The sequence below is a fragment of the Artibeus jamaicensis genome, unplaced genomic scaffold, assembly GCF_021234435.1.
Source record: "Artibeus jamaicensis isolate MK-2021 breed Jamaican fruit bat unplaced genomic scaffold, CSHL_Jam_final contig_851, whole genome shotgun sequence".
Taxonomy (NCBI): Eukaryota; Metazoa; Chordata; class Mammalia; order Chiroptera; family Phyllostomidae; genus Artibeus; species Artibeus jamaicensis.
The window spans coordinates 6,601,637-6,673,519 of NW_026521986.1; the positions used below are offsets into that span (position 1 = coordinate 6,601,637).

General features: G+C 45.1%; 1 protein-coding gene across 3 annotated transcripts; it reads right to left on the reverse strand.

The window, feature by feature from the left end:
• Positions 1-235: 235 nt before the first annotated feature.
• Positions 236-24,178, reverse strand: MAX (MYC associated factor X). 3 transcript variants are annotated; one of them, XR_008393005.1, is made up of 6 exons: positions 23,936-24,178; positions 23,193-23,219; positions 15,704-15,811; positions 2,983-3,106; positions 2,429-2,513; positions 1,650-1,733 (listed from the first exon to the last, which is right to left on the reverse strand). XR_008393005.1 is itself a non-coding variant. In XM_037125922.2 (5 exons), exons 1-5 carry the CDS (start codon positions 23,969-23,971, stop codon positions 1,546-1,548), a joined length of 483 nt encoding a protein of 160 aa, XP_036981817.1. In that variant the 5' UTR covers positions 23,972-24,175; the 3' UTR covers positions 236-1,545. The 3 variants fall into 3 exon arrangements, 2 of the variants coding, with proteins under 2 accessions (XP_036981817.1, XP_036981819.1); XM_037125922.2 differs by lacking the exon at positions 2,429-2,513 and having other exon boundaries at positions 236-1,733; positions 23,936-24,175; XM_037125924.2 differs by lacking the exons at positions 2,429-2,513; positions 23,193-23,219 and having other exon boundaries at positions 236-1,733; positions 23,936-24,173.
• Positions 24,179-71,883: the final 47,705 nt, after the last annotated feature.

The following is a 71,883-nucleotide window of genomic DNA, read 5'->3' on the forward strand; positions in this document are numbered from 1 at the left end:
CCCCAAGGGTCATTCATTTAGCAGGCACTGGATCTAGAAATGTTGCCCCGGATAACCTGCTGGAACTTTAAAAGCTTCTATCCAATGAGCAAAGTCACCACCACCAATTTATCCACCTCCCGCCCCGCCCAGGCTGAGCGGAGCCTTTAGAACCAAAAGGGAACTGCTCCCCTCCACAGGGCTCTTCTCTTACCTATCTTGGCCTGTGCGAGGGCAAGAAGACACCACCACCAAGAAGGATAAAATAAGTTTTTATTTATAGTCTTATAGTAAAGGGGGAAGCCTTAACTTGCAAGACAATTCTTCAGCAGTATGTACAACATACTTTTTATTTCCATGGAATGGAATCAAACACGGACTGAGACTACAGAGTATACACTAGAAATCAGCAAATGCCAGGAACAGCGTAGGAAAAGACAAAGAAATGAGGCCTCAACACACAAAACCCTTCACTGGGATCTGCTGACCGCAGCCAGAACCAGGGCTGGATCACACACTAGGGACAGGTTCCAGAACAGCAGGAAACGGCGTGGGGCGAGGGCTGGAAGGGGCCGCACTGGGGTGCGGGTTTAGTACCAGGTAAATTGCTCTTGGTATTTACATACAAAATCAGTTGGCTCTATTTCTTAGAAATACACACGGAAAGAAAGAAAGATTTGATCATTACTTTATGAATCTGTCGCTTTGCTATACCGACATCATCAGAAATAGGGACAATTCACTCAGATTCAAATTTCAGTAGCAGGAAATAAATATCAAAACATCATCACTGGCCCTCCATATAAAACCTCTACCCCGCCCGGTCCCCGCTCCTTGCCCCACCCCCTAGCAACCGCTGGCGGCTACCACCTCACTGAGGACGAGCCCCACACGCACCACGCGAGCGTCCCACAGCCTCCCGAAGGCGGGCGGAGACGCAGGAGGGGAACAGGCCAAAGACTCTGTGCTGCGGATCTGTCCCCACTTCCTCTCACACCACAAACTTCTTCAAGGATTTGGTCTTTCATCAGGAGCGATAAATAGCTTTTTAGAAAAAAAAATCCTTAAAAAGAAGAGGGGGTAACTCTGATTACTTCTTAAACCAGTCATCTTCTTAAAGCAGAGCAGTCCACAGATTCACAAAGTCTGTCGAAGAGGTGAGGGTGGCCCGGGAGGAGAGGCCTGGGAGGGGCAGGGGTCCTCTGGGCCTGTGCCCAGCAGGGCTGGAGGAGCTGGTAGGTGGTCAGGACACCGTGTGCTCAGAGGTCCGGCCGGCCGTCTGTCCTCCACAGAAAAAGCTGCCAAGTTGGGGTGTTTTGGTTTAAAAATTCCTGGTGGGGACAGGGAATCCCTGAAGGGAAACATTAAAAAAAAATAGTGGAAATGGGGAAGGAGAACGAGAGCTGTTGTCCAAGAGCTTCTATGTAAAAATAAAATTAAAAAAAGAGAAAAGAAAAAAAAATAAGAGTCTCTTAGATGGTTCTGAGGGTTCTAAGGATGAACTGAAAGGAGGATGAGACGACGGAGGAGACAGACAGTTTTTATTGCTGGCCTGCCCTGCGGAGCTTAGCTGGCCTCCATCCGGAGTTTCTTCCTGCTTTGGGGCTCTTCGGGCTCCGACTCTGAGCTGGAGTCCGAGCCCCCATCGAAGGCAGAGATGGTGCTGCCCTTGGCGTTGGTGTAGAGGCTGTTGTCTGAGGAGGGGTAGTTGGTCTGCAGCTGGGCACTCGACCTTGCCTTCTCCAGTGCACGGACTGAAAGGCAACCAAGCGAGCGGGTTACAGCCTTCTGGAGACTGGGGGGTAACTGAGTCTGAGGTCAGGGTCCAGCCTGTTCTTCCGAAGGGGTTGCTGGCTGCTGAGGCTCAGGGTGGCTCAGAAATAACTCCCTTCTGGCGGCTGTTTGGCCAGCACACTTCATTTCCTTCCTCCCTTCCAGGCCAGACCCGGAGCCCACTAGACAGACATGGCCAGCCACTGTGCTATGCCACCCAACCCTAAAGAGAAAGCTTGTGATGTCACCATCCTGCCTTGGAAGCCCAATGTAGAGATAGGAGCACGAGCTCCCTGGGGGACCCAACAGTGCAGTGACAGAGGAGAAGCTGGCCTGGCAATGCCAGGATCCATAAGGGTGTGAAGGCCACACAACAGCAGGAAAGGATAACATGAGATGTATCATCCAAAGAAAAGTTTTGGCTTAGCTCTCATGTACAAGATCCACTTGGAAAGACAAGCTGGACACTTGCAAGCAAGTCACCAATACACACAGAATACCTGAGCCTTTCGGCATACAGCCCCTACATGCAGGCTGCTCCGCCTGGTCACCAACCCGCTGCCACCTCCCTCTGCCCATCCCTCAGTTCAGCTCATCTCGAGCCTGCAAGGTCAACCCTTTTATTTTATTTTAATTTAATTTTATTTCAGGTGTTCTAACCCAAGTGGTTACTTGCATTTCTTTTTACTTGCATCTTCCATGAGGGAGGAAGAGAAGTGAATTCCCCAGGAACAAAGAACTTGATCAGCTCTCGCTTTCCCCTGTGGTTGTAGGAAAAGGCGGATGTGAGCATTGGAGAACAGCATGGGCCTGGCCCATAGGCTGCCCTGAGTGGACTACCATTGGCACTGGGGAGAGCTCACTGTCCCTGAACACCTGGAGTTCCTGGTGCTTACAAAGCACACTCCAATCCAAGGACCTTAGCTCTTTTGAGACACCTGCTGCCAGGTGTGACTGCTACTACAGGCAGGGCACCTGAGCCCCAAGAGGAGAGAGAGATCAGGTCAGAAGAGAGTCTCCAGAGGTCCAACCCCTAGACTCACTGTCCCCTCACTGGCGGCTGAGACCCTTCCTCAGGATGACTCTAACGCTCAACTACTCAGAAGCAGGGCCATGGCTGCTTACAGGCACACACTCGATAACTGCTTCTGGTTCTGCAGGCCCAGGTGCAAAGCCCTGGCCTGGCCAGAGCACCGCAGGGCCAGCTGCCCCACCAGCTCAGGTGCTTACCTTGCTGCTCCAGAAGAGCATTCTGCCGCTTGAGGTCATCAATATCTTGCTGGTGTGTGTGGTTTTTCCTTCGCATATACTGGATATACTCTGTGGCTTTGTCTAGGATTTGGGCCCGAGATGCCTGTTGCAATATGAGAGAAATCAAAGGGGACATAATAAAGACCTAGTCCAAGCAATGAGGAAACTGTCTTTCTGCAACAGCAGAATGGAGGAAGGGAAGCAGGAGGGTGAGGGTCGGGGGGGGGGGGCGACAAGGCTGAGGAAACAAAGTTATCGCAGCTGAGAGCCTTCTTTGTGCCTGTCAAGGTGCCAAGTGCTTTAAACAGCTTACCTCACCAGCACTCAGAGGTAGCTCCATGGGAACCCGAGGCTCAGAGAAGTTTACTGGTTTATTCAAAATCACCAGCTAGACAGTGGTAGAGCCTGGATTTAAACTCAGGTCCGTCTGACTCCTGAACTTGTACTTCACTCCTCCCATCCCCTTTGGTTCTTTACGTTGCTTTCAAGTCTTCAGCCTGGCTATGTCTGAAAACATGAAAATACTACTTAACTGAGAGCTTGTGCCACTCACTCTCTGCTAGGGCCTGACTACAGGCAGCTGCTCCAGGCAGGTAAGAGCAAGCTCTCAGTGAGAGCAGGCTCAGAATGGGGGTGGGTACAAAGTTTCTCATCAAGGTCCTGGATTTCAGCCTAACCCCCAGCCTACTGTGAACTATTTCCAACTAAGCCATGCTGCTGTGTCACTTTTTCAGGCTTCCTGGTAGAAAGTACTATCATGTCAGAGTTTGATGTCAACACAGGAAGGGCATGAGATTGGGCCACTTCAGGAAGCAGCCACACACCTACACTACTATGGCCATGGTTAGCCTAAGCACTGCCCTGTCAGAAGAGTAAGTTAATAAGCCAATGAAACAGATGTCTGGTCACTCTGCCCCTGATGGAGGTGCGCACTTGCCTGGATGATTCCCTCTAGGCGCGAGTATGGCCAGTTACTCACGGCCAGGCAGCCAACCAGCTGAACTGGTTGAATGGTACAAAGCCAAGAGAAATGAAGCTCACGGCAAAGTAGTCTAGTAGTTCAAGTGTAGCATCCATGCTACCCAGGGTCCCGAGAAGTAGCAAAACTTCTTACTCAGGGTAGGGCAGTCAGAACTGAGCAATTCTGGAACCCAATGGGTTCCAAATAACCAGCACACAGCAGAGGGAAAGGGGCAAAGAAAACATCTGTACTCATGCTAGCAAAACTTAAATATTGACAATCTCAATTTATAGACCTCAGGCTGGGCTGGGTTTGCAAGGCCTGGGTTATTCACCAGTTCTTACAGGCACAAGAATTTTTAGGCTTTCCTCTTACAGGACCCTTAAGGCAACTTCCTCAAAAGGATACTGTTCATATTTAACCATTTTTATATGGTGCAAATTATGTGCAAGGTACTGAGCAGACACTGTGGGGAAACAAAGTGTTATTAGTCATGGTTTCTTTCGCCCAGATGTTAACGTATTATCTAGTTGAGGAGATAAATATATCTACGCACAGACGAAATCACAGGGCAGTACCAACAAGTGTAACTTGGGTAGTACAGACTGGGTATTAAGCAGATTAGGAGAGCCACAGGAAAGACGGTTTCTGACTAGGGAGGTAATTACCTACTGTGGGTCAGGCACTGGCCTTGGCTCTGCATGCATACGGACACACAGACGCACACAGAGCCCCCTGAAAATAACGAACCCTGGGTTAGACTGGGGTGGAATTTGGGGAAAGGGTCACTCTGGGCTAGGAGAACAGCACAAGCGAGGGCATGAAGGTAGAGACAAAGCCAGGCATATTTTTTTCAGTTAAGTCATATTTAACCATTGTAGAAATGGTTTTTCTACATAAGTCAGCTTATGTAGAAAAAAGGAGAGGACATAGCGATGGGGGGCTTGCAACTGTGGTCGCAAGGCCACTTCAGATGCTGTTTCTCATTTCTGCCAAAGGGGGACTTATATTAGGTGATTAAATATGGGATTAAAAATAAAAATCGTAGGATAGGCAGCAATGTCAAGGAAGAATCTAGGAATCCAGGAGACAGCGCACCCTAGGCTCTGTCATTAACAGGCTCTACCTACCAATGTAATTAGTTCTCTCCACGGCGAATCCTTATGACTAGAACTTCCCTCAGACCTCACCCAGCTCTCCAAATCATCTGTACTCCATCACTGATCTAAGTGCTATGCACACTTACATAGCAGACTCTTTAAATTTACCTATTTCTTTCCATTAACAGTGTCCAGAAAGCAACATTAGCTCTCATTTAACTACTCATTTGTTAAAAAGCAAAATCTCTGAATAAGAGCACTTCCTTGCAAACGCTTGGGGTAATAACTTTAATGAGTGACACAGAGTGACACCGAGTGCCATGGAACCACAGGCCTTCGAAGAAGGCTGGACTGGAATAAACCCAGCACCAGGCCTTCAGCAGGCTAAGCACAGCCCTTCCTCCACTCCCTGTCAAAAGGACAACGCCAACCACTCGCAGTGCTCCTGACTCCTTCGCAGGCCCAAAAGAATGGTTTAATTAACTGAAGTTTGGTCTTCCCAGGGAATACAACAAGTAAAATCTCATAAGAAAAATTTAAAGCACAAAATATAAAACTCCTGAAAATTTACAAGTACACACAATCCAGGGAAAAGGCGTAAGGCTGAAGCCAGAGGGTGCTCAACTGACCCAGAATTCCCTCTTCCCAGCATTCTAAACCATGTAAGTTCATGTGAGCAGCCACAGGATTAAGGTGTGGGCAAGCCCTTCCCTGATTTTATGAGTTTATATTATACTATGTGACCAGTGCACTATGAGACCAGTAAGAGCCCTGGGCCCTCAGTTTCTGTGTTCTGCAACAGGGTCGTTTAGCTGAGTGTGACTGAGCAGAGAGAGAACAGGCTGCCACCATGTGCATGGGTTGACTCTTGTCTTTGGGTAACCAGTAAGGGCCTGAATAATTTTTTCCCTGCTAGTTTTTAAAATAAGGCACTAACTCTTATCCTGACTTTCTGAGCAGAAACAGATCTCTTCAATGGGTTGGACACAACCCTGAGGTAGGAATAATGGTGGCTGAAGGGACTCAAGAGGTCTTGGACCCTCTATGTAGCAGTGTAAATTAATGCAAACTGGCTCCCCAAGCCTCTCTCTCACCTCTGGGAGCCATGCAAAAGGACACTGGACAGCCTTGCCAGGTCTTGTCCCGAAGCCATGGCTGCACATGTAATACAAATGATCATGATAATGACAACAGATAAGACTTCCTGAGTATTTACTAAATGCCAGGCATCCTCACACAACCTCACTGAACCTATTATTTCCTCTCTTTTGTTATAAATGAGCAAGCAAACTGAGGCACAGAGCTGTAACTCACCTCGTGTTACATAACTACTAGACAGTAGTCAAAATCTGACCCAGGCCTCCAAGACACCCACATTTTGGGAACACAGAGGAGGCAGTGAAACTAATAAAAAACACCAATAGATTTAGAGAGACAGAACTGTTATCAAGAGAGTCTGAGCAGGAGGAAAAGGACTGTAAAAGAATCACCTGATTTATCCACAAGGATGTCCATGAAGTCCCTGGGGAGGGTGGTGCTCTTAGAGGAGTGGGAGTTTAGGCAAATCATCTGCACAGATTATGGGTGCAGAGTGAGTCAAAGCTGAAGCAAATATGAAGACAAGTCTTAAGCTGTTTTCCTTTTAAAGAGATATGAAAACCAAACAGGCTTCTAGCAAAGAAGTAGCAAACACAGAAGAGCCTGAAGATGCAAGACGGCTTTACAAAAGTGCCTGAACCTGGCTCCAGGGGAAGGGAGATGACAGTCCCCATCTTGCTGTGGCTTCATTACCTAAGAAGGGTAAAATGGAGAACTCAGTCTGGCCATGGGGCCCAACTGATTCCTGTCCCTTTTGCTGATGCTGCAGCTGCCTGCACATGTGCCCTCCTGCCCACAGCTACAAGGAGACAGAAAAGGGTCAATCCAACCCCCAGAGGCACCCATTCCGACAGAAGTGCACCCGCCTCAGGTGCTGCAGCAAGAATGAACTACATATTTGACTGAAGGCCCCAGACCCAAGAGTTTTGTTCTAATTAGCAGTTTTTTAAGGCCCCAAATGATTCTTATTTTCCTCAGCTTATTTTATTTTATAAATTTTTCTTTTATTTTACTCAAATGATTCTTAAAGTAGTTAATACTGATGCTTAGGAGGGCATCCAAGGTTACCAAATGCCATTTAAGGCAGTGCTCCTCAAAACTCTTCATATAAGGTAAAAGTTCCCCAATTTCTGGAGTTGTAAATCCTCTTACAGTAAACTGGACTTGTGCAGAACTCCCAGGCTGTTTCAGAAAGCAGACTGGGAGAGGCAAGAAGAGGACAGTGGCACTACACTGCTAACCCGAGGAACGCCACTGCCGTGCCGAGGGTCCCGAGGCTGGCTCCAGAAACAGTGATCTTAGTTCTATTTACCACTTGCTCTTCCTGTCAAAACAGATCCTACTGGACTGATGTTACAACTGCTTCGTTACCCCAAGACCCAAAGTGCCACATCCCAGGGAATGAGAGAACTACTTATGACTCACCAACTGACACCTGCTTTATTTATGCACTAGTTATTTTACAGAAAACAAAGTCATTATTTTCTGAAACCTGCACAAGCTGTTACACACATCAAGCTAAAGGGAAGATGAGAGCAGAGCCCAGGTACATTTTTATTTGAGTAAACCATGTTTTGAAAAAAATTTAAAATTTTGCAGAATAAATTTTGCACCTGGATTAAATTCATTCCTATATGGAAGCCCCATCAATGCCGACAAGGGAGGCTGCAAGGCCACGGGGTCAGAGCAGCACAGCCCGCGACCCCGCGAGGCTTCCTGCTGCCACCCGGAAGGACCGTGTTGTTGTGCTGACCTCCAGGGGAAGGCAGAACCACAGTGACCCTTAAGGGGCCAGTTAAAGCCAGGAGTCAGGCATTCGTTTAAGGGTCAACACAAATCATGTTTCAAACCTTATTCTTATGCCCTTGGTAGTTTGAAATGAAGGTGTGGCTCTTCCCCAATAAACTTTAACTGTGAAGCACAGGAGCACACGGTTACCCAAAGAGGAAATGCCATTAGCAAACAAACATGTGGAAAAGAATTTAGTCTCCTCACAGACAATAGCAAAATACAAAACTACTACCTTTGCCTACTAAATTAGTTGCAGTATTGAAAAAACTGCAGTATTGGTAAAATTGGTACTCTCAAAAGACACTACATTAAAAGGATAATCTGCTTGAAAAATAAAAGAAAGAAGACATAAAAACAATCCTCCTGAAAAGCAGGTTGCCAACACACAGCAAGAAACCAGACATTCTTACCCCAGTCCTAGGAATCCAGCTTCTGGAAATCTATGGGAACAGCCCCACACACCAAGGTGATAATCATGACATTATTTGTAAAAACAAAACAAAACAAAACAAAAAAACAAAAAAAGGAAACAAATTACATGGTCAACAGAAAAATGTCTAATGACTAAATATAGACATTCCATCACTTGGGGGGGAATCATGCCATGTGAAAAACAGTACGCTGTAACATTTTGTCCATGTAAAGCATGAATAAGAGAAACCAGAAGGAAATACATACATACTATCATTTCCTTGCTTTTCAGATTCCATCAATAAACCCATGAATTTAATAATAGTAGCTTTTGTGGGAAAGAAAGAAAGGAGGCAAGTTTCTTTTTCTTCTTTTTTAAAAGATTTTATTTATTTCTTAGAGAGGAAGGGGGAGAGAAAGAGACGGAGAGAAACATCAGTGTGTGGCTGCCTCTCATATGCCTCCTTATTGGGGACCTGGCCCACAACCCAGGCATGTGCCCTGACTGGGAGTCCAACTAAAGACCCTTTGGCCTGCAGGCCGGCACTCGATGCACTGAGCCACACCAGCCAGGGCAGGAGGCAAATTTCTTGACATCCACTTTAAGATGACACCCAATTTCAGTCACATTATAATGGGCGTGGGGTGGAGAACATATCTGCATCTTTGAACTGCAGTGTCTCATACAATAGCCACTAGCTATACGTGGCTAATAAGCACCTGAAATGTTACTGGTCTAAACTGAAATGTGCTGTAAGTATAAAATGCACGATGGATTTTTAAGACAGTGCAAAAAAAAACCAGTGTAGAATATCTCATTAGTAATGTTTAATATATTACATATTGAGGTCATCCTTATTTTGCATATTAGGTTAAATAAAATATATTATTAAAGTGAACTTCACCTGTTATTTTACTTTTTTATTGTGCCAACTAAAAATTTTAATTTATATTTAAGTTATATTTAAAATGTATTTTTGGCTCAGTTTTTGTAATTTTACTAGAAGAAGGGGAAAGCCTTATAACCAATCCCTATCCTTCCAAACCTCAAGATGGAGAGGCATTAGGCAGAGTTTTCTGTGTCAGGCATTAGGCTCTCTAGTCCTCTCCACAGGAGCCAGCCCTCCCCAATCTGCACTACAGGGACTTCCAGAAGGACAGACACGGCTCCTGCCCTCAGGGAGTGTGCCCACTAGTTAGATGTAAGATTAGCCTGAAAGAAGAAAACCACAGGAGAGGCTCCACAAAGGGCCACTGAGGTTAAAGGGAGAGTGAAACCCTGGGGTTTTCTAGACAATGAAGTATTTGATATGGGCCCCGAGGGTGTGCAGGGAGAAACACATGAAGGCACATGAGCCGGAAAAGCGTGCACAGCTTAGGGAGCCCCAGTGTCCTCTGGGCAGTGAGGCTGGAGTTGGACACTGAGGAAAGGAAAGATAAACCAAGATGCAGATAAACCGAGAATGACATTCCTAGGGAAACAAAGGAAGATGTATACAGCTCTACAATAAGGGAAGGAGAAAAAGCAGGAGGGCATGTTGGGCACCTTGTTTAGAGAACATGGAATGCCACTCCTTACCTCCACGGCACCGAAAAGCCCTTGGAGGTTTTCAGCAGCACATAAACACAGTTTACAGAGAGCTCACTAAATCAGTACATTTACAGTTGCTGAGTCCAGAGCTTAAGGGGGACTTGGGCAACTATAAATAATAATTCAAGACGTAGAAAATTTAAGAAGAAAATAATTGCTCAACTTGGAGTCTAGCCAGGCAATAACCTTAATGAGTAATGAGGTGAAATGGCTAGGGCTGTGGTTTACATTTCGTTTACGAGATATTCCCTACAGCGGCCCAGATATGATGTAGAAACAGTGCTGCTGAATAAACTGCCTGCCTTAACAGGTGTCCACCAGCGTGAGCCTCTCCCAGTGTAACGTGGCCCAGGTGGATGGAGGATTCCCTCCTTCAGTTAACACTCATTCTGCACTCTACTGTGTGCCCTGCCCCAAAAGAAGAAATATGACCAACATCCACCTGTTAAGGAAGCCAGGCTTTAATGGAGATGAAACAGGTCACAGAGCTCGGTTTTTAACCTCTTACTTGATTCTCAGAATGTTATCTTATTATTGTTAGGAATAATCCTCTCTCCCAACCAGATCAAGACCCTCAATAGTAGACACCATCTATTGTACCTCCTGAGCCCCTCTAGCGCACACACGGCTCTTAATTAAGCAGGTCTGCACAACTACGTCAGCTGTTGCTGTTTTTGTGAAAGGGCTCAGCAAGCCTGCTTCCCCCGGTGCACTCATTCCACAGTTACCACTGGGAACTATCATGTGCCAGGGCCTGCGACAGGGGCTGACAGGGGCTGACGGGCAGTGCCCTCATATTCTCACCCAAAATGGGGGAATTCTGAACTTAATACTTGCTAGAAGAAACCTGTTTTTCTTTATTTTCATTTTAGGCCATACTCCCTCTTTTTAACACAACTCTATGCAGAAAGGAGAAATCCAGAGCAGCACTGCCTGAGAAAGCAATTAACTATGACAAACAGGCATTTAGCAAGAGACTTAAAAGATGAGAAATTTCTACAAACCACAGTACAGCTATAAATGTTGTACTGTGGCAATGTTGAAACAGAATCTTCTATCAGTAAGTCAGCCATGCTAAGGAGACAGTGTCACTGGATGTAATCACTCTGGTTCAGGTGCCGGGGCTAACTTACCGGGTGGAGGGCAGAATTATATCCTTAGGTAAAGGCAACTGATCGGCTGACCACCAGGTCTTGTCCCCACATAAACAGGGGGAGCTCAGCACCAGCGAGCGCCTTTGGTCAGCACTCACTAGTACCCAATCTAGGACTGTAAAAACAAAGACTAATTCTGTTCAAGAAAAGTAAGTCTTCCAATAAGAAATGGAGCCACAGTTGTTCTTGCTCTTACTCCCCTTATCCTGGCTGACTGGTTGATGGTCCTTACTTCATCCCATCCATCCAGCTGAAAAACTACATGGGAAATAAGACTAAAACAACCGAGTTCGCGAGTCCACTTGCTAACATGGAGTCTATGGGAAAACCCAAATGAATAGTCAAATGTAATGGTCTATTTCTCAGAGAAGTAATGTGGACTCAGAAAAATTATAAACTGTAAATGATCCCCAACTCTTTGCACTTCAGCGTTACCTACACATGCTGATTCAGAGCAGAGTGTCTTAGCAGCAGTCTTGGTATGCCAAGATTACTGGTTTCATCCAGGGGAACCTCCCCAAAACAAGATATAAATATTTAAGCAAAATTTCTTTAAAATATACTCTCTGACTTATGATGGTTTGACTTCCAATTTCTTGACTTTGAGATGGTGTAAAAACAATACACACCTGTCCTGGGCTGGCCACATGCAGCCCGACACTCTTGTGAAGTGCCAGGCAGGGCGGCGAGCCACAGCTCCCGGGCAGGCACAGGAACGATCGCCAGGGCAAATGGCCGATGCCCTACATACACTCTGTTAGCAGCATGTTTTGGATACTGTGTTCTGAGCATATTTAAGCAGGCTAGGCTAAACTATGACACTTAGTAGATTAGGTGTATTAAATACATTTCTGACTTATGAAAAATTACAATGGGTTTATCAGAACAAAATCCTATCATAAACCAAGAAGCACCTGTATCCTTAAACTGCTTACCCAATGGTGTGGTAGAAAGATAAAGCTTGGCAACTGGCAGTGCTGGGTCCTAGCCCCTGTCCATAATCTAGGCCCCTGGAGTCACGATACTGAGCCAGCTTCCTCACCTCTGACACAGTAATAATGGCAGAAGCAAGCATCAGGAGTGTTTGTCCAATTACAATGGTAATGTAACACTCACCTCATGAAACTGCTGTGCTGATTTAACTACCGTGCAATACAGATGTCAGTTATCACTGATTTTTTAAATTAGGCAAAAGGTGACCATTCTTTATAATGTTTGTGTTATAACAGAAATACAGGATACAAAGGATAAACAGGGTTGAGGTCTTACATGTCAAACTTTTTATTTAATACAAGTATCCCCCAATCTTGGTTAGGATCCAATCAATCCAAACCAAGCAATGGTTTCCCTTTAATAAAACAAAAGACTTAGGACACGGACAACGGACAGGCTGAACGCTCAAGGAGAAGTCACAAAGGACACTAAAGGCTTTCCCTTCAAGCATCTAAGATCCCTGAAACAGGGTAAAATAATCATTCATGATTATTCACATAATGTCATAACCTTAATTCCTGCAATCCAAATCAAGAATTAGCCAATTTCCTTTGGGTCAAATACCACATTAAAAAAAAATTGCAACATTTAGTGAAAACTCGGAAGTCAAGAGACGGAAGTATTCTGTAAGACTCCCCGTAGATTTGTGAAACAGTGTTGGCAGATAAGGAGATTAATGAAGACTGTGGAATTTAGATGAAAAGGGGTTGGGGGTGGACCAGAGGTAACAGCCAGTTCCTTTACGCACACTCAATGTGAAATATGTGAACTGAAACACAGGGCAAGGTTCTGAAATGGGAAAGGCACCTGTAAACTCCCATGTCAGGGCAGTGCTGATGGGCTCTACAAAACCTGGCCCCTTCTCTACTCCCCTCCCCTAGTCCCTTACTTCTCTGACCTCACCTCCTGCCATTGTCCCTTTACTCATTCCACTGTAACCACTTTGACCTCTGTTCTCCTTGCTGGGCCCAGGAATGCTCCCAGGTTCTTGCCTCTGGGCTATTACATTCACCTTCACCCGGCCTGTGGTGCTCATCACCACACAGGTGCACAATTCTCTTTCACTACTTCCAAATATTTGCTCATATGTTGCCTTAACGTTGAGTTTTCTTGCGTGCCCTAATAAAAATGGCAACCCTTTCTTCCCTGTACAACTTTTTCCATAGCACTTATCTGACTATATATATATAGTCAGATATATATATGGCCTGGCACAAATAACGTCCCTGTGTTATAAGCTGATTTATGGCTTATACTAAATCTTTTTAATATGAGCTATACTAAACCTTTTATTACAAAATTATAAGCATGTATTTCTGTAACATAACAATATCACGCTCAAGTACACCATATGACATTTTAGGTGAAATGTTCAAATTGCTGTCCATCTTGAGTGAAACATATTCACATACCCTACCAACCAAACTCAATGGCATTACTTCTTCTGGATTCTCTGTGTGTGTGTGTGTGAATTTCTTTTAATTTTCACCCAATAATATGTTCACTGATTTTACAGAACAGAAAGCGGGGGAGAGAAAAAAATATGAATTGGTTGACTCTTGAACATGTCCCCACTGGGGACCTGGGCGCAACCTAGGCATATGCCCTGACCAAGAATCAAACCAGTGAACTTTTGCTTTGCAGGTCGATGCTCAACCAACTGAGCCATGCCAGTCAGTTATATTTTAAATTATTAGTTCATTTTCTGTCTTTTCCTCATCAGAAGAACTTCTACTTGTCTGTTTTGTTCACTACTGCATTATAAAACAGTACGTGGCATGTAGCAGACCCTCAATAAATATTTGCTGAATGGAGTGAGTAAATAAGTGAATAAACAAAAAGGCCAAAAATGAATGACAAACTATTCAGAATGTAAGGCTACCAAATTCAAACCATCAATTCCTTGAAGAGAGGAGACATAGGATTTAGGATGATGTGATTTTAAGGACTTAAGGAAGAATGTAAGGGCAATGTAAAATAGGCTGGATAAAGAAAAAAGGCATAGTTGAGCTCCTATGACCCACTTCTTCCAAAGTGTTCTCAAACTTAAGGATGCCTGAGTCACCTGACTGCTTGCTTATTTATAAACAGAGATCCCCAGACCTGCTTCCAGAGAGGCCGGTTCAATAGTGATTCTGATGTGGGTGGTCCACAGGCCCCATCTGGGACACTGCCGCGGCACCACTCCTGGTTAGACGTGCGAGTTAGAGAAGGCAGTTCTGTGCATTCAGCTCACCAAAGCCACTTTAGGTGATACCAGGGCATATGAATAAGCACTGACTGCCAATGGTTCAGACACACACAGAAGGTAATCCTTTGCACGTGTGCACCTTGATTAAAAGGGTGAGTCTCTGTCCCCATCATAAAGATTTCCTGTGGCGCTTTAGACAGTGTTGCGCCCAGGAATGCGGTTATTCCAGGTAAGAACCTTGGTCCAAGGACATTAAACCATGTCTATACTAAGTAGGCCTAACCCATGGCAAATTCTGGTTTTGCAATACTAGGTTATTCACATGGCCTGTTTTATTGTCTTCATAAAGGTCAGACCTACCCCATGCTTCAGCCACCCAGAAAGCCACACCTCAGATAAGGTATAAAGTATATGACTTACCAGAGTGGCAGCATACAAAAAATGAAACCAAAAGTGATTCCAAATTTGAACGGATAACCAAACAAACCCAGGACCCCACCAAAGAGCTAAATCAGGAGACCCATTCAAAGTACACCTGAGAGCAAAGTTTTTCCTAATGGCTGCTTCTTTAAACATCAGATCACTGAACCAAAAAAACACAGGTCAGCTTGGCCACTTATACCACTGAATTGCAGCAGAAAGTGGAAGCTAGTTAATACATTCTGTGTCAAGGATAAAACTAACTGCAAACAGAAGTTTCTTCCCAACCCCAAGGAGTGAACCTAACCATAGGCTTTTTCACTGAAAGCCTCCGACTTTTTCAAACGTAGAAACAGCTGGTACCGCTCTCTCCAGGGAAAACATTAGTCTCTGGAAGGCCACTAGTGTGGGGTAGGTGGTGGGGGGTGGGGGTATAGGATCAGTAAATTTTTTTTCATCTCATATGAATATAGCTCTTTAAGGTTTTATTTTTTGGGTCCCATAGCTTAAAAAGCTCTTCACATGCCTTTGAAATAACAGCTGTTGGAACAGAGAGATTGCTGGTGTCCAGGCTGTTTCGCATACATTCCTGGGACGTTTCATTTAAGATAAGCATTAACTCTGAGCCAAATAAAAGGAATTCTCATGGAGGTGTAGGGAATCACTGACTGCAGGAGTCCTTTGGGTCATCACAAACTACTGCGGGCTGCTGTCTATACTATAGTGTATTGTTATAATAATTCTTGAATGAGTAACTCATTACAAGTAATACTAAATTAAGACAACTCCTACTGATGCCTTATAAGTAGCTCACGTTATTTCCTAAGGTAGGTGAGGTGTGTGTGATGATCCTCCAAAGAAAAAAATTAAGGAAACCATGATACCTGAACATCCCTGCCTCAGTTTCTCTCCCGGCAGGTGAGTGCACTGATAAGCTCCACAGCAGGTTCCAAGCTAGTGAGGGCCAACCAGCTTTCTTAATAAACTCACCTTCTCTCCTTGGAGTGATGGGACCGAGTCCCGCAAACTGTGAAAGCTGTCTTTGATGTGGTCCCTACGTTTCCGTTCCAGTGCATTATGATGAGCCCGTTTGTCAGCCTAGAAGAAAGAGCACATTAGCAAAATCATTCCTTTTGCTTACTAGAGGTGGGTGGCTTATAGCCTGGAAGTATATGCTGCCAGCGCAGTCCCTGGTGAATGGACTGGGAAGGATTTGTTGATGTGGGCAGTTAGGAGTCTCCAGAATTAGGTTCTGCTAAAGGGGGAGAAAGGGGTCAGCAAGCCTTGTGACAGGAACATCCAAAGTAGCTCGATGCATCCAGCTCATGCATAAGTAAAATAAAAGTTATTCATGGGGACAAAGTGTGACTCTTCTACAGCACCAGTCTTTTCTTACAACTTACTTATATGACAGAAAAGCCACCAGTCCATGGTGACCAGAGAAAAGCTCCAGTGGACTCCTTCATAAAGTTGACTCAACCTCACTGTAAGTAAGTGACACCCCATGGTGGGCGCCCAAGAAAGGAGTTAGGGCACTGGTGTAGGGCTTCTTTCCATGTGAAGCCTCACCACGAGTCTGCTCTGGTCTCCAGCTTGCTAAAAGGTACTAGTTTAAGACCTTCTTACCAAACCATACAGCAGAAACTAAACCCTCTGGAAAACCAGGATGCATGAATCTGAGATCATTAAGACAGAACTAATATAGACGCCAACTATATTCTAACATCCCATCTTTTTAAAGTGGATTCAAGTAGCCACCCTGCCAAGGGCTTCCCCTCACACAGGCTGAGACTGAAAGGTAGTTCTTAGACGGCAACTTTTGACATGCACAGGCTCTGAATAAATATCCTAGGGTACCCATGGCAGGCTGTGATTACTACGCAGTATCTAAATACCCACAAACCAAGGTCTTTATCCTGTCTTGCTTAGACTCACAAAGAACTCTAAGAACAATCAGCTGGAGAGGGGTGAAGACTGCCAACAAATCAGGAATGGCACTGGCGTCAGGCAGAAAAGACAGCGCTGGAGAGCACTGCAAAAGAGCTTCAGCAGGTCCCCATTAAAGGGGCATTCCCTCCAAATGAAACACGAATGCTTACTGAAATTAAGCAAGAACTTCATTACAGCTACACCTTAAGAATTATGGAAAATAATACACTCTGAGAATTTACCCTTAATACACAAGGGTGCACTGAGCTAACCTGAAGAACAAATCTGTATACAGGTAGTTCAGGTAGCTTTAATCTATCCAGACAGAGCACAGGAATTTAAAAAAATGAAGCAACAAGAGTAAACAGCTTGCTTAGCACAAGAAAGCCTCAAATGAATCCCTGTACTACATAAGATGCACAGACAAAAATCCACAAAGACAAGAGTTGTGGGAATGAAAGGGCTTGAAATTCCATGATCTAACCCTAAAAGTCTGAGGGTATAGTCCAGGAGTCACTACAGAAGAGGAGGTTGGGAGCAGCTGTAGTAATTTTAGTCACTTCCTGGTTTCTCAAACACAACACCTCACCTGTAGCTCTGCTGAAATGGACACATGGTTCCCATCACAGCCTTGGTTCTGCAGAACATAGCACTTGTTTTCAGGGCAGATGCCTGGAGCACTTCTAAAGCCCTCCTAAATTTTAAAATCTGAAGTTACTGTAAAATGAGTGTTTGCTGAACTTCGGTGATACATGGAGTTTATGGGGAAACCGAGGGAACGATCAAGCTTGAGACAGGTAACTTGAGGCCAGAAGTAGTGCACTGTATCATACAGCATCGGAGCAAGAGAACTACAGATGCCTTTGGCAGCAGTATGAAATAGCTTGAAAGAATTAAACATATTTAAGTATGGAGCCCTTTTTTAGCTTACTGTTCTCTCTAGTAACCCACACAGGTAAATTCTAACCTGGACTATACCCATCGAGCTTCGAAGGCTGAGAGATGGCATTTGGCATCTATCTGCCTCTCCTGTGTTTGCTACATATTCCCTAAGCTGGTTTATTTACATGCAAATTAATCGCCCAGCTTTGGTCTCCAGCAGCAGCCCAAGATACTGCTGTCTACTAAATCACCCCGATTCCTGGCCCTCCTCCCAGCTTAAGAGCTGTGCACAGAAGCAGTGACACCAGAGTTACCCACAATCCCTCTTGTTGATACAAATAAAATTCTAATTGTCTGTTTTCTTTCTGGGAGAGCCTCGCAAATCTAGAATCAAGTGAACTTGGTTTCACTCAGGCCTACACTAGAGAAGTGGAGCTAAGTATAATCTAATACTGAAATCATCCCCACAATGCACTACCCCCTTCCCATTCACTGAGCCCTGAAAGGACTCAAATGGACAAGTCTTTTGGTTAGAGGATTGTAAGTGAACTTGGCTGAGGACCATCAGCAGAAATCTTGGCTTCTCATCTGGGGAGCCAGCCAAGTTTGAGAAGTTGGCTCAACAAGGAGAGGCAGCAGTCCACTGCCTGGTAGAAAGCCTGGGCTGGGGACTGTTGTTCTCAAAGCAGTGGATGGAATTTCTGTGGTGATTCCAGGTCCAATTTAACTAGCAGAAGAATGGAATCTTAGCCCAATCCCTGCTGCCATATCCATCCCCAAGTGGCCACACTTAACCAGAGTCAATTTTAAAACTCTCAGAGACACGGCAATGATGTATTTTTCTCCTCCCCAAGCCTCATTTAAAAGAGCAAGTTAAAAATACGCAGAACTAACATGCCTAATTTCAGGCAACTCTGAACTAAGTGATACCTCTAGTGGCTTGAAAGAGCATTATGAAAAACCTTTACACAAGGCAGAGAATTGTTTGGGAAACAAATCCAAACCACAGATCCATCCTGCCAGATAACATGCTCCCCCACCCAACCAATTCATCCAAACGGAGGACCAGGTGCCAGGCTTATCACTGCTTTGTTAACTGTCTTCACTTGATGGCAACCTTTTTTGAAAGGGCCAAGGTTTCAGAGTTGATAATCAAAAACTGAGTGAAGAATCCTAGTGTAAGGCATCTGAAATCCTCCCACAAACTTAAAACTACAGCTGTTTTTTTAAGATAAAAAAACACTCCAAACAACTGTGTCTGCAACAAATAAAGCTCAACTCTGCTGATCCAGCTTTCTCTCACCTGTACTAAGATGTCTCATTATAAAAGTGGGCTGTACCAAACAAATTCTAGGAAGACAACAGAGGTATTCCTGGGCTGTACAGCAGCCCCCCACATTCCTCTCCTCTGTATCCTATAGGAGCAATGGCTGGATGCTGCTGTTCTTCAAGTACACTGGATTCGAGGTTTCGGCCAGAAAACCCTGCCTTCGGGCATTCCAGGCTGGCGGGAGAGGCTGAGCGGTCCTGAAGAGTGGCCCACAGATGCTCAACAGGAGCTCCAGTGCCAAATCACTTCCAGCTTTGACATCTCTGCCAAGATTTTTATTCAGCTTCTCAGTTATATTTCCACCAAACTTTCCATACTGGCAGCCAGAATAAAAATCTTCACCTACAATTCGTCCATCTCTGACACTAACAAGCACACGTATCTTAAGTGTTGTTCAATGTTGAAAGCAAACATTATTTTGTTAGCCAAGAAATTGCTAAACTGGCAGGAGGTCATTCAAGCTAAGGAGGTCTGTTCAAAATTGAGAGAAATCTTTTTAAGTTATTTCATTCCAACTTATTGCATAGAGAATGCATCTTCATCCAAGGCATTACATCAGTCAGCAGCCTTACTTTCTGTTAAGTTCTAGGTAGGCAAACAGCATGGGGAAATAAATACTTCATTACTGAAGAATGCACAGGTTCTCCAGAACAATGCCATTTCTTGCAGGCTACCTCACACCACCCTGGCTATAAGGGGAGTCTTCTCAATTCCAATACAGAAATTTCTCAGCACACAGGGAATTAGAATTGCTTATGATTATTAATAAGCTATTCTTATTGCACAGTAACACTGAAAATACGTAGGCTCAAAATTCTCATCAGAAAAGTTCTATTTATTACATCTGACAGATAAGAAGAGAAGAGAATAAATAAAATGGAATTTCTAAGGAACTCATTTTAATCAACATGAAAAAACAGAACATGAAGTAAGAGGCAGCTAGAATGAGAAACTCACTAAGGTCCTTAATAGGAAGCTATAAATTTCAGCTCCCAACACCTCTCCTGCTTGAAGCCTGTTATGTATTTCTAACATCCAATAAATATACGTGTTTTCAAACTTTTTAAAAACAATCATGTGGTGCCTAGAAGAACTTGGTAACACCACTACCCAAACATGCCGCCATACTATAGCCATTGAGAGAGTAAGAATGCTTTGGTCAGAAAATTTTAACTGAAAACCAAGATGGATTCCTTGATCAACTATGTCACCAATACCAGCATCTTGAAAAAGGATAACTATAAGAACACCCTTTAATCTAGCGGCACATTTATGAAACAAACCTGGCATTTCTGTATCACTGCCAACACTTTAAGCAGACACAAAGTACATGCATTATACAGCACTTCACCAAGCAACTAATTCCAGGTAAAACAGTAGTTTTCAGAGTAAACTCCAATCTCAAAGGCAGCCAAACTCATTCCCTTCTGAATATACTGCAATTCCTAAAGAAGCAAAGAGCTCTTGAGAAGTTAAAAAATACTTTGCATCATGAAGGTCCAGAAGTGAAAGTACACAAACCCTTTTCAAATGCCAGACAGGTACACCAACTTCAGCAAGTTCTACTGTCTCAAAGGATGAGAAGCTGAAAAAGGCCTTGGGTTTTTCGGACCAACACACTAACCTACACTTTTAGTGGACTGTTGTTCTTTCCACAAGGAGTTTCCCAAAAAGAAGTAAAATTAAAAGACCACTTTGCAAGAAATACACTTGTCCTAGAAAATTATCTTTAAAATTAAAAAAAGTAATAATAAAAATAACATCCGTGGGATTCTGAGAATTAAATTTAGTAATAAAAATATTGTTTGGGGTTACTTCCTTTAACACAGCTTACTGGTCACTGAAGAAGCTGAAGCTGTTTTGCTGAAGCTGTTTTCCGTTTGTACTGAGGCAACAACAAAAATTTATCGAGTCAGTTTCACTTTCTGTTCTAGTTAGCTTCACTTCCTAACTTTCCTTGTGAAGTACTCTACATCTCTTATGCAGTAAGTCTGTAGCTATGGTAGTGATGTTACAAAACGTGAATGTTTCTTTTCATATTAGGACCCGGTAAAACCTTTTCCAAGTAACTGTTGTAAAAGTTCTATATTCCTAACTGTGTTTTATTCACAGTTTGTACTCTCTTCTGAACTAGGCAAAGCTTAAGAATAGTTCCCCCCCAGTTTGAAAAAAATATATTTATTATCTACACAAAATATCAGGAACTAAACATGTGTATTCAGAGAAAAATAATGAAATTTTATGATTTCACCCTACATATTTATGATAATGGTTTGATATAATAAAAAATTTGTCTATTGCTTCTTCTCTCCATGCTGTTGTGATTAACCTGTGCCAGGTGGTATTTAAAATTTTAGCAAGTGGACATGTCAAATTAAGAACAAAAATGTCAAACCCACTCCCTTTACCCAGTCCCCCAAATCAAAGAGAAAAACACTAGGCACCTCAACACCAAACTAGAAATATCTAGACAGAACAATGTGATTAGCATTTTAGGAAAGTGGAAACACTTTAATAATTTAATAAAGCAATTTACATCAATATCCATGTAGATGAATATTATGGAAAACAGAAAGCTTTTCAAAATTCAAGCCAAAATTTCACAAAGAAAATGTTTCTCTCACTGGAAAGCCAATGTAATTCCAATTCAAACAATGTTTCTGCAAAGGGTGCCTAACGGATCCCCATCTTCCTACTGCAATCAAGCCCTGGGGCAGCCCTTATCATTGCAGACTTGGAAAAAGAAATGTTTAAATAGACTGGGTCCCAAACATGAAACTCCACATCCACATATTAAGGATAATGGTAGGTAACTGAAGGAGAAAAAAAAAAAAAAGTAACTGCATTTTCAAATATATGTATAAACATTAAGTATCTGAAAATACATCAAGTAGAAAGAAAAATTCTTTTGGGGGGCTATTAGCCCAGGATAATTTTTAAAACCCCTGGAAAAACTGCATCCTTGGATTTTATGGAAATATTCATTCTCAATAAATAAAGTTTTTCTTAATGCCCATATGCTTGGGTAAACGACAGAATCTTCACTTGCTCTAATGAAGATATAAGAGGACTTACTTTTATCCTGTGGCAAATAAATTCTTTGACCAGAGGTATGAAGGTGACATCCCACAAATTCTAACAAGCTCCCCAAATAACTGGATGGTTCTACACATCATTTTAAAAATCAGAAAAAATAACATAAAGGGTTTCTAATGTTTCTTTAAAAATAAAAAGACCTGGCAACACTAAGCTCTCACTCCCCTGTAACAACTCACTGGAGCTCAGTGGCTCCTTTTTAGGAGGCACGTGTCCTCCAGCGGCCCAGTCCTCGCCTCTGCTCTGCACTTTTCCTGACTATCTCATTGCTTGTGTCCCACACAGGCCTCTAAATGTTTCACTCCTATTCTATACACTTCCTATGTTTCCAGCTGTCAAATATTAGACAGTGATGTATTTATTTCTTTCCCTTTCTGACTCTGATTTATTTTGTCTGTCTTTTTCATTCTCCAAGCTATTCATGAAATGCCCAGGGCACCGTCTCAGTCTCCAAAGACATGAAATTAGTGTATATCTATACCTGTATCAATATTCACATCTATATCCATAAAACCATCTACTGAGAAAGTCAATATCAAAAGCCTGAGATATCACTGACAAACACTGTATGGTCTCGACCATCACCCTGCAGCAAAACCATCTCTCCAATGCCATTTTTCTTCAACAATTTTTCTATTTTCTTTATACCTCTCCTTCAACTCCTATACAGCCAGACCACAGTGAGCTGTATGTAACACTTTCGTATTCAGCCTCTGGCTCCTCTACATTTCCGATTCCTGCATTAGAAGAATACCATGGCATACTGAATTCTATGGGTCTACAGCAGTCACATGACTTTGGTTAAAGGTGATGACTGCCTGTGGGTTCAGCGTCACTCAACCACATAGATAGTTTAGAATCTACTTGTTCCAAAGTAAATCTTTTGACCACCCTGCCCTGGAACAATACCTTTACTTCCGAATGTTACAGTTCTCATTTCCGACATACAAAGTGACAGCTAGATTCCCCCATCCGAAAGCTACAGAATGGTTAATTTCTTTGCATACAGCTCCTCTCATTCACCCAGTCACTGGAACTTATCACCTGAGAATGTAGAATTGTAAGATCTTCAACCCGCCCCCCCGACCTAGAACCCCAGTACAAGGCCCCACCTCACCTTAGCGGGTAATAGGAGAGATTACTACAATATTAAAAGTAACAGAATGATCTTTTTTCTCTCTGACCCCAAAAAGGACTAGAACTGAATGGAAATGAAAATGAAATGGAGAGTAGGAGACGTACCGCAGATTGAAACCTCGGTTGCTCTTCCTGGAATAAGAGAGAAAAAAATAGAAAATATAGAAGTTATTTTTACACTTCATATTCAATAATAAGAAAGAAAATGCCGGCGGCGGAGGAAGCGGCGGGTGGGGAATCAGCCCGACCCCCCCCCCTTCCCCCACATTCCCATACCCCCAGCTGAATCAGGCGGCGGGACAGGGAGGGGGTCCCGAGCAGAGCCCCTCCTCCTGGGATCCGACTCAGGCTGGAGTGAGTAGGAGACTATCTCCGGACCTCGGACCCAGCTCGGGGCATCAGAGACTCCAACCCCTCTCTGTCTACTCTCAACCCCCAGGATCCGCAGGTCAAGGGAGGAGGAGGATCACAGACCCAAGGGGCAAGTCCTAGGCGCCGTCCCTTTCCCCAGAATCCGGACAATGGGATCCTGGGCGCACCCTGTCCCTGTCCCCTGTATCCTGGGCGAGACAGGGTGGGAGCTGGAGGCCGCAGCACCCTCCTCCATGGGGGGAGGTAGAGATCCCAAAAGCCGCATGTCTCCTCCCCACCTCCCGTCTCAGAAGGCCGCTCCAGCTAGGAGCCCGGAGGGGAACAAGCCAGGAGGGCGACGGAGGCGGTCCCAGCCTCGGGGTGGGGGGAAGGAGTCGGCGGCTGCCCGGCCCCCTGCCGCCCTCGCCCCACTGAGAGTCTGGGCCGCTGTCCCCGCCTGACAACCCGCAAGAGAAGGAAGAAGCCCCAGGACTCACGTCGCTCTCCACCTCGATGTCATCGTTATCGCTCATTTCCTACGGCCCAGGGAGCGGCCACTGCAGCAGCGGTAGGGAAGGGGAAAGGGTGGAGGGGAGGGGGAAGTCACCGACAACAACAAGCGAGTCCCACACACACACACTCACTCACTCACTCACTCGCTCACTCACGCACACTCACAACACGGGCGAGAACCACCTCCTCACTGCAGCACCGGATAAACGGCGGCACGCACGCCCGGTCGGCCCCCTGACACGTGACCGGGCTCCTCACGCAGTGGCCACTGAGACTTGTAGTTCTTGTTCCTTTGACTGACGGCCCAGCTACCGTCAGAAAAACTACGAATCCCATAAGAAACTGTATCCAGCCGGCTCCAGCCCGGCTTGTTGACGGAGCCCAGAGCGCCTGCGTATCCCCTGGAGTGGGGGCCGGTGAAAAGCGCCGCAGTCCCTGCTGGGAGTCGTAGTCCCCAGACCGCGAGTTGTCAGGTTTCTCCCGAGGCAGCAGTGGAGGCTGCTGGGAAGACAGGACACGTGGAGGGAGCTGGGGCTCCTGAAGCCGGGCAGCGTATGAGTGCTGGGCGCCAGGCCCAGGGGACGGGGTGGAGGCTCTGGGGGAGTAGCCGGCTGCTTAAATAACGCAGCCTCTCCTTGGCGCGACTGGTTTTACTTTTGTTTTGTTTTGTTTTGTTTTGTTTTGTTTTAGTGCCCTGAGTCGCCCGGCATTGCGTCCTGTGGCGTAATCACCAGCTGGGGGGCTCCTGCTGTGGCGGATCAGGGGGCGCGGCTCGAGTGCACACGAGGACCCTTGGGATCTGGCGGTGGGGAGGTGTCAATGGCAGGTGCTAAAGTGGTGTTACAAGACAGGCAGGATGACCCGCCTCGCTGAGGGACAGCTCCCAGACGTGAGAATCTTGTATTTATTAATCAGGACTGATCATCCTTGCTCCACACACGAGGCTCCTACTTACACAGACATCTGCCCCCCCCCCACCTCCTTCACCCCCAACAACTGTTTATGTGGAAGTAAAAGCCTCTTCTGAGTTTGTTGTAGTTCAGGCAGTTTAAGGAGTGGCCCAGTTCAGAGTACCATAACTAGGAATTGCAAAAAGAGCAAAACGGTGCTCAGGTAAGAAACATCCAAACATATAGAGAATTTTTCTAAGAGTTTACTTGAGCGAAACTGACACCATATGCCAAGGAGGAAGATCTCAAAAGCTCCAGAGAATAATCTCAAATTATGCATTTGAGATTAAAGAGAGAATGTGAAACAAGATTACAGGAAGGTGGGAGAAAGTGAGGCAAGGTTAGGCAGGGATTGGTTTACCTTACACTTTTTAGGAGGGGTCTGAAAAGGGACTTTTCAAAGATGTGTTAACCTTTCCACAGATGTACAGAAACAATGCACAGGGCTTGCTTAAGGCCAAGATAAGCCTTTTACTAAAGAAGTTCTATGCCTAGGACATGACTATCCAACATGAACTGCCCAATTAGGAATTTATGATCAGATCACCCTATGAGGTTACTTTCCATAGAAGCCCTTTTTCCATCCACAACAGGAAACTTGTGCAGCTCCCTATACAGTTAAAATCGTATTTCAGCGTGGTGGCATGAGGTGTGATCATACCCATTCCCCTAATATTTATTGAACACCTAACCTGTGCCAGCATGAGGATGCCATAATGTACAGAACTGGAACAGGCCCAGCCTGCATGCTGCTCCCAGCTGTGAAAACAAAAACGAGACTGCCCTGCCATCATTTTAAGAGTGAACATCAAGTCCCACAGGAAGAAACTAACAGGACACTTTCAGCCCTGACATAAACAAAGTAGCAGAACTACTTTTATATCTGGTCTCCAAAACAAATGGAATCTTGAGCTTTTTCTGTAAATTAATGATTCCCTATTAAAAACCATGGTATCCCTGATGTTTGAATGCAGAAATTTGGGAATATGTCACATTTATATTTCTTTTGTATTCTGCTGTATTTTTTTTACAGCAGAATCCTGCTGAAGTTTGCATGTCTTTACAAGTAATCAAATCATCTTTTCTAAATGCTTTTGTCTCCTAGTCATCTTTTATACTAAGTGGGGTAGATAAACATAATAAGCAGAATATTATGTTATAAGACCTGATGGGCCAGAAGGGAGACAAGGAAGGTAGCTCTTGGGTGAATTAATTACCTGGATATTAGAAGTTAGGGCTAATTCAGGCATGATTACAACAAACAATTATTGGGTGCCAGTTATGTGGCAAGCACTATAGGGCAACCTTGGCTACAAGTTAAAATCACTCCAGGGCTATTAAAAATTTCAATGCCCTGGCTGCACCCCAAACCAATTAAGTCAGAACCTCTGGGGGGTAAGAACCAGGCAGCAGTATTTTTTTAAAGCTCGGCAGGTGATTTCAATGTGCAACCAAGATGGAGAACCACTGCTACAAAGAATCAAAATAAATAAGATAGACTTCCACTGAATCGTATACTTTACAAGAGTGGATTTTATGGTTTGTCAATAATTATATTTCAATAAAGCAGTTAAATAAAAAATAGAATAATCTGCCCACCTACAGTCTAAACCTGACAAGAAAGTAAATTATGAATACAAATAACTGCAATGAAAACAGACTAGATACTAAATTGGCTACACAGCCAGTGAGTGTTGTAAGAGCTCAGAGGAGCAAGAAATGTTTCCAGGTCTGAGGTGTGGTGGATAAGTGTTCCTGATCGGGTAAGATTTCTTAGGCTGTCAGCTCTATCAGGGCAAGGATGGCTGCATAGACCAGGTCAGCTTTTGGAAAACACGAATCCCCAGTTGTTGGATGGAGGTCTGGACAAGGAAGCAGAGGTGTGGAGGAAAGGCTTTCCAGGTGGAAATCCTGGAGATTTTAGCCCCCCCCCCTTTTAAAGCAATTGATAGAATATGAAGACCTATCAACTGAGGTAGTAAATTTGACCTAAGAGACAGAAAACACTTCACCCAACAATTAGTTGTAGGATATATTCCTTTCAAGTGCTCATGGAACATCGACACAAAGTGATTATGTTACGAGCCATAAAGCAAATACCAATAAATTTCAAAGGACTGTGATCTGAGAGAGCAAGTTCTTGGACCTAATGCAATTCAAGTAGAAATAATACCTAGAAGATAACTAGAAGATCCTCATACGTTTGAAACTTAAGCACTTACAAGTAACTCAAATGGAGGGATTTCATGAGCAAGGCATATATGCAGGAAAGAATTAGAATACGAGAACAGAAATTTCCTTTACTTTTCCTTTTTAGTATTTTTTTGATATGGATAATAATCTAGGACCCTAAAAATTCAGTTTTTATCTCTGCATGCTTGAGTGTGTTTGGTAAAGTGCTATGTGAGCTTATCAAGACTGGGTCTTGTCAGTGGGCTGCCCAGTCTAGCCCCTTGCTTCTTCAAGTTTGGGTCAGTGGTACCCACATCACCAGGGAGCTCATCACCCACCTAAGACCTACTAAAAACTGATCTGCATTGTACAGGGACAATACACCCAATGATTCATGTGCACATCAGTGTTGGAGAAGGTCCGATAAGAGACGAGGGGGGATGGGAAATGGGGGAAGGGCAGGCAGACTGCCACCATTTTCTCCTCAGCTCTTCCACAATTTGGTTTCCATTTCTACCACTTGACTGAAAAGCACTCTTATCCTGGCCACCAGCTGCCTCTTTATTGGTAAATCCAAAGCCCTTGTCTTATTTGATCTGACAGTGGCCTTTTCCACTGTTGACCACTCCTCTGTCTCGAAGGCCAAAGTCTCTCCTTCTTTTCTCCTGCCTTCATGGCCGCTCTTTCTCTGCCTCCTCTGATTCTTCTTGCCCGGTCAGTGTTTGAGTTCTGGGGACTCTGGTCGACCTTGCTCTTCTCCTCCTTTGCTGCCTGGTGGGCTCCTCTGCTCCTGAGGCTTTGGTGACCCCAAGACTGTATTTCTGGACACATCTCCTTGGATTAATCCACTGGCAACTGCTTATGGGTGAGTGAGAAAAAGTAGGTTTGACATAGCATTTGGAATATGATTCATACATATAAAACTGAACATTATTATTTACGTATATATGTTTGGAAAATGTGTAGCGAATATACAGCAAAAAATGTTAATAGCATTTGTCTCTGGGAGGTGGAATTTCCAATGATTTTTCTTTTTCTTTCCTTTTTAAATGAGCAGCATCTTCTCACCAAAAGAAGAAGGCTATTAAAAGACAACCACTATGTTAATAGGTCCACTATCTTCCCTAAGCAGCAAACTTCTCAAACCACAATCCTTAGGAAGACATGTCCATGCTTTTCCCAGGTCACTTTTGCCTGCTTTTTTCTTTTTGCAGAGAGAGGGAACTATGACCTTACAATTTCCAAAAGGAACCAGCTGCCACACTCAAATTAGAATCATTCAAGGAGTTTTTAATAACAATGTGGTTTGCAAATATGTGGGCAGGGCATAAAGAAGCTGTAAGGGATTGTGCAGTACTGCTGTGTGCCCATCCCTAGGCCAGTAGGGCAGAGAGAATGAGTGGTTATGGAGCTGAGCCTAGGGCTGTATGCTGTACGCTGTAGCAAGGCCCTCTGACTGCAGCTCTGACCTAGAGCCCAGGGCGATCAGATCTGGCCGGCCAAAAGGAGGGTCTCTAAGGCACAGCAAGTATCCTTTCCACCTCTTCTCACATATTCAGGGAGGCTAGAAACTGCCACCCCTCCTGCCTGTTCATTACCCTGCAGCCAGAATGATCTATCAGGAAGGAAATATCTTTACTCTCTTGATTAAGCCTTTCCATCCATCTCAGTGTTCTCTGGATAAGACAGGGGCTCCAGAGTTTAGCACATAATAACCTTCATAATCTGGCTCCTTGGCCCATCTCATCTTTTTTTAAACATATTTTATTTATTTATTTTAGAGAGACAGGAAGGGAGGGAGAAAGAGGGACGGAAACATTGATGCGTGAGAGATACATCAACGGGTTGCCTCTCACACTCCCCCAGCTGGGCACCTGGCCTGCAACTCAGGCATGTGCCCTGACCGGGAACCAAACCCATGATCTTCCGTCCTCAGGCTGGTGCTTAATCCACTGAGCCACACCAGCCAGGGCACTGATCTCATCTCTTAGCTCCTGCTCTCTCGTCTACACTCCAGCCATGCAGAATTTCTTTCCTTTTACCTAAAGGAATATGTTTCCTTTTGCCTCCAGGGAGTTCCACATGCTATTCCCTCTGCCCTGAGGGGCATCTCCATCAAACTACTCCCACTTACCTCCTTTTTCTTCTCATCCTTTTCAGCATAGCCATCATCTCGTCCTCCAAGAAGTCCTCTTGGATTCTCCAAGGCTGGATTAGGGAGAATGCACTGAGCCACAGGCAGTGAGCTTCACCTTTCAAATTTGCCAATCTGGTGAATCACTCTTCCTTCAAAGGGAATAGAGGAGTGGGGCAGAGACGTCAGAGTGACCTTGAAGAGTGAACTGGCCAGTCCTTTGAAATTTCAGCCTCCAAAACTCGGAATAATAGATTTCTGTTGCTATGAACTACCCACTGTGTGGTATTTTGTTATAGCAGCACAAATGGACTACGTAAATCAGCATCTGTTTTAACTTGGTGTTTGTTTACTTATTTACGGACAATCACCCCACTAGAACAGAAGCTCTATGAGGTCAGGGATGTGCCCATTTTTCTCCTTGTCTCTGGCACCTAGTACGGTAGCTGGTGCGTGGGCAGGACACAATACATACGATGGTATTGAACCTTGCAATTGTTTGTATTAATCTTATCATACTTTGGACCGCGTTGATAAATGTGAATTCAGTTCTAGAAGTACCAGGAAAAAACATCATAAAGATGGTTTTACCTTTGCCAGGGGCTGATTAGCACTTCCCTACCAGACATAAACATCCAAGGGTTGGTTGATGAAGAACAAAGAGGCTATTTGTTTGGTCCAGCTCTACACAGTGAGCTTGGCAGGACTGTCCCTGCTAATAATGCCCAGCTCTGAATTCTCCTCAAAATGGGTTTCAACAATTCTGAGGACTTAGGGGTCACGGTGGAGGGGAGGGGATTATGTCAAGTGCCAATTTGTATTTAGCCTATACCTTGCATGTAGTCCTTGAACTAATTTGTCTCCTTTGTCAGAAAACCAAAGGCATTTGTTCACTGCTTTTGTAAGGAAGAGCCAGCGGAGGATGTTTTGTTCATTAGCACTCGAGTTAGTTTCCTTACAGATGTTTGAAATTTGTTGGTGGCAGTTGTTTCACTGATCACTTTTACTACCGTTAGAGGTATACAATAGATTTCATATTTTGTTGGGGAAATTTCAATATAATGGAAATTTCAATATAATGGAATAAGATTGTACAAATGTTCCATCATGTAGTTAAAGCCCAATTTACAAATGGCAAATAAACAAAAAACACAGATCTTTAGTGGAGTTGTTTGAGGCTGAACGGGATAATACCTTTTATGTAAAGCAATAGTAACTCAATCAGTCTTCATTGTGATGCTCTCCAAAAAGCAAAACATATTCCAAGGGCAGTTTTGAAGTCACTGCTGGGAAGTGTGACAGATTCTGCAGTTTTGATCTGGTTTCTTGCTTACCATAGCAAGAACATTTTGCCTACAACCCCCAACTTCCTTTTATATTAGAGGAACATGTGCCAGGACACGTGGTTTCCCCAAAGAGGTGTCCTTTGTCTCCTCCCCATGACAAAGCTAGGGACCTTGGGAGAAATATGGCTCTTAGAAGCTTGTGGGATTCAGAAACCCATCACCAAACTATTCATCAACAAATTAATTGATGAACTCTTGGTGTTATTTCAACTGGTGGCTTCAAACGTGAAGCTTGCATGGGGAAGGGAAGGTGGGAGAGAGAACTGATGGAAGTGTCTTCGATCTTGGAGCGCATCACCAGATCAGTGAGGAATAGCTCCAGGGCAGAAGTAGCTCCAGGTTAGGAGTGCAGGTGGGCGCTGGGCAGTGGTTCTGATTCCACGGGATTTGCCCCAGGGGATGGAGATGGGGGCATACAATGGGATTGTGTATGCACCAATATTTTGTTTGGTTGGGTTTTCTCTTAATTGATGTATAATTTATATAAAGTAAAATTCACTCTTTATATTGAAGTGCACATTTCTGCCAGCTTTGATAAATTACATACAGTAACGTACAGTCACACAACTTAGCATAGCAATCAAGTTATAGAACAGTTCTCTCAACCCCTAAAATTCTCCCGTGCCCCTCTCTGGTAAACGCTTCCCGCCATTCTCAGGCCCTAAAAATCACCCCTGACCTCTCTTCTATGTCTGTCATTTAACCTGTTCCGGAGTGTCACAGAGGTGGCGGCATGCAGCATGTAGCCTTCCGGGTCTGGCTTCGTTCTTTTTGCATTTAGGATTTGTCTAAGTTGTTGCCTATGCATCACCAGATCTTTTTTTTCTTTTTATTGCTGGGCGGTATTCCACTGATGGACTTGCCCGTTGTTTATCCATTCACTATTTGAAGGACATTTGGGTTGTTCCAGTGTTTGACAATTACAAATATAGCTGCTGTAAACACTTGTATACAGGTTTTTGTGTGAATGTAAGTTTTCAATTCTTTTGGAATAAAGACCTCAGAGTGGGACTGCTGGGTCACATGGTCGGCGTGTGTTTAACTTTATTAGAAACTGCCACACTGGTTTCCCAAAGTGGCTGTGCCATTTTTGCATCTGCATCAGTAATGTATGAGGGATGAGACAATATTTCAGAAAATAAAAGCTTCTACATGTCACTTATACAGCCAGGTGGAAAGCAATTTTCCCAGGATTGGGGAGGGCAACTGAGAGACAATTTGGTTTGCCCAGCTGGCCAACAGAGATTTCAGAATTCAGCTGAGAATGTTTACCTAATCTTGGAAGCAATGCTGCAAAAAAATATTGTTTATTTAGAATCAGTTCATAGTAGCAGACATTTAGTGAGCACTTACAATGCCCTAGGCACTGGGCTTCTTGTTTTACAAGCATCTTCACAATGACCCTTGTTATTGCCCCACCTTACAGGTGAGGTCATGAGGCCCAGAGAGGGCAAATTACATGCCAAAGGCAACCCAGATCATAAGAGAGCTATCAGGGAATAAAATCCACGCGTGTTGGATTCCAGACACTGTACCCTCATGACTGCTCTCCTATGCTGACCTTGTAGCCACTACTAATTCCGAGTTATTAACACTCTTCAGGTTGTACTTTCTGCTTTTCCTTGCACATAAAAACCAGGCCAACACTGAACAGGAATCAAGCTTCCTGCCACGTAGCCCTGAGCCTTTCTGCCACTGCTCTTTTGGTCTGAATCTGCAGGGCTTCCCCACCAGACTCAGCTGTCAGCTCTCAGCCTTACTGGCTGTCCCCAAATTATGCTGTTAAGTCAGATATCATGTCTTTGGAGAATTTTCTAGGAAGAAAGCCTCTTGCTGATCTAACTGAATGTGGGCAAGTCCAGTGGAATGAGCGCTCTCTCCCAGTTTGGGAAGGTCAGGCTGAGAGTCTGCTGCCAAGAGATGGATCTGGTTCTTCCTCTCAAGCTCTGGTTTTGAGGTGAGTCCATCCCTGCCACCATACAGAAGCACAAGACACAGAGTTTTGGGGGGATCATCTTGTGCTTCAAGTGTTGGGTCCCTCAGAGTGCCTTGCAGTCCCGAGATCCCCAGAGCAGTGATGTAGAACTCACAGACCCCAGAGCCCACACATTCTGACTTCCAGGACCCACTGAATCACATTGCTGCTGGAATTCCCACAATGCCACTTACTGGCTGAGTAACCTTGGGCAAGGTGATTAACTTCTCTGTGCCTCAGTTTCTCCTCCCATAAAGCAGGGACATGATTCTTACACACAAGGTGTTTTAAGGACTGAATGAACAGTGAGTAGAGCACAGTGCCAGGCAAATTGTAAGTGTTCATAAAGGATAGCTTAACATTAATACACCCCAGGGGTGTTAAATGACACTCCTCACACCATCTTTTGCAGCACAGTAGAGTTAGGTGGTATGGTGCCTCAAGTGGGACACTTGACAGAGACACAGGAGACGATTGTGGTTAGGGACAGATTGACAGATTAATAAGCTTTGTGATCTTGAGCAATCATTTAATCTCCCGTCTCACTTTTCTTCCATAATTACCTCCTAGGACTGTTCCTTATGGTTGCCACTCTACACTTTTAAAGTAAAAAAAATAAAAGGAACCGTTCGAGCAGCCCTCCTCTTCAGAGTGTCACAACCTCCTTTATTCTATTCAGTAACAGTTTTAGAAGGCAGGATCCTTGTCTCTAGAAAAACTTTCTGTTTTCCCAGAAAGTAAATTTCTTAACTGGAGTGATACCGGTAGCCATGGCGCCAGGCATCTTTGCTGCGCCAGGGCCGTGCTAAGCCCTGCATCAGGTTACAGACCCCTCCCAGTAGCCCTGTGAAGATGGAGAAGCTGAAGTTGAGCAACTGACAAGTAACTTGCCTGACATCGCTTAGCTGGTGGGGGGCAGAACCAGAACCTGAACCCAAGTCTCTTCGATGTCAAAATGTGTGTTTTTCACCATGGCACTGCTGCCTTGATTAGGAACATAATAGAGACCTTTAGAATGAAAAGGAACCTTAGAAATGACCTAGTCACATGACACCAAACTACTCCTTTGAATCAAGCCCAGCCTAGTTAACTGCTATCTCTATCAAATTACATAAACTCCATGCCTACTCCAGTTGGTGGAATAGTGAGTTGGAGAACCCCGGCTTGTGAGTTTCTTATGCGAATTGAGACCCTTATGTAGTCAGCACAGCCTGAAGTTGACATGTACTTGACAGAGACAGGAGTTCAAGGGCTGTCAGGGTAAAGAAGGGCAGCAGTTCCTGATGCTGGTTCCCTGGGGCTGTGAAGTACACGGTCCCTTGAGCACTCAGATGCTCTTTCTAAGGACAAGTGTAGAAAACATGGCTGAAGCTGTCATAGAACTCTCCAAAACTCCAGCCCTCTCTTCAACGGCCAGTGCTGAACCCCAAACTCCTGCCATTCCCTTCTGGTTGTGTTGGGGATGGCAGTGCCCGGCACAGCCTGTCTGCTGGCTGAAGACAATACAGCCATCTCACCCTCTTCCTTCCTGTCACTGCCAGTGGCTGGTGGGACCTTGAACATGTCTCTCAAGGACCAGTTGAACTGTCTGAGCTCTAAGCACAGTGATCAAAATATTTTTAAAAAATAGGAAGGATAAAGTACAAACAATTGTTCTGTGGTTATAGGAAGATCTTCTACGCAACAATTCCCTCTACCTGCACCTATATAATACAATTACAGGCCAAACGCTGTGGCAATTCAAGGAGAATGAGAGGAAATGTGCTTTGAAATAGGAGGCGAAACTGACCTGGCTGGTTTGGTAACAGGTCCAAAGAACACAGTGTCCTCTGGACGCTGACAGCTGCTGGAATAAGTCTGTTCTTCTTGCCGGTCAGGCCGACCCTCTCTAGCCAATTGACTCATGGCAAGAGGAGAAGGTCAACAACATTATGGAAAGCCCACTCTATCCCTCACAGCAGGATGTACTGACATGGGAGATGAGAGAGATTTTGATGTACTGATAAACAATGGGACGATGTCCACAGTGAGAAGGGACACAGTAAAGCAGGTTATAATATAACACACAGCCTAGTGTTATACTGTAACATGACGTAACCTTTCTGTCAGTTTCCTGTAATGGTAACATTTTACATAATCATAATACAATGATAAAACCCAGGGAATTTACATTGATGTTAATTTTAATTATGCTATTGGTATTAATATTAATTAATTCACGGGTCTTCTTCAAGTTTCACCACTCTCCCAATAACGGCCTTTTTCTGGTCCAGGATTCCATACTACATTTCCGTGTCATGTCTCTGCAGTCTCGTTTATTCTAAAAAAATGTTCTCAGACTGCCTTCATCTTTAGATATGTACAAACAATTTTTAAAAATAGCTTATTTATTTATTTTTTAGAAAGAGGGGGAGGGAGGGAGAGAGGGAGAGAAACATCAACGTGTGGTTGCCTCTCGTGGGCCCCCTACTGGGGCCCTGGCCTGCAGTCCAGGCACGTGCCCTGACAGGGAGTCAACCAGTGACCTCCCTGGTTCACAGGCCAGCACTCAATCCACTGAGCCACACCCGCCGGGGCTGTATATACATTTTTTAAATTAAAAATTAATCAGGGAAAATTTTTCTCTCCCCCTCTTTCCCTTTTTTCCAAAATAGTATAAAACTATTAGCATGAGCCGAAGGAAGCATGAGTGGGGGTTGGGTTGCCAGTCACGGTTACACGAACCCAAGTGGGGTGAGGCAGCACCTATGAATGCAGGGTGGTGATGGCCTGAGAGGGTCGTCGGGGTCTGAGTTGAGTGAGGGGGTCCTCTGTGACAGGGGGTGAGGGTGGGCCCAGAGCAGGTGAGACCATAAAAGCATCTGTGCAGGGATGGGATGGTAGCAAGAGAAGATTCATTTTACACAAGGCCCCAATCAAATAAATATTTTGAGAATAATGAAAGACAGGTGTCTCCTGATCAGAGAGAGACATTATGATATGGAGGAGAAGATTACTAGCATTAATGGATTCCATGATGTTGGAATTAAAATTGAAGGTAACTGTACCCCGACTGGTATGGCTCAGTCGGTTGGGTGTTATCCCACAAAGTGAAAGATTGCTGGTTCGATTCCTGGTCAGGGCACATAGAAACTAGTTTGAAGGGGCTCCTGCCAAATCCAGTACATTTGAGCATCAAGATAAACAAGCCTAGTTACAGATTATAACCCATGTGATAAAATGGGAGTCAATGAACCTATGCTGAAATAAATAAATGAATAATAAATGGGGAGAGGAGAAAGCTTTTCCATGGAATGTCAACTAATGAACTTAAAATAACGATACGATTATAAAATCACTTTGGCGACCAAAATAATAATAATAATTCAGTCAAGAACCATCAAGGGATACTAGACATAGTGAATGAATGTTGAATGGGGAATGAATATTTGCATAGCTTCAAAGTACCTCCCAGCAAATACCTGATGATCACAAAGGAAGAAGGGAAACTTGAGGCAAACTTCACACAGTGCAGAAGCCCGATGGACAGCACCTAAATCAAGTGACCACGGTTAACATCGCAAGCGATGGGACATCAACACTGGGCCTGTCTTGGTAGAATGCAGTGAGAAGCACCGAGCATCTCTGCTGTGATAACCCTGCACAAATGCATAACCTAACTCTAATCACAAGAAAACATCAGACAAACCCCAAATAAGTAACTTTCTAGAAAGCCCCTGGACTGGAATCTTCAAAAGTTCCATGGCTTTCAAAGATCAGGAATGACTGGGAAGTGATTTCAGTTGAAAGCAAATTGAAGAGACATGACAACTAAATGCTCTGCCTGACCCTGGATTGAATACTTTTCTTTCATAAGGAATGATGTTGGGAAAATTAGTGAAAGTGGAATGGGGTATGACAATGAGATGCTGCTTCCTGATTTCAATGGTTATATTATCATGAAGAAAAAATAATCAGGGAAAAGAAACAGTTTATCTGCCCAAGGCCTGCTACTGCTCTGCTGTTCTCTATCTTGATTGGTATTGCCACCATCTGCCCAGAAACTCCAGCTTGAAACAAGGGAGTCATCCCTGACAGCTTTTTCATAACCTGAAAGTCCATTTGGAATAATCTAAATATCTATTAATAAACAAATAACTTTATGAAATATCTATGCCTTGGGATATTATATTTCTATTCAGAGAAATAAAGTAGGTCTGTGTAGCAACATAAAAATAAAAGAACGATGTGAAATATAATATGAAGTAAGATCCCTTTCTTGTTCATTTATGTTCATGCATAGACCAAGGTGTGGTGAAGGTTATATTCTAAACTGTGTCATGGATGTTATCTCTTTGGGATGAAATTATGAATTTTCTTATTTTCTGTACTGTCTGGACTTTTAAGGAGTGCACACTTGAAAAAACACAATAAAATATTTTATTTTTGATGAACCTTTTAATATAAATGTGACAGAAACCTGGGTTGAATCCTTTTGCTATAAAGAATGGTATTGCCACAAAGGAGATGGCAGTTATTTACTTTCAAAGAACTTCCCATTGAACAGAACAATGTAAGCATTATTGCTGTGTTACAGAATACTTATAAAAACAACACAGAAGAAACACACACACTTATGAGTAAACTGTAGCTATAAAAAAGACAGTGTTTGAGGACATGAGAAGAAAGGAAGAAAGGTCGGCACTGGATAAGGTGGAGAGACCAGACAAATGGGGTGTAGCCGGAAGGTCCTGCCGCGAGGTGGACCTTCACAGGTCCTGCCCTGTGAAGAAGGGAGAGGCTGTTTCCTGAGAGTTAAGTTAGACTGAACCCTTGGCTCAGAGAGTTGAGCCACACTGATGCTTACCTGACAGAATAAGTATATTTCCCCCCGAGTTTTTGCCTCTCCTTTAACCTCTTTCCATTTTGATTCTTCTTTCCCCACTGCCCAGGAGCCTAGGGGGAAAATGCACCCCTATTCACTCCAGGGGAAGCATGAGTAAAACTCCTTTAATAGAACTGAAGAAGTTAACATGAACGAAGCTTATTTATGAAAAAACAACAACAACAAGAAAACACATAAAGATAAGAATGCCTGATAATTAACATAAAAATTAAGCTGCCCATGTCTAGATTTTTTATTTTTTAAAATCCCGTGAAAATATCTAAGATCTGTTCACAGCACTAAGTTGCCCCACTTTTCTCAAACACCCAGCATAACTTTGCAGGCGTCGGGTCCGACTCCCCGCCCTCCCAATTCTTCCACCTGCCTCTCAGCTCTGTGGTGTCTGGGTGCCTTCTCGTTTCCTGGTGCAGGGAGGCTGGCCCAATGAATGCATCTTGCTCCATGTAAGGACAAACTCCAACTCCATTAAAACTCAATCCCCTAGAACCTCTAGAAGCCTCTCATTTTCTTCTAGACAGGGGTGTTCAAACTTCTGATGTTTTACACTGGAAGAAGAGTTGTCTTGGGCCACACATTAAATACACAAACACTAATGAAAACGAATGAGCAAAAAAAAAAAAAAAAGGTTTTAAAGTGAATGTACAATTTTGTGTTGGGCCGCATTCATAGCCATCCTGGGTGGCATGTGGCCTGTGGGTTGCAGGTTGGACACCCCTGTTAGTACAAGTTAGTGTAAGGGCACACCTAGTTCATCGTAGAGCTGCCGGGTCATACAGATGGACACCTTTAAGTACTTCCTACTTAGGTCTTTGGCTCTGTCCACTTTAGAAGCATTCTGTGATGATTCACTCAAATGAGTCCCAACACACAAGGAAGGGTCTTGTAAAAATTTGCCTTGCAGCATGATAATAACCACATAGTAAGCATTCCATTCACACAGTTGAATTAGTACATTTATAGTATTAAGGAAGGTCACCCTCATTTACTAAGTGGGGTGGTAAAATCTTGCCTGCAGGGTACACATTGAGTAAGCTTTGTCTGTAAGCAGGTGAAGAAGCTGGAAGATACTCTTTCAAGTTCTTCTGTCAACCAGGTGGTTTAAAGAATTAAAGAACAGCCCCAACTGGTGTGGCTCAGTGGTTTGAGCATCGCCCTGCAAACCGAAAGGTCGCCAGTTCAGTTCCTTGTCAGGGCACGTGCCTGGGTTGTGGGGCCAGGTCCCTGGTTGGGGTATGTGGCAGCCAATCAATGATTCTCTTGCACATGGGTGCTCTCCCCCACTCTCTTCCCCTCTCTCTAAAAAATAAATAAAAATTTAAAAAGTGATTTAAAAAACAACCGTGTCACTATCACCTTAATAAATTATTTTTAAAAACCAATCGTGCTTGTGTCCAACTCAACGCAGACATAGCTACAAAGCCCATTCAAAGTATAAGCCATTTAACCTTCTTTGGTTAAAATAATTAGTTTATAATAGCTTCTGGGGGTAATTCAATTTGTACTGGGCTGGCGGGTGATTTCTGTGTAGAGTTCTCCAAGATAAGGGTCTGCATCAGGAGGAGTCTCAACCCTGTGACTTTGTTCAGCTCTGTGAGCCTGACATTGTAAGTGTTTGAGCTTTTTTGATGGAAGACCATTAGGAAATCCCCTGTGGGGCCTGAGACCATCCCATGCAATCATTTCTTGGTAGTATAAAGCCTTTGTTATAAAGGTTTTTCTGTGGATACACAATTACCTTTGCCTGTTGTCCCTGTCACTGTTCGGAGGAGTGTTTAGAGCAGATGTGCTGGGTTTTATCTGAGAGGTTGAATTAGAGTTTCCGATGGCTTTTGATGGAGATGAAAGTAGAAGAAAAGAATGAGCTCCGCCAACTGTCGCTTGACTACTTCTGGGACCAGGCGCATGCGCAGGATGTCTGTTCCTTTTATTTCCGCCCTTCCGTCAACCACACTGATAGTCCCGCAGGCGTAGGAGCCTGGTGTTCTCCCGGCATCAGCACGGGCGGCTGAGGGAGCAGCTCCTGGACGCTTGTGCCCACACCCTGAGTTTCTTAGGAAGAGAGATTCTCAGAAGGGGATTTCTAGGGGGGGCAGAGTGTTTTTAGGGCCCATTTTGAGGACAACCAGAAAAAAGGAAAGATTTTTCTCAGTAACTGGCTGAAAAGGTGAAAGTAGGGGTCAAATCCGCCATGTTCTACAGTGACTCTTGACCCCCTTTGTAGTTAAGACATTCAAGTGTTCTTGGGCCTGTCTTTTTAGATGGCAGTGCAGAGGTCGGTGGGAGTCTGATGGCGACTTTGGTAGAGCTCTATGGCCCAGATGTCCCCAGATTTCAGTTCGAACCGCTCTTCCCCATGCACAGAGCCTTTGACCATGCTGAGCCCCCCGTAGCCACCTCCACATGGCAGGCGCATCTATCTGCCCGGTGAGATCCCGGGGCCGGCATGCAGGAGCAGCAGGAGAGCCGCTCTGGGTTGGGAGGCACAGGCAGTTTCACCCTGTGTTTACTCTGCTCAGGTTACTTGCTACTTGGAGGTAAGCACTGGCAGTTTCTGGGTCCAGAATTTCATTGTCTGATGAGAGAAGGAATGAGAGGGAGTTGGGAGGGCAGCTGAGGGAAGGGATGAGGTCTGTTTGGGCAAGTGGCTCTCGGTCCCAGCTGGCTGGGGGCCTTCCCCAGCTCTCCCAGAGAAAGGCAGCCAGGCCTGCTGCAGGCTCAGAGTGAACCATTGGCTGGTCGAGGAACACTTCTAACTGGCCTGCCTTTTCCTCTCTAAAAACAGGGAAATCTTGGGAAACCCAGGTGTGACTCAGTTGCCAGTAAGGATGTAGTCACAGGACCCTCAGACCTACCTGCTGGACCAGTCAGGCCAGGATGAGGGTGGACTGGTAAGGTGCCTCAGGCATTGGGTGCTCCCTCTTAGGGTCAGACAAGTGCCCACTCCCACTCCCGGAGTCCTGGCCCCTCTCCCCACCACTGGGCTGAGTAGGCAGGAGATTGTTTCTCAGGCTTAAGTTTTACTGCCATCCTGAGGCCACTGGCCAAGCTCTGCCTGACAGTTTGTCTAGACCTGCTGCTCCCACCTCCCTCCTCCCTGGCCGGATTCCCTCCCACCTTTTCTCTCCACCATGGATGTCAACAACCTTAGCTAGTGTTTCCTGAAGAATTTTGAGACACTTGAGGATGACAAGGACTGTGAGAGGAAGTCTTGCCTGGCACCCCCTCTGCACCCTCCCGGCAGCAAACCTGGCTCCGGACCTCCTGGGCTTGTCAGCCCTCTCATCCCTTCTCTCTTCCAGAAGTGACATGGCTGATGCCCATTTAGATCCCCTCAGTGGGCTTGTTATTCTGAGCAATTTACCTCTCGTCTCCTCCAGGGTGGTCAGTGAGTTCTCCAGGGACAGAAAAAGGAAAATGCTTTGAGCTCCCAGCCGACAGGTGCATTCCACATGCACTTTCCTTTCAAGCTCCAAAAAAAAGCCTGGGCTCCTTCCCAGCTGCAGGGAGAAGCCCGGCCTCCCACCTCTGTCTCTGGACCAGCAATGACCTCCCCAGGAGAGAGCAGGACTTCCCATTGCCTTCGAGTGATTGAGTTGTTCACTCCTCCTGGAGAAAACGTGGGTTCTCTGGACCAGTTCAGTTCGCTTGGGGACTAATGGTTTGGCTTTAATGTTTTCACCCCTAGAAGTAGACACAGGTTTTTGCTAATCAAAGATGAGCCGATTGACTTGTTCGGTGTAATAGAGAAGAGCTCGTGTGGAGGAGAGGGAGGAACCTGGGAACTGGCCCAGCCCTCACATTTGCAGGGCTTGGGGCAAGAGAACAAATGAAGGCCCGAGTTTTTTAAAAGTTACATATTAAGCCAGCAAAATGCTTAATGAAATAAGTTGTGTCCTCCTACCTTGACAAGTATACTATCATAACAACTTTGAAGGTCAGGTTCAGATGGAGAATTCCTGGACTCTTCAGGGTTCCTCACAGGGACACAGCGGCCCAGTGAGTGCCTGTGCAGTGCCCACCCACCCCTTCTCTCCCATCTTGGCTCTACTCTGCGTGGTGAGAGGCCTGTGCCCAGCCGTGGAGGCACCCCAGCCCGCACATCCAAGCTCCACTCATGTGTTGCCCCTTGGCCACCTCTTGGTTTTGGGGAACATCTGCTTATTTGGATGTCCTTCTACCCAGAGAAGGAGACAGTGCAGGCCCTGGAAGTGGGCTCATGACTGTTTGAACAAGAAGTGCCGGGAATGTTGTCTAGAAGAGGGGGCTGGGACTTGGGTGTGCACTGAGCACATTACTTTGGCCTGAGACAGGGCAGAGCCCAGTGGAGGGCCAGAGAAGGGATTTTGAGAGCGTGGGACCCGGGGCAGGAGTGCCTCTTGCCCAGGGGTAAGGTCAGTACTTCTAGGAATAAACAGCTCCCCTTCTAGGACCTTCCTCTTCTATGAAGACACAGTCTTCTCCAAGTCCTTGTACCCACATGTGCTCCATCCACCGGGGAAGAAGCCAGTAGGGAGGCAATGGGACAGAGTCCAATGCCACATGGACACCTGTCTACAAAGAATTCTGTAACCCAACTTCATATCAGCTCCCAGGCCTCCAGTAGTTGCTAATGACCAGTGCATTGGATTGGAGCCACTACCCCAATGGAAATACGGTCATTCTCAGCTTCTGAGAATACGGTCAACCCAGCCAAACGCCTGCATGGAACAGAGGCAGAGGAAATGCTGTTAGGGATGTCTGGGCCTGCCAGGCTAATTCGTCATCTTCAGACCGTTTCACCCTCTTCATAGGAAGCAAAAGCAAGACACGGTGATGACACCACTGTCCTCTCCCCTCTGCACATGTCCCCTCACATACCTGTTTAAGGAAACAAGGAGAGCTCATGTACTTTTTGAATGCCAACTCCAGCCCCATCCTACACGAGACTTCCTGACTTTTCCTAGATAATCCTCAGCCTCCTTAACCAAGCAGACCTGCATTCACCCAGCACCTTTGTTTTATAGGCTGTTTTACGACTGGAAATAACTTGCTTATTGTAAATCTCTCCTGTGCGACTTACAGAGGTGTCTTCTGTTCTATTTTTCTGGCTCTTTCACACATTTATTTAACTTTATTCATCACTCGGTAAGGACATTTTGAATTTTAAGTCATAATTATGTAAGAAAGAAATAGAAGGCCTGTTCCACAGACACAGGCCTTACTGTATTGATTAAGGATTTCTTAATTTAAAAGATGGGGTTTCTCCCCCTTGGTAGATGTCCAGCTTTTTAAATATACATTCTCTATGAAGCCCTAGAATTGGTTCATAAGAGTGGTGTGTTTGAGCTTGTGGGCTTCCAAGTGTGCAAAATGCTTTCTTCAAGCACTAAACTGACATTTATTATTGCTCCTTGCACAGAAGGTAGTTTTACAAAACTATCTTCTATGCAAGGGAGGGACAAGAATGCATTGTAATTTGTCTCAGTCATTGACTCTTAGGTTTGCCCCTGACTTTCATATCTGCCTTTTGATCCCAGGGAGCTGAAAGGACCCTCTCAACTGTTCTCTTGGCACTTGTATAAATGTGCGTGTAAAATATACAGAGTGTATAACTTACCATTACAAGCCTACGATTCAGTGGCACAGTGTTGTGAACCATCCCCACCATTTCCAGAACTTTTTCACTCTGACCCCATGAGAAACCCTGACCCCATTAAGCACCAGTTTCCCATTTCCAGGCATGTCGATCCTGAGCTTGCACAGTATTTAAGTGAGTGCACTTTGGAGCCAAGGAACCTGAGTTGGGATATGGGCTCTACCCTTTGCTAGCTCTGGGTCATTGAACAGTTTGCCTGATCTCTTTAAGCCTTAGTTTACTCATCTGCAAAATAGAGCTAGTAAGAATCAAAATACCAGCCTACACAGAGTTTTTATGTGCATGAAATGCCACATGCAAAGGAACGTCATCAGCTCTCAGGGAGCACTTTGTGTCCTCCTTGTTGTCACTGTCTCATTGCATCAGGGTTCTCTGCTCTCATCCCCCAAATTCCTAGATCTTCACTGTCACCTGCGCGGACCTGGCCCCCTCTTCACTCCTTTAGCTAGAGCTGGGAAGAGATTTGGGGATTTCTTAGTCCTCACAAGAATAACAAATATTTGTAGAGTGCTTCCAGAAGATGGATCCAAACACAGAGATGGATACTAAGTAACACGAGGAAGGTCTCCCAGCTTGCAGGTGAAAGACAGGATTTGAATGCAGAGTTTGGCATCAGGGCCCATGTTCTCAACCACTAAAGCACAAGGCCTTGATATGCTAATAAGCATCTGGTAATGATGATGGCTGAACTAGAACTTGGAGAGGGAAATTTCCAGCAAGTCAATGGCACTGCCAGAGCCAAAGTCTATGTCTTCTGACTCCCCACACAGTGCCCCAGCCGGTGGTGCTGGCTGTCCTGCAGGACAATTATTTTAAGAGTGCTATGTCAAATCAATCAGGGAGGCAGGTAATCAACTTTCCTTTCCTTAGAGTGAGGTCTGAGGTCTTTGGGGAGCTTTTGGACATGAACAATACTGAGGGCTTCCCTCCCGGAGTATTGCTTTGATGGCTGCCCCCATATATCTTTCCATAGATCAGCCAAACCACATACTTCGAGTTGCCTAAAGAGGAGTGTCACTAGCCACCCACCCACCATCCTCCTTCTCAGTCCCCCAGCGTATCCATCTTTAAGACTCTGTTGACAGAGTGTGGCTGGTTGAGGAGAGCCTGCCCTCTCATTTAAGATTATATCCACATTTTCATGTTGGTTTCTTAAATGGTTTTGTCAGCATCCCCCATTTGGAACAGAAGGCTTTGTTCCTTGTCCTCCAGGAATTGATGGAGGTTCTCAAACTTATAGGTGACTTTCTGTCATGCAATTTCTTTTAAAATTTTTTTATCTGTTTATTTTTAGACAGAGGTAAAGGGAAGGAAAAAGAGAGGGAGAGAAACATCAATGTGTGGGTGCCTCTCATGCACACCCTACTGAGGGCCCAGCCTGCAAACCAGGCATGTGTTCCAGACTGGGAATTGACCCTGTGATCCTTTGGTTCACAGGCCGGTGTTCAATCCACTGAGCAACACTAGCCAGGGCAAGTCATGCAATTTCTCTTTGTCTCTAAACTAGATAGAGATAAGTAGTCACATGAACACTAAAGCTATCACATGCATCTCCCCTTTTCATCATTACCCACAGATGCTGCCCTGTAATTTCCCCTTTGTTTGGTTCTATTCCCACCACATACCCACTCTAAGGGAATTTAAAAAGAGCAACAGAGCATAAGCATACTTAGAACTTTAAAGTGTGTCATGCAATGTGATTTCAAACTGCATTTTTGTAATTCTGAGGATATTTTCAGCTATCTTAGGGTGAATCTTAATTATGTATATCTCAAAAAACTTACTTTCAATTCACTTCAGTTCAAAAAACAGATGTACTCATGTGTTCCTAAGAGGAGAATGGGACGTGTCACGAAGTCGAGAACGTGTGTCTGTGGGTATAATTATGAAAAGACTGGGAATGAGTGAGTTACGCTACAAAGCATGTGAATGTCTGCTTTGTGGTTCGGTTCCTTGGCTCTGGTGTTGGGCTCTAGGGGAGGATAACTATCTCAAAACGTACCAATGGGAAGAGTGTGGAGAACACGACTAGTACTGCTGTGTCCAGACTCTGTTCCTGACAAACAACAGCGTGACTCCAGTTTGGAGACAGAAGAGGGAATGTAAAAGGCAGGAGGCAGGCGCCCCGCCCCAGAGCGCTAATCTGCTGGAGCCACGAGGGCGTGTGCTGAGAATAGTAGCAGATACGAGATAATTATTTACCACCAAGGGCTGAAATAGCAGGAAACCATCTGAACCATAAGAAGTTATAATGCCTTTTTAAAAATAGCCCAAGTATAAAATGATCAATTAGGAAAAATTCAGAATTGATAACCATTAAGGTAGAGAAACTGTTTCCAACTTGGGACTTGTTACAAGTAGCCTTTTTCCTTGGTCATTTTCTAAGTTGGGGATTGGCAAACTACTGCCTGTTTTTGTTTGGCCCTTGAGCTCAGAATGATTTTTAAATGGCTAAAAAAAAAAAAAATCAAAAGGAGAAATCTTATAACATGTGAAAATGATAAGAAGTTCAGGCTTCAGTGCCCACAAATGAAGTTTTATCGGCACACAGCCATGCCCATTCATTGTTGTGTTGTCTGTGGCTGCTTTCGAACTACGAGAGCAGAGGCAAATGGTGGCACAGGGACCATATGGCCCTCAAAGCCTGAAATGGTTACTCATGGTCCTTTATAGAAAACGTTTGCCCAATCTAGGACGATTCTTGCAAAGTGGGCAGTCAATAGCTGCTCCCTGCAAAACGGGTTCTGTTGACATATAGATTGGGAAATGCTATTTGAAATAAAATCAGACCAGACTCATTAATAAGCTAATGGAAATCTACAAAAAAAGAGTGGGGGAGGAGGGAAACAGAGTATTTGGTGTTTCCCAAACTTATTGGCTATGGGCTTTTTTTCTTTTTCTTTCTCTGTCTCTCTTTTTTAATGGGCACTTCTGTGGGACTGATGTTCTAGGGAACATGACATGTTGGTAAATACTGCTGAAAAATAATTGGTAATTTATATATACTCATTGGGGAGGGGGGAAACCCTGCTATTTAAAAAACTGGTAGTAGAATTTCTTTCAGAGTGAAACCTGTTTTTTGTTTGTTTATTTCACAAAACAGATTAGATGGTCATTTGGTCATGAACAGTCAGGATTCCAGGAACTCGATCTGGAAGATAGAAAACAGAAACTGAAAGAGTGTTGAACCGTTCTGCATGATAGACTCAGGGCAATTTGGAAGGTAGGGCTAGTCTAGAAGGGTGGATTGAGAGGTGAACAGGACAGGAAAAGAGGGTGCTGAGAATGGTACATTGGAGCTCGAGAAGAATCGAAGAAGCCTCGTGGGTCAGGTTGGCCAGTGAAAAACGCCCTACAAAGGAGGGAGCTGCACATCAGAACGATGGCGGCCAAGACCGGCTCCGTAATTGGTGAAGCCCGCTGCAAAATCTAAATGTTCAAATGCAGCAAAAGGTGCTGTTAGAGGTGCTAAGATAGGAAGCTTTCTCTTTCAACTGCGGCCTCTCTCTCAATCTGTCATGCTGTTTTTAATTTGCTATTTAATGTCGTGCTTCCTCGGGCATGCGGAATCCAGGAGTGCAGATTCTTCCAGACCCTGGGGTTCCTGCGCTGTGACTGGGCACCTGTCATCCACGGGCAGCAGGCTGCCCCTCCCACCAGCCTCTGTGCAGAGATGCTCCGCTCCAGGGGAGTAGAGGGCAAGTGCAGAAGTCAGACCTGGCATCTCCCCTTCCCTTGTACTGCCTCCAAACCGTGGGGAGAGGCAGAGGGTGGAGGGTACGTCATTGGGTGAAGGTGGGGAGGGGCTGGGACACCAGGCAGAGATGGGAGCTCGTTGGATGGGAGTGGGGGGCACCTATCCAGGAAGACAGGAAGTTGGTGGGAGTCAGGCCTGAGCGTGAGTAGAAGCTCCAAGCCCCCGGCACATGCACCATTGACCTATCAGACTTTGAGTACAAACACAAATTCAAAGGTAAGCTTGTTAAGCATTTCAAAAATGACCACAGAGCATGGAACTGCAAATTCGGGACCCTTCTGAGTCAGGGCCTTGTGAGAACGCATTTAGTTGCACACCCATGAAGCCAGCTCTGGTGATGCCTGATCACTTTTACTTTTCAAAAAGAAATTAGCCCCGCACCTTTATTTCCACGCCCTTGGTAAAAAAAAAAAAAAATGCTGCATGAACAGCCCTGTGCTGGGCCAGCAGTTGCCTTGGCAAATTAAAAGCAAAAGGGGACTGATTTCCCTCTTTGGGTCCATGCCAGCTGAGGAAACAAAACAGTAGTAAACAGGCAAGCCTAGGAGACTCAGATTTCAGCATAAACAAGAAATGGGCAAGGGGCGGCCGTGAGAACACAGTCCCAGTGGGAGCGTGCAGACATTTTGGGTTTCCAACTATGCAAGTGACCAGAGCCAGCTGGGCGACGTGGAGACAGCCAGATGGCCAGCACTTGGGTTTCCCATAGTGTGACTTATGCTTATGGGGAACATGTTAAAAATATGTAAAAACCATCTGAGGGTATTTCGTAGACTATTTTTACTGTATGCATTTCTCTGTGCTAACTGTGGTCTTGTGCTCCTTTTATTTGTCACTGTTAATCATTACTGGCAGGAACTGGCAGAGAGAGATGGAAATAAATCTTAGCTTAACTTCTGGTTCCTACTTTATGCCCCAGTTTCCATGTGACTTGAGGGAGAAGCTGGCCACATGCCAAGAGTCACCCTCACCAAATAAAGAATATACAATTATGTTTTACAAAAAAAGTTTTTTTTTTTCTAAGACAAGGAGGGACTGGAATCACAGCTGCTCAACCAACCTGGCTTTGAATGGAATAGACTGGTGGAGAGCCCAGGGGAAGGGGCGGTGACCATGTTTATCTCACCTGCACAGGCCGAAGGCACTGACTAAATAAAAATAAGTAACCTATGTAAACCACTATTTATTTAACACTTGCCAGTGTCGGGCTTTCTGCCCAGTCATTCTCATGCATTGTCTCACTTAATTGCTACATTGATTGTATGAGATGAATGATCTCCTATGTTACAGATGAGAAAACTGAAGCTCAAAGAAGTTGTACTTATATGTGGTTCACACAGCCAGTAAGTGCTGAGTACTGAACAAACCTGGGTCTGTCTGCTTGCAAAGGCCAACCTCTTCAGTCCTGTCCGAGAAAATGAGCTTATACAGGCTTTTGCCAAGAGATGAAACCCTTTACTCCCTTAAGTATCCATCTCCAGGAGGTTCGGAAGCTGCTTAAAAATTCTGTTAATAGTGGTAACCTAAAAGAAATCACTTCCCCAAACACCAAACAGAAAATAGGGCCCATGGAGGAAGTCGGTGGCATTGGTATCTAATATTATTATTTTTATTTGAAGTGTGTTACCTCAGAGATTGAGGACTAAGATCATATCTCTGATGGTTCATTACATCCTTTTTGTCTTACACATAGCATTTAGTCACTAAATGCTTAAGAATTTCATGCTCAGAGAAGAACCTTAAGATTGTTGTTCATCTTCTTAAAACTTTTGGTAAATAACTTGATATATAGCTATATATATAGCTATAGGACATAGGAACTAAAAAGGAAATATAAGGTTTAAGACATAAGAACTTAAAAGGAAATATTTGGCTATAATTTGTTATTGACTTAATCTGTGATTTAAAATAAAATGGTATTACAGTGAGGTATTGCCTCATACCTGAATGCAGAATAGCCGTCATCAATAAATCAACAAAGAACAAGTGCTGGTGGGACTGTGGAGAAAAGGGAACCCCTGTACATGGTTGATGGGAATGCAGACTGGTGCAGCCACGTGGAAAACAGTATGGAGGTTCCCCCCAAATTAAAAATGGAACTGCCTTACGACCCAGCAATTCCACTTCTAGGTATATATTCTGAAAAAAATCCAAAGCACTAATTTGAAAGAATATATGCACCCTCTATGTTCATTGGAGCATTATTTACAATAGCCACTATATGGCAAAAACTCAAGTGCTCATCAACAGACAAGTGTATAAAAATGTGGTACATCAATGGAATATTACTCAGCCATAAAAAGAATAAAATCTTACCATTTGCGACAGCATAGATGGACCTAGAGGGTATTGTGCAAAGTGAAATAAGACAGAGAAAGACAAATACCAAATGATTTCACTTATATGTGGAATCTAAAGAGCAAAATAAACAAACAAAATAGAAACAGACTCATAGGTACAGAGAGCAGACTGATGGTTGACGGAGGGGAGGAGGTTTGGAGGACTGGGTGAAAAAGGTGAAGGGATTCAGAAGTACAGACTGGTAGCACAAAATATCACGGGGATTTAAAGGATGGCAGAGGAAATAGCATCAATGATATTGTAGTCACTATGGATGATGCCAGGTGGGTACTTAAAATATCAGGGTGACCACTTTGCAAAGTATAGTTGTCTAACCACTATGCAGTATACCTGAAACTAATACAAAATAATATTTTTAAAAACATTATAACATAAAATGGTATTTAAATAGAAGTGATTTGAAATGAAAGCGTAAACGTTTACCGAAATTATCCAGCTCACCCTCTTTAATGTACAGCAAAGTAACAGCGCTGGAGGGGCCAAATGTCTGGTCCCCGTCTCCTTCCCAAGTCTCAGCAGCTGACTTGCCTGCTGCTTCATGGGAGTCACAGAAGCCATTCAGGTTGTCTAGAAATTTGGGATTTGTCCCCTCCTTTAAGCTCCATGTGAACCTGTCACCGGGTTCTATCACTTAAGTGTCTCTTGAATCCGTTCCTTTCACCCCTTTCCCTCTGACACTGCCTATTTTCACACAGTCCAAATGTCTCATCTGGGCCATTACTAATTAGCCCCAACGTACGTGCCCTGTGCACTTGGGTGTGATGTTGCTAAAATGAAGAGGTGGTGCTGCCTCTCTTCTGCTTAGAGTCCCCCTGAAGCTACTGAGAGCCCGGAGCAGCTTGCCCAAAAGAACTTCCCGTGATGATTGCAATGTCCAGTATGGCAGCTGTCAGTCATGTGGCTATTGAGCACTTGAAATATGGCTAGTGTGACTCTGGAATGGAGTTTTTAATTTCACTTAATTTTAATTAATTTAAATACCTGGGTGTGGCCAATGACTACCGTATTGGACAGTGTAGGTCTGGGGTGACATGCAAATTACTTAGCCTGGCCCCGCGGGGCCCCTCATTTTGCCCTATGCCCCCTTCTTATCCTCAGTTTCTAGAGCTCACCCCTTCACACTCTGGGCTCCAACAGACTGCTTGTTTTTTTTAGATGCACACACACAAGTTCTTTCAGGTTGCTTTTTTTTTTCTCCTAGAATACCCTATCTTGCTTCATTAGCCTCACAAAGTTTCTGCTCAGTTTTCCAGACTCGGCTGAGCTGCCTTTTCCTCCGAGAGGCCTTCCTACACTCCCACAGGATGAATTCCTATTCCTGCTCTGGGCTTCCCCCGGGGCCACTGCACAACTCCAGGGGGAAACCATTTACACCAGAATCCATGGGAAACACACCTTCTGGATTTGTGCCGTTCCTGGTATGTGCAGCCCTGACGGTAATCAAAGTCCGGACTTTCTTTTCATATATGTTGCTATCTTGATAGAATACTTTCATTCGGTTCATTCACGAGGCACCAGGCTTAGCTCGTATATAACTCTTGTCTTTTGTTTCTGCATCCCACTCTTCTACTACTCTGTGCCAATGCAGGGATTGACATCGTATTCCTGAAACCTGGCTTAGTGCCTGGCACGCAGTAGAAACTCAAATTTCAGTTATCACTATGTGTTACATGTGAGTAATTGCATAACGTACAAACTTTGCTCCTAGCTCTTCAGTCCACAAACCACTACATAAACAACAGTTGACATCATGATCAGGGGACAGTTATGTCACTTGTTTTACATCTGTTGGTTACCGGTTACTGGGTGCTGTTATTTAGTTTGTGCACAGACAGCAAGGCACCTGGGTGCGTCGCTTCCTTGTCTCCCAGTGATAAACCCAAACGACGGTTCACAGAAATGGTTATTCAGAAGAGGGCGTTGGCCAATGAAGGTACAAGTGCAGCAAAGGAGTGAAAAGTGATAACCCTGGAAGTGAAATTGGATGTGATTGGAAGATTGGAATATGGCAACGGCAAAGCAAAGATAGGATGAGATCAAAACCCGAATGGAGCTATGGTTTAAATTGTACTGAAAGAGTCCGATGAATATAAAAGCAAGCTAAAGTTGCTTCCACATCTTTTAGTTTAAGTTGCAGTAGGAACAGAAAGCTGCTTATGGTTGAAGGGGAAGGTTTACTTCTGACTTTGATTACAAGCGGCATGGCAGTAATTTTTATTCAGCTGTGCAAATAACTGCAGGATTTGAATCTCATATAAATGGAATTAGAGAAAAAAGTAGCCGGCCTCGGGAACGTTGACACTGCCATCATGAGAGAGACTCTAGATGTGAGGTTAGAGGAACTCAGTGAAGGTAGACTTGCTATCAGTGAGGAAAGTGGTCGTGACAAAAATGAGGAAGATGTCCCAGAGAAAGTGACACCAGCAAAAAAAAAAATAATTGACGTTAAAAGAACTCTTAGAGATATTTCACAACGTTGCAAGTGCAGTGGATAAAATGTTGTAAAGATCCGTAACAGTAGGAAAATTCACCAGGGCATGTCAATGGCACTCTGTGTTTGAATTATATGCTTATATAATGAGAAAAAGAACCAAGCACTATACAACCTACTCTTGGTAAGGTTTTTTACAAAGAAATAGAACACATTAATTCTCAACATTTCTAATGTCTTGAATAACAATGTATTATATAAACATTAGAGTTACTGTTTTAAAAATATCTCTCTACATTTACAACTGACAGAGGTTTTTTAATGTTTTCACAAAAAAAGATAAAGGTCACCGAGTGATCATGATTTTCCCATTTACTCTTTAGGTCTCTTAGAACGCGTCAGCGTGCTCAGGGATTTTTATGGTCCTGCACTGCTGTGCAGCGTAGGGATTCCCTGTATTTCCTTGTGGAACTGTGCATATCAGACTCTTACCATTTTAAATTGTGGTAAAATATACATAACGTAGCATAACATGTACTATTTTAACCATTAGAAGTTTGCAATTAAATGACAGCACATTTCCAGTGCTGTGTAACCCTCACTACTATTCATCTCCAGTGCTTTTGCGTTACCCCAAACTGAATATGCCCAGTAAACACAACACTCTATTGCCCTCCTCCTCCCACCCCCAGCTTCTGGCAACCACCTTTCTCCTTTCTGTCTCTATGGATTTGTCTACCCCTGGCACCTCATAAAGTGCTAGCAAACACTATTTGTTCTTTGGGTCTGGCTTATTTTACATAGTATACTGTCCTCAAGGTTCATCACCTTATAGCACATGTCAACATTTCATTCCTTTTTATGGACAAATAACATTCTATGGCGCATTCAGGCCATACTTCGTTAATCCATTCATCTGTGATGGACACCTGGGTCACCTCCACCTTTTGGCTATTGTGAATAGTGTCGCTACTAACCTCCTGTGCTGTAAGAGACTTTTCAGAGTAGTTATCTCTGAACAGTGCTACCAGGACTCAGAGAGAACTGCTCATGTCGGAGTCTTCTGTACTATTTAATTTTAAAAATTATAAGCACAGGACATTTTAAAAATAAAGGTATAATAAGATATAATATTGGAGATTTTATGGAAACTCCTACCACTTAGGATTGGGTGAGACGTGGCTAATGTGTGTGAAGGCGCCAGGCTTGGAGCTGGAGGACGGAAGGCACGTGATGCCACTTCCACGGGAGGCAGAATCCGAGCTGCTCCGCTTTGCCGAGGGCACAGGACACTGGCGAGAGGGTAGAGCTCGGAGGCGGGAAATATGGCGTTGCATTCGAATTTGCTTGGCGACCTATTTGGAGGCTGCTACTTCCATTTTGGTTCCTTTCCCAGAAACCCGAGGCCTGGGGCTGCTCCAAGGCCATCTCAGCTTCCCATCTGCACTTCCATCTGGGCTTGTCCTCCTCGACCGCCCACACGGGGTCTCTGCCACCCCACCATGTTCAAACCCCTTCATTGGAAAGTCGCTGTCCTGACTCCTATGCCCTCAGGACTCTGCCAACATGGTGGCTGGCCGTAACAGGTTTCTGCTTTCTCTCCTGGACACATAGTTGCACTGTAAATGTAAAAAAAAAATTTTTCCAGGATAACAACCTATTGGCACTTCTTTTCCAGTGCCCATGACAGACACTTGCTAACTGATTCAAATGTCCTCCCGCTGAGCTCAGAGAAGGCCTCAGAACCTTTCAGGAAAAAGAAATCTGCTCTCAAAAATTTGGACTTGTGATTAAACCTCTGTGCCGTCCTTGTGACCCAAAGAATGACCTTCCTGGTCTAGGTGTTGGGTCAGCGGTGTGGCAGGGAGGTTCAGGGGGCAGACCTTGCGGCACCTCTAAACTCCTCTGTGGAGTTAGGGGCTCCTCAGTGATGCGTGGCGCCTGTGATTCTGTCCTGATTTGAAGATAGAAAGGTCACCGTGTGAAAACCGAGCCAAAAGGAAACCTCACGCCGCTAGTGCTGAGTCTGTGACCTGACAACGTCAGCTAGCCCTCAGACTGTGAGCTGCGTCCTCACGCCTCCCACGCATCTTCTGGGAGGAGGGGGAAGGCCTGTGGCCTGAGTTACAGCCTTGAGCGGGTCTGGGAAACTGGGCCGTGCTGTGCAATGCTTCCCCTGCTTCTGCTGGCCCTTCCTGGGAATTCATGAGTCCCAGCCCTTGCAGACCCCATCTGAGAGGGAGGCAGAGAAAATTTACCACTAAAAAAAGAAAGAAAGAAAAACAAGAAACAGGAAAATCGAATGGTCTGCTTTGGTCACAGTGGAGCATGCTGTGTTGGCAGGAGTACCGGGAGGGCCGCCTTGGCGGACCGAACAGATTCTGGGTTCCCAGTGGGTCTGGCCACCAACTTCCCAGGTCCAGCTGTGTCCACCGAACACGGCAGGTGAAACCGTTAGCACCCTGCCATGGTCAGTTCTCAGTCTTGGTTTTCTGGATCTTAGTTGTCCTAGGACTAGAGATGCCTCTTCCATAAGAGCTGGTGTTGGGGAACCAGGCTCTGTTAATTCAGTTGCTCATCTGCCCCTAATGACAATAGAAATGAACAACAAGAGTAGCAATTATTAACAGTTTACTATGTGCCAGGCGCTGTGCTAAATGCTGTATAAACAGCACCTCTCCCAATCCTTACGACAACCCTGAGAAGTAGGAACTCTCATTTTATAGATGAAGAGACGGAGGTTTAGAGAAGTTAGGATACTTATCCAAGGTGACTCCTGGGGGAAGAGGCACAGCATGGGTTTGAATCTGCATGACTAACTCCAGATCCCTGACTCTAACCGCTAGGCCACTTGAAAAACTGACCTTTCCCTGTAAAGCTTTTCCTGGTAACTCTGTGAACATGTTGTGGTGGTTTACACGGGGGTGGGGCGTAGCCCAGTCTCCTAGGAGTAGGCATTGCCCATCAGACTCCCTTCCCTCCCTCTCTCTCCACCTGTCTCCAGCCGAAACCCCCTGCTGCACCCGTGTCCTCCAAACCACCGCTGGCCGTGCGAGCAGGAATCCTCGCTTTGTTCAGCGGCCCGAGCGAAACCTGCAGAGCAGGGGCCGCTGCCTCACCTGTGTCCTCCAGATGCTGCTGACAGCCCTGGGGGTGCAGGGACTGCCTCCTCCAGCTCTAGCCGCAGCCCGGTGACATCCAGCTGCCTGCTGGCTGGAAGCTCTTGGCCTGAAGAAGGCTCTGGTGGCACTGGGGACAAGATGGCGGGAAGGGCGAGGCCCCGACCCAGCAGTGGGAGAGGCAGGCCTGGTGGAGCTGTGGCCATGCTCGGTGATGACTGGGTCTTGGAAGTATTCGAAACAGATGTAGCGGGTGACTTCCTCCTCGTGGTGGGTGAGCAGGGCAGCAGCAGCCATGGCTTTGGAGGCCAGAGGAACAAAAGGGCTGCCTCCCTGTCCGGTCTCCATACCTTCTCCCTCATCTCCTCTGAGCTGAAAGCGTTGGCTGTGGCCGCCCCGACCAGCCCCTACAAGTCATCTGAGCTTTTTGGCTTTTGCTTCCTTTCAGTTTCGCAGTCAGCTGCTTCTTTCAGTTCTGCTGCTTTCCCGTGCACAGGCCTGCTGGCCCTTGGTCACCAGGAAGGAGACTGTCTAAGGCGGAGAACCAATAAGGGTTTATCCCTCATTACCACTCGGTAGGCCCACGAGGCTCCCATCTGTGGTCTGGATCTTTGACAAAGGCTCTGCCTTAGCGGTTGTTCTGGCTCGGAAGATGTGAGCCCCCGAGGGCCACGATGGCCACTTCTCGGAGGGGTGCCACCGACCCCACAGGCCTCTGGCTGCTCCCAGGGCTGGGGGAGGGGCCGGAAGTCTGCTTTCCTGAGGGTTAGGAAGGACTCTAAGAAGCTGGCAGGGTGACATTGGCTGAGTCACATCTCAGGAGAATTTGGAAGTAGTGCTTTTTAAAAACTTTTCTTCATGGACAATCTGACTTTGCATTTGTCAGGGAGACGAGAGATAGTGGGGAGAGAGTGATTTTCCAGGGGCAGCCTCACTGGCAGTGACGCCTTATGGAGGAGGGAATCTGAGAATAGGGGAGGAGTGGCCTCCCTGGGTTCTGGTGGTGGCTGCTGACGGATGTCATTAAATTGTCCTGATGATCTCAGGCCTGGGGGCTCCTGCCTCTACATTCACTTCCGCTCCAGAAGGTGGTGGTGGGGGGGGGCTGAGCGTGTGTTGGTAGGGGTGGAGCAGGAGCTGTTTTGAAGTCGGTCCGGAGCCCTGGACCACCGGTACCAGTGAACTCCTGCTGTTCTTGGAAGCGAGCCCACAAAGAGAAGATCTTAAGAAGGTGTTGTGCTTCCCCCAGAACTGAGCAGGAGAAAGCCCTCCGCCTTTACGTAGGTGGAAAACCTGATGAGATTAAGAGCCGGGAGGAGGCCTCAGGGTTGGCCTCAGCTCAACCAGAGAGGAAAGTCCTGGCTGGTCGGTGCTGACTTTGGAAAGGCTGCGATCAACAATCAAGGGGCCATGAACTTGCAGTGAAGAGAGATGTTGGCAGCAGGGAGTGAGAGCAGTGAGACCCCTCTGTCTGGCCCGTCAGAGCTTTGCTCAGAGCCAAGTGTTGAGTGGCCTGCTTCCTGAGCCCCTTCTCTCTCCTTACAGTGCCCTGAGTCCTTAGTATGCCCCAGGTAATATTCTGGAATTGCGAGCATTCTTTCACAAATTATCTGGGGACACAACCCCCTTCTTCAAACTCAGGAGGGAGGGGCACTTGCCTGAGGCCAAACTTCCTGAGGAGCAGGGCAGCCAGGATTCAAGCCCAGGTCAACCTGAGGTCAAGGCCCAGGTTCTTTTTTTAACCACAAACCCCAGTGACCTGGCATACTCTGTGCAGGACTCTGAAGAAGAAAGACAGGACCTGTCCTTGGGTGGAGCTAAACATTCTCCTAGGAGAGCGAAGTCACAGAGACTCTTGGTTGCAGTAACAGAGGAGACCTTCTGTGCTCCTCGTGCTTCTGTGTATCTGGGAAGCAGCGGCAAGGAGTCGCTGGACTCGTCCCAGGCATGTGAAGGGAGCGTGCCTGCCCTGGTTTTCACACCTTCTGGCCTGGAAATATTTAGCCACAAGCTCTTCTAGTGCACGCAGCCACCAGACGTGACATTTCAGACCTGGCTCTTAGAACACCTCCCAACAGGCCACTTTACGTCATGTGAGCTTTCGCTGCCCCTCACAAAGGTTTGGAGACCCAGAGTCACCCCTACTCCGGGGTGGACTGGAATACTGGAATAGTTGGGGGCAGGGGACTCAGGCGGAGGGCTGGCTGTTATCGTAGAGGAGGAGAGACCCACGCTGTTTCCGACAGTCCAGACACACCTGTTTGAGGGCTGACGCGAAGGGAAATCTTGGCAACATGGATGGAAAGATTACATTTTGTCAGATACCGAGACAAGCCAGCGGGATAAATTTGCACTTTTGTTCTACACGGGTTCCTCTGGTGATTCACGGACCAGCCACAGAAAAATGTGTGAGGTTTTTGAAAGTATTTCTTACAGTAGATTCAGTTCCACACTGAACAGGGCCCCAGAACCAGCATCGGAACGCCGTGGCTGCAGCAACATGTGCTTTGCTAAGTGGAAAGCTTCCCAGTTTTAATTTTTAGGAGTGCGTTTGACAAATTAGGAGAGGCAGATGAGGTGATTTATAAGGGCATGTGGTCCTTCCAAATGGCTCAAGAGTAAAAAGTTTGAAGGGCTCCAGTCAGGAAGAACAGGTTCTGCTCCAAGGTCTCCTTATATGGGGCTGGTCATCCATGTTCTTCAGTTTATTTGTGTTTTTTTAAGTGGGAAACTAACTCCACCCTCTTTCTCACTCAGAGAGGGAGAGAAATGCCACCCCAGGAGGGAGCCCCCTGAGGATGCTGAGGGGACACTCAAAGCTGCAGGTGGGTGAAGGGAGAGACCACTACGCTTGACTCTTAAGTATAGTGTCCTCATCTTGCTTGTAACAAAACTGTGTGTCTATGCACCCACAGAAAAAAGGAACCCAGGGAAAACACCGACTGTGCGTGGTGATTAACTCTGGGTGACTCTGATTTTTTTTAAATGCTCAAGTGTATTTTTCAAAACTTCCACAAAGAATGCAGGTTCTATTTATAAGGAGAAAAAAGAAAACATTGTAAATACCTCTCTCAGGTAGAAAACTAAACATTTATATAACACTCTAATTGATAAAGTCCTTTTCACACCCGTTCTAATTTGATCCTCTCAGCAGCCGTCTCTGCTGATTATTTCTATTTAGGCTGCAGAACGCACACCTCAGGAGGTTTAGAAGCTTTCTCAAGGGCACCCAACTCCAAGTAGCTGAGCCAGAAGAGAACCCAGTCTTCTCACTGCAGCTTCCCCATTCATCGGGCTACTAAAATCTTGAGAGGAGTGGGCTGAGGCTGCAGAAGGAAATCTGAGGGCAGGTGGAGAGAGAAAGCAAGGGAAATGCTACCTTCATGAGAGGTGGAGGTTTGGCAGCTGCTGTTTGGATGACTGGAGTCATGATACTTCTGGCTTTGTTTGGCAGCCCCAGAAGCTTCTCAGCTAAGTAGAAATTACTTGGGAGAGTTGCCCCCAGGAGACCTGTCCCCTGGGAGAACTGGGTCTGGTTCTGCCTGGCTCACCCTTCTAGTTGGAGATGATTGGGAACTGCTTCCCCAGGTCATGCATGGCCCTACACGTTTTCGCTTCTTTCTTGGGCCCGGAGCGGAGTCTCCTTCCTTGTGTGTGTAACAAAATGAGAGGCACGGCATCCAGGGTTGGCCAGCTTCCTCACACTGGAAGATTCTGGGACTACTCCAGGAGCCAGGAGGTGCCCTCTGCTGCCCTGGGTGCTTCTGGGCCCAGGCAGGCCTGTGACCCCAAATCATGGGGAGGAAGTTCGGAGATGAGGTGGAGCAGGTTCTGTTTCAGTGCTGGGTTGTGATGTTCTGGGCATTCCCTCTTTCCATAGTTTGTTAGAAATGAAAAGAAATGGAAAGAGGGAGGGAGAAAGGGGAAGTGGACCAGGGGCTAGAGCCACCTGAGGATGTTGAGGGGACACTTGAGGTGGTGCCCCCCATTCTCTGTTTGGGTCAGCCTTGCTGGGGTGAGGCTGATCTGTCCCTGCTCATGCACGTGCACCACCTAGAATAATTCTGGAGTCCAGTCAGTTGGGAAGGAGGTGTATTTTTTTCTCGAGATAAAAGAAGTGGTATGTCGGGCGCAGCTCCTACCAGCTTGCGAGAGGCCCACTGTTAAATTTTCAACAATCTTCATGAAATATGTCATGAGTCATCATGTTAGAAGCTTGAAATTGGTCACAACGGGAGTATTTATACCGTGGAAAGTGGCAAACACTACAAATCAGGGCTTCCCTCTGCTAGAGAGCTGCTGTTAAACATTTACCTGAACACCACTGGGCAGGAGTCCAGTTTACCTCATGGTTTGGGGGTTCACTGTGGTCTTTAGAGGGAGACGATGACAACAATGTGAGGTTGGCCTGCTCTCTTGTGATGTCATGATGGGAAGTGGAGGCATCTTTGACTGTGGCTTTCTCTGTTTTGCTATTTCCATACCTAAGTCACAGACAGTAGGCTTGAAAGGGACCACTGTGTTTTCCATTTTTACTCTCTCTGGGCCGTGTGGCAGCAGCCCGGGACAAAGCAGGCACAGTAGGAACAGTTGTTGAAGGGAGCTGAGGAAATCCTTATCACCTGCCTTAGAATTTCAGCATTTTCCTGACTGTCGTCAGCAGAGGGCGCTACAGGACTGATAATGGTTTGGGAGTTCCAGCTGTCTCCGATACTCTCTTTTTAAAAGGAAGAAAACCATCATTAATTTGAATGAATTGGGAAGGGGCCAAACTGACTTGGTGATTTTTAGGTAAAGCATCAGTGAAACATAGAAGTAGGGTTCAAGTGCTAACAGTGAGCAATGCTGTAGTGCTTTACGGTTTGCTCAAAGCACTTGGCCTGGATTGCCGTGTGCAATTCTCACAAGAAGACTGCACAGTGGGCGGGAGCCTCCTGGTGTGGCAGATGCATGTGTGGGGCTCTGGGGTCAGTGTCTGGGCTGCAGACCTCAACTCCGTCAATTACCCACCCTCCGACTTAGATCACAACACCTTCTGTGCTTTGGGATAACACTAGCATTTGACCTTGGGCTTGGTGTGAAATGAGAAGATGCATATATAGCACTTTGCAGGCTGCTTTGCAGGTAAGAAGCACTCAGCAGATGTTAGCTCTTACTATTCTTGTTACAACACCAGGCACCTGATCTGAGCATGAAGGAAACACTGGAGGTCACATCACTAGTAAGGGTGAAGACAGGACACAAGTCCCACGTCTTCCGACCCTGGATCTCTGCGTGTGCCTGCCCGGCCCCAGCCCCCATCCCCCACGCCCTGCCGCCCCCCCCCCGCCCCCATCCTTCAGCTGTCACTGCTGATAAATCTCCCAGATGTGCTAATGATGCTTGCCATTACTGCTGAAGTGTTCGAAAACTACTTCTTTAAAAATTCCCTCTTGAAATCCCATAGATGCTACTAATTTGCTTAGTAACTCATTTTCCTTAAAAACCTCACAGCGCTCTCCAGGCCTCCCGACCTGAGGGTGAGCGCTCAAAGTCAAGTGGTTTTACTGTCCTGGGCAGGTTGCGCCTGGCCTGGAGACCACCAGTGACTTCAGTGCTCGCGGGCACAATAAAGTTGGGGTTCCGGCCTCGCGTGAAGTAGGAAGTAGGTAGGTGGCTGGGTGTGGTCAGGTTTTCTGACTTTTCAAGAGAATCAGACTCCATAAGTTTATGTGAATATCCCAATTAATCGCTCTTGTCAACTAATTTTAAGTTTTGTGAAACTTAACAACAGAGACCATATCAAACATGTTTGCAGGCCACATCCACTCTGGCAACCGGTTTAGCAATCACTGGCTAAGCCTTCTGGTGGGTGTGGCGCGGTGGGGGTGCAGTGGGGTAGTCGTGACACATTGTCTGTGTTCCCAGGGGTGACAAAAGTACTCCCACTTCAGTCTGGAGAGCCCGGTCTCAAAAGCCTGTGTATTTTGCTCAATTGGTCATTTTCTCCCTTTGGCTGAGTTAAGTAGCAGTCTTTGTCTTTCTGTAAAGAATCAATTCCTTGTCTCTGTAGTGCTGGAAGCTTCTGGAGAGGGAATTGGAATGAGTGGAATCTACCTGTGGCCCAGTGGTGTTCCTGTAGGCAAGTTTTAGCCCCTCCCACCGTCTCCCATCACCACACCCCATGCAGCTGGGTTTCCGCTCCGTTCAGATCCGCCGTGGCTGTTGTTCTCCCCTCTGCTCAGAAACTTGCTTAGAGAAGGAGGCTCCAGTTTCTCAGTGCCAGGCTGGGAGCCTCCTCATTGGTCTGCATTAACTCATCCCCACTCCCAAATTTCAAATTACTAAGTTCATTGACATTCAAGAGCCTTTGGAATCACATATATCTGTGGTGTGGCCCACACAGTAAGGCAAGGCAGTGTGTCATTTTGGGTCGTCTGAGAAACCGATGCCAAGATGGAATTGGGTATGCAGGAAGTGTACTGGGGAGAACACCTGTAAGGAATAAAAGGTGAGGGAGGAGGGGCGGAGAGGAGAGCCTTCAGGCAACAATGCGAGCCTGCTACCTGCCAAAGGAGGGAGGCCAGGAAACAGAGCTGGGCAGGAAGAACCTCAGACTGCAGCACAGCTCCAAGGAAGTTTTGGCCAGGCTGCTGGGAAGCGCTGGCCTCAGCGTGAGCGCTGCAGGGAGCCTGAAGCCGGTGTGGCTGGAGGCTGTCAGCTCGCTGCTGCACCGTTGCACCGCTTGCTTGTAGCGGGTTCTCACTCAAAAGGAGTGAGTCACAGTGCTCTCTCGTGACTGGCCACAGTCAGCAAGATTTCCATGATTTCATGCATGTGTGGTGTTGCTTATTTATTTTTTTTTACAGAAAAAGAACGCAGAGCATGGGGTTCAATGTTAGTCCTAGGTTTGTGGTTCTGCCATTGTGCTGGCTGTGACCTAAGGAGCTGTGCTGGTAAGGAGCTAAATATCCTCACCTGTTCAATACAAATGGTGAAAGTAGCTTTCCTATGGAGTTGCTGTGAGAATTACAGAATGGATGTCAAGTGCTTAGCACAGTGCCAGGTACCTCACAAGGGCTGAATAAATATTTTTACTTTGGAATGTACTATGAGAGGAAATACAGGCTACCTAGCCAATAACCCTCCCCCCCCCCCCATTTTTAGAGGTCTTATCTTCTAAAATGACATTTTTTTAAATAATGTTTTTTAAAAGGTTTTATTTATTTATTTTTAGACAAAGGGCAAAGGAGGGAGAAAGAGAGGGAGAGAAACATCAATGCGTGGTTGCCTCTCTCTCGCATGTCCCCTACTGGGGTCCTGGCCTGCAACCTAGGCATGTGCCTTAACTGGGAATTGAACTGGTGATCCTTTGATTTGCAGGTTGGCACTCAATTCACTGAGCCACACCAGCCAGGGCCTAAAATGACATTGTTAAGGTGAAATTGGTCAGTAGGTCAAGTGAGGTTCTATTATTATATCATTTTATGAATGAGCAAACTAAGGCCCAGAAGGGTCTTGGTGATTCAGTGGAGCAAGTGACTCAGGTATGCCTAGTCAGATCATTGCAATGCATCCCCTTGGTTCACAGATGTTCAGGAGACCCATTCAGAACCAAGGGAATATAATAAGACTGGTCAGAAAAGCTGCAAAGATGTTGGGCTCTTTTACTAATGGGCTTGAATCAGGGAGGGTGTGAGGCTGGTGATGTATTACCTACATAAAGGTAAGCCCCTTAAGAATTAGGCAGAGGCAGAGGGAACTAGTTGGTTGGCTCACACAACACCAATTCGTACCCTTTCTCCTATAACTGTTCTGGAGGAGGCTGCTAATTATCCTGCAATATACCACCCACACTTCATGTTAGAAACAGAACTCCCCAAGTTTTAGCCAGACATATGGATACCCACGTTGTGCACTTCCTAGATTCCCTTGCAGCTGGTTATAATCATGTGACTAGATTCTGGCCAAGGGGATGTGAGCAGAAGAGAAGTAGACCTGATGAGTGCAATTTCTGTGTCACATCCTTAAAAAGAAGCGTCTTGCTCTTCTCTTCTACTTTCTCCCCTCCTGGCTAGGAAATGACAAAATGGAGTAATCAATCAGATACACTTATGCAAAGGTAGAATCATCCCACAATCCTGGGTATGGCTTCTCTTTGACCACTTATGAAGAAAATAAAACAAACAAACCCTGCCTCTACTGTAGGGTCCAGAAAAGAACCCTAAAAACATGCTTTCCTAGCCTCCTCCGTGGTTAAGGGGCTACGTGCATGTCACACCGATATGTCTAATTAACTGGAAGCAGAGATTTGTGGGGGCTTAGGGGAAGGATTAGCTTTTCTGGATAAAAGAATCAGACACAGCTACCGCTTTCTGCCCTGAATGTCTGGAACTAGAGCAGCCCTCCTGGGATTCCAAAGAGGGCGGAGCAGAAGTGAAGAAAGAGGCTGGGTTCTTGATAACATCACTGAGCTGCAGCACAGTCATGTCATCTATGCCTATTCTGGGCTCCTTATTATCTGAGAAAAAGAAACCTATCCTGGATTTCTTATGTGAGAATAACAAATCACACTTTGTCGAGGCCTGCATTAGCTGAGTTTTATCTTTTTTGCAGCCAAAACACCAAAACATCAGTAGAACTTGGTGAGGGAGAGAGTCCAGATGTTGATGATGTCATCTGGTCTCCTGAACACAGCTGTGCCTGAGCCTAGCCCATACCACGTGACTTTTCAGAAGGAGACAGTGGGTTCTCCTACTGCTTCAACAGTTGAGGTTGAGTTTGCTGTTGCCTGAAATGGGGAAGACTCCTGATAGAACTACTAACAAAGAGCCAAGTAGACTGGCTAAGTTTTCACCTCCTCCAGGAAAATGGAAAGGAAGAAAAGGAAAGAATGGCAAACAGTAGTTAGACTTGAGTTAAATGAACAAAAGGATTGTGTGTTTTTATACTTCCTTGTTCAGAAACCTGCGTGCGTCATAGTTTCCCTCTGACTCACTATGTGGCATGGCCCACATTCATCTGTGTCCTGAACCAACCCAGTTGTTCTCCTGGGCTACCCTTAAGTCCACGGGCCATAACCTTCTTGTACTTACTGATCTCCAGGGTTTTCATCATTTCTAGAGTGGACCATTTAGTCCAACCTCAGTGCAGACCAACATTAATAGGCAATTGCCACAGGGAGATGATACAGGAAGAAAAATGGCTAAAAATACGCAGTGAATCACAGAAAATTACATCTCTTAAAACCTACAGTGTATTCCTATCCCCATAGCAACCCCTGGCTAGTAAAGACAGAGCTGATTTATTGCAGGCTTTCCCCAGCACTCAATTCTGCCAGAAGCACATCTGGCCTGTGGTGCCAAGTCCCAGGGAGGGGAGGGGCGAGTACATCCCAAACCCAGTGTTTCTCTCCTCCATCCCTCTGAATGGTACTCTGTGTTGAGGAAACTTAAGTTCCCTCAGTACAACCCAGAAAGCCACTTTTCTGAGATGACTCTTCCTGACCTCTGACACAGTATGCTGTGTACTTTCCACACAGACGCCTGCAGCAGCAGGAGGCTGACTTCCTGGAGGGGTCAGAGTGCATGAGGGACCCGAGGAGCTGTAGGTACGAGACCAGTCTGAATGGTGAGGAGAGGAGCTCCTCCTTCCTTCTTTCTTTTCCCTCTCTACCTTCCTCTGTCCTTCCCTCACTTTCTGACTCTTTTTTTTCTCCTCTGCTATTTCCTCAGTAGGTCCTCTGTGAAATGGACTGGCCTCAGGTCAGGTCTAGGAGATGCAATTGGGGGTCAAGCCAAATGAGTCTGCTGTGGAGAAAGACAATGACACGTATGTAAGTGAATGTTGTTATTCTATTGGAACTCTAAAATTCATTGGCATATAATGTGTGTTTTGTTATAATATTAAAAATGAGATTCTTGAATGCCGTTTAAACTTTCATGATTTGGAGAAATATTCTGGACTAGAGTTCCAGAGCATCCCCTCTCCAAAATAGCCCTGCCTGGAAAATAAATGAATGGACTATATTAAACTAAAAAGCTGCTGCACAGCTAGAGAAACTGCCAACAAACAAAAAGACAACCAACTGAATGGGAGAAGACATTTGCAAACAACAACTCCAAACAAGGGGTTAATATCCAAAATACATGAGGAACTCATACAACTCAACACCAAACAAACAAACAATCCGATTAAAAAATGGACAGAGGACCTGAACAGACACTTCTCCCAAGAAGACGTACGAATGGCCAACACATATATGAAAATGTGCTCAGCGTCACTAACTACTTGGGAAATACAAATGAAAGCTATAATGAGTTACCACCTCACACCTGTTAGAATGGCTATAATCAACAAAACAGGTAATAACAAGTGTTGGAGAGATCGTGGAGAAAAGGAAAAAAAAACCCTAATTCACTGCTGGTGAATGTGAACTGACACAGCCACTGTAGAAAACAGTCTAGAGGCTCCTCAAAAAATTAAGTACAGAGTCACCAGGAGGAAACAATAGTTATGATATGATCCAGTAACCCCTCTTCTGGATATTTGCCCAAAAATGTTGAAAACATTTATTTGCAAAGATATATGCACCCTCACATTCATTGCAACATTATTCACGGTGGCCAAGGCATGGAACAACCGCAGTGCCCTTTGATAGAGGACTGGATAAAGATGGTGTGGCGCACGTGTACATTGGAGTACTGCTGAGCCAGGAGAAAAGATACTGCCATTTGCAGCAACATGGGTAGATCTTGAGAATATTGTGCTGAGTGAAATGAGTCAGAAAAAGTCAAGAACCTTATGACTTCACCCATATGTGGGATATAAAACTGAAAACAAATGAACAGAGAAGAAAAACAAATAAACAAAAACTCACAGACACAGACAACAGTATGGTGGTTATCAGAGGGAAGGGGGTGGGACTAGAAAAGGGTAAAGGGGGTCAAGTATATGACGATGGAAGGTCTGACTTTGGGTGGTGGGCACACAATGCAATAAGCAGATGATGTATTACAGAGTCGTGCACCCCAAACCTATATAATTTTATTAACCTATGTCTTTCCAATAAGTTTAATTAAAAGGAAAAAATTAAAGGTAAAAAATATATAATAGCTCAGCCTGTACACATGCGATTCAGGGCTCTGTGATTTAATAAAAGAAAGAAGAAAAGACAGCTGCAAGAAGCTCCCATTGGCCAATTTGAGACAATCTGATCTTCAAAAAAAATAATAATAGTAGTGTTTTATAATCCATTGAATAAAATAAGAAATACAAGTTTATACTGATATAGACAAACACATACATGGAGGAAAGGAAAAGCCCCTTTCTTACAGTAAAACTCCAACAAATACATGCAGAAGAAATGATGGAATTAGGAAATCACCATCTGGCAGCCTCCACAGTAATAACTCATTTGGGCAACAATGATGAGTGGCTGTGTAAAAGCAGGGGTAGCGGTCTGGTAAGAAGCAGTGTATTTATATAATGTTAAAGTATTTTCTCACAAAATACTTACTGATTTCTGAGAGAAGAGGAGTAACTTTATAGTGGAGGGGCTTGACAGACCTTGCCTGAACCGAGCAGTCAAAGTTAGCATCGTGAAGGACAGTCAAACCAGACACAGCGTTATCGTGCGTCCCCTGATGGGGTGATCTGAGGACAGGAGTTGCTCTGTGCATTGCTGTCCAAAGCATCTCACCTGAATCTAACTGTGAGGAAATATCGGACAATCCCCAGATGAGGGATGATCTATGCAATGAAGGAATCATCCTCTTCAAAAACGTCGATGGCATGAAAGACAAGGATTCAAGAACCATTCCGACTGAAGGAACCTAGAGACAAGACCATGTGTTGTCTCTTGGACTGAATTTTGGATCAAAAAAAATTTTTTTATCTTTTGTATAAAGAACATTGTTATGAAATTTGAGAAAGATGTGTAGTTTACATAACAGTATTGTATCAATATTAATTTCCTGATTTCGATCATTTCTTGGTGTTATGAATGTCCTTTTTAAAGGAGATATATACTCAAATATTTAGAGATAAAAAGGCATTGTATCTGCAACTTATTTTCAACAAATTCAGGAAAAAAGCTATATTGCATACATAGAGAAAAATTGATAAGCAAATGAGGTGAAACATGTACGGGAACTCTGTGCATTTCGTGCTTTCTGTAAAAAGTACTTTTCTGTAAGCCTGAAGTGATTTTAAAATAGATTAAAAAAATAGCCTCATCTGCAGACTGAAAGTCCTTTTGAGTGAATTTTCTTTCCACTACCTTCCTTCCCTACATTGAAACCTCAGCTTCGTATTTAGGTCCTCACAGTCCCTGCACAGAGCAGGAGAATCCTGCCTGAACTGTGGAGGAGGAGGGTGTGTGTAAGCCAGTGTGTGTGTGGAGGAAGAGGCAGCTACTCCCTCAGGGTGCCACAGAAAGCCAGGATAAAGTCCTGTGTTATAATGGCTAAACCGGACCAGTGAAGGGAGCTGGAGGCCCCTGAACGACTCCTTTCAGGTTTCTGAGGGGAGGGAGGGTGTGGCCTGGGTGGATGTACTGACCCAGCTCTGTGAGAGCCAAGAGCCAGCCTATGATGTGAGAAAGCCCAGGACTGAGTTTCTCCGTCTCTGTCTCTCTTTCTCTTCCTCTCTCTCTCTCTCACACACACCTCTTTCCTCTTCTTTCCTAGAATCTTTAACACACTGTGGTACCTGGCGAAGAGGAATTTCTATCAGGGACAGAACATCTCTCCACAGGAAACAGGTGCTTTCTTCCTCTGGGGACACAGAATTAAGGCTCCATGTGTTGAAATGCACTAACTTTGAGGGCCAGCACCGCCTCCTCCCACCCGCATGTGTAATCGGGCCAGTCCAGAGCCTTGTGTTCAGGGACAGGGACCCGATGTACACGTCCTAAAGTGCTTAACCCAATGCTCACACAATGGGTGTGACGTGAAAAGATTCCGAAGGGAGGTTTGCCACATGCTACATTAAAACCCAGTCCTCTACTTTCTCCAATAGCCGTTTCCTTTGAATTCGCTCATTTCAATATTGTGAGCTGCATTGAAGCAGAAAGGGGGTCTGCTATTTCTAAATGATCCTGATCAAGTGAAATAATGTCTTGATTCCTTCTTAGTGGTCTTGGGATAATAATAACAAGAGGCCTAAGGAATAGGGTTGAGGGTAAACTCCTCCCCCAGCAAATGGGCATCTTCCTAACCCCAGCTTTTAGAATATTGCTTCATGCTTAGAGGAGGGAAGGTAGGGAAAGAGAAAAAAATGAAGTGGTTTTCCATTCTGAAAAGATGACATGTCTCAATCTACCAACATCAGCCAGATCCGAGTTGTACAAGTGAAACAGGCACAAGGCTACAGGCTGGGCTGTGAAGAAGAGACTTTAAACATTTAAGAGCTGGTCAGCCCCGGTCTGATCAGTTTAGAGTGAAAATAAAGACGCTAAGTCTAAGCCCTTGTTTAAAAAAAAGAGGCCACAGTGTGTATGTTTCCATGGAGAATGTAGACTTTCACGGCTGAGCCCAAGGTTAAGTGTTGATTGTAGAGGATCCAACTTTCTCCCCATCATGTGGCCCGTTGGCCCACATTCAACCCCCTGAATGGATTTGTTTCACAAATACTGTATATCAGGTAGCAGCATATTGTATCTCTCCAGTGGGAATGAGGCAATGAATGAGTTCATATTAAATTCAGGCCATGCCTCGTACCTGGACAAGCCTGTAAGAAACAATAAAACTAGCTTTCCAGTGGGAGTTCGGTGACTGAGAAATTCCTTGTGTCATCACAGGAACTGCGATGGGAGAGCCAGGGTCTCTCCATCTGGCTGACTCACTCAGACCGCTGGTTCCCAAAGACATGAGAGGGATTTTAGATTTTTTCAAGGCCCCATGGAAAAAGATACTATTAACTCTTAAAAAAAAGTTTTTATCTTTACCCGAAGTCATTTTTTTTATATTTCAATTTTTAAAAATATATTTTATTAATTGTGCCATTACAGTTGTTCTATTTTCCCCCTCTTTCCCCTCCACCCTGCGCACCCCCTCCTCCAACATTCCCCCCCTTTAGTTTATGATCACATGTCTCAAATTCTTTAGATTCTATATTTCCCATACTATTCTTGCCCTCCCCCTGTCTATTTTCTACCTACCATCTATGCTACTTATTTCCTGTATCTTCTCCCCCCTTCTCCTTCTCCCATTCTCCTGTTGCTAACCCTTCATGTGATCTTCATTTCTTTGGTTCTGCTCCTGATTTAGCTGTCCTCTTAGTTTGCTTTTGTTTTAGGTGTGGTTCTTAATAACTGTGAGTTTGCTGTCCTTTCACTGTTCATCTTTTTTATCTTCTTTTTCTTAAGTAAGTCCCTTTAACATTTCATATAATAAGGGCTTGGTGATGATGAACTCCTTGAATTTGATCTTATCTGAGAAGCACCTTATCTGTCCTTCCATTCTAAATGAAAGCTTTGCTGGATAGAGCAATCTTGGATGTAGGTCTTTGGATTTCATGAGTTGGAATACTTCTTTCCAGCCCCTTCTTGTCTGGAAGGTCTCTTTTGAGAAATCCGCTGACAATCTGATGGAAACTCCTTTGTAGGTGACTGTCCCCTTAGCTCTTGCTGCTTCTAGAATTCTCTCCTTCATTTTAATCTTGGCTAATATAATGATGATGTGCCTTATTGTGTTCCTTCTTGGGTCCAAGTTCTTTGGGACTCTCTGAGCTTCCTGAATTTCCTGGAAGTCTATATTCCTTGCTAAATTGGGGAAGTTCTCCTTTATTATTTGTTCAAATAAGTTCCACTAGTGGCTGTTCCTCTTCCCCTTCTGGTACCCCTATAATTCGAATGTGGGAACGTTTAAAGATGTCTTGGAGGTTCCTAAGCCTCTCCTCATTTTTTTGAATTCTTGTTTCTTCATATTTTTCTATTTGGTCATTTTTTTCTTCCTTCTGGTCCACTCCTTTGATTTGAGTCCCAGTTTTCTTTCCATTACTATTGGTTTCCTGTGCATTTCCATTAATTCCAATTAGTTTAGCTTCCATATATTCCTCTAATTTGTGACTAAAACCAACCAGTTCCGTGAGCATCCTGATCACCAGTGTTTTGAATTGTGCATCTGAAAGTTTGGCTATTTCTTCATCACTTAGATTTATTGGCTCTGGGGCTCTGAGTTGTTCTTGAGCCATGTTTTGATCTGTTCGTGCCTGTTAACGTATGAGGAGCGGATCCTTAGTTGTTCACCAGGGCGGGGCCACCCAGGTTGCTGGTTTGTGACACTGTATGTGGGGGCAGGGTCAGAGAGGGACAATGGTGGTTCTCTCTGTCGCTTTCTGCTGCTGGAGCCTGTGCAGTCCGTCTCACTACCGCTAGCTTTTTCACTGGTTTATCTGGGTGTGAATGTGTGACTGAGATCAGCCCTCAGTGGGTCTACCGCCTTGCACCCTCAGTGGGTCCGCCTGCTTCTCTACACCTGGGATCCGCCCACTGCTGCTGGCGCACCTGGGTTGAGCGCCCGAGTGGGTCCGGTGGATCTTTCCTGCCTGACCCCGCTCTGCTGCTGGCTCTGCCCCTTACTGGTTTGGCTGAAGGGTTCATTGTTGCCAGACTTCAGTGTAGTTCAGTTTTCTGTGGTTTGGCTGTGTTTTTGTTGCTAAAGCTTTGTTGTTTTTAAACTTGGTTGTGTGAGAAGGCGAAGTGCTTCCACCTACGCTTCCGTCTTGGCGGAAGTTCCGAGGTCATTTTTTTCACTGCTTTTAGAGAGAGAGGAAGAGAGAGCAAAACACTGATGTGAGAGAGAAACATTGATTAGTCACCTTCTTGTATGCACCCTGACTGAGGATTGAACCCACAATCTAGGTATGTGTCCTGACCAGAAATCAAACCTGAATCCTTTCAGTCTGTGGGACAACACTCCAGCCAACTGAGCCACACCAGCCAGTGTGGTATTATTAACTCTTACATGGGAAATTCATTGTTTTCATCAGGTGCCCTATACCTTCTTTTCTTTTGTCAATTTGGGGCAGTGTATTAACACTTTCAGGGTCGATGTTTATAATTTCAGCAGAAGGATACTCAGAGACATCTCATCACCCGTATAACCCAGGCTTGGGAAAGAATAACTATGTTTAAGGAGTGAGGAATCTGCGAAAGGAGGAGCAGGTGCCCCGCCAGACCCCAGGGGCAAGTGAAGCTCCGAGCAGAGGGAAGGGCTAGGCTGAGATGTCCAAGTCCCGGTGTGCTTCTCCAGCACTTGGATGGGAACTGCCAGTCAGGATGACTGTCACTGTTGTCTACTAGGCATGAGCTCTGCCAGGGATTCCATTTCCCACATGACATCTGGTAATGTCGTCTTTTGTTTATTGCTCTAAACTGGGTGGGGCAAACTCTTCTGGCTGGTTGAGTCTACACCTCGGACTCAGTGGTTTGCGACATGATAATGTTCCATGTTTCTTGGTTACAGAAGAACCCTATAACCCTTTTGTCTTCTACATATTTTCTTTTTTTTTTAAGTTTTTTAAATTTATTTATGTTTAGAGGGGAAGGGAAGGAGAGAGGGAGAGAAATATCAATGTATGATTGCCTCTTGTGCATCCCCTGCTGGGAACTGGCCTGCAACCCAGGCATGTGCCCTGACTGGGAATCGAACTGCAATCTTCTGGTTCACAGGCCTGTACTCAATCCACTGAGCCAAACCAGCCAGGGCTACATATTTTCTGTAGTAGGTTAAAGATGGCTGCAAATTCTTTGCCTCTCGTCCATTAAGAGGTGGAGTCTCTTTCTTCATTCTTCGGATCTAGACTGACCTGAGTGAGACTGGCTTTGACAACAGAATGCACTGGGAGAAACACAGTGTATCTTCTAAGGGCTGGGCCTTAAGACATTAGCATTTTCCAGTTTTGTCCTCTGTGGAAGCAGTTGCCATGTCAGAAGTCTGGCTACCCTGAGACTTCCATGCTGTAAGGCAGCCAAAGGTACCCGAGTGGAGAGAGAGAGGCCATGTGGAGAAGCACTGAGATGTCAGACATGCGAGTAATTATTTTTTAATATAATTTTAAATTTTTATTTATTGATTTTTTTTAAAAAGAGAGAGGAAGAGAGAGAAAGAGAGAAACACTGATTTTTGTCTTCCCACTTACTTGTGCATTCATTGGTTGATTCTCGTATGTACCCTGACTGGGA

Bases quoted from the DNA above. Each gene is read 5' to 3' on its own strand.
- MAX (XM_037125922.2), bottom strand. From the start codon at position 23,971: ATGAGCGATAACGATGACATCGAGGTGGAGAGCGAC. The intron at 3,107-15,703 runs GTGAGTTTATTA...ATATTGCAACAG, and splicing joins CATCACTCCAAGGAGAGAAG to GCATCTCGGGCCCAAATCCT. The intron at 1,734-2,982 runs GTAAGCACCTGA...GTTGCCTTTCAG, and splicing joins TGCTCTTCTGGAGCAGCAAG to TCCGTGCACTGGAGAAGGCA.